General features: G+C 37.1%; 6 protein-coding genes and 2 long non-coding RNA genes across 14 annotated transcripts; 4 read left to right on the top strand and 4 right to left on the bottom strand.

The window, feature by feature from the left end:
- The first annotated feature begins 4,680 nt into the window (after positions 1-4,680).
- LOC142530890 (serine/threonine-protein kinase PBL34-like) lies at positions 4,681-8,918 on the top strand. 2 transcript variants are annotated; one of them, XM_075636793.1, is made up of 7 exons: positions 4,681-5,585; positions 6,282-6,619; positions 6,712-6,847; positions 7,521-7,657; positions 7,742-7,865; positions 8,194-8,707; positions 8,788-8,918. In XM_075636793.1, exons 1-7 carry the CDS (start codon positions 5,384-5,386, stop codon positions 8,801-8,803), a joined length of 1,467 nt encoding a protein of 488 aa, XP_075492908.1. In that variant the 5' UTR covers positions 4,681-5,383; the 3' UTR covers positions 8,804-8,918. The 2 variants fall into 2 exon arrangements, with proteins under 2 accessions (XP_075492908.1, XP_075492909.1); XM_075636794.1 differs by having other exon boundaries at positions 8,820-8,918.
- Positions 8,919-9,309: 391 nt separating this feature from the next.
- Positions 9,310-14,942, bottom strand: LOC142530889 (protein IQ-DOMAIN 29-like). Of its 5 annotated transcripts, XM_075636789.1 has the most exons (8): positions 14,657-14,939; positions 14,443-14,474; positions 13,962-14,076; positions 12,897-13,157; positions 12,573-12,776; positions 12,006-12,056; positions 9,881-10,907; positions 9,310-9,616 (listed from the first exon to the last, which is right to left on the bottom strand). In XM_075636789.1, exons 3-8 carry the CDS (start codon positions 14,034-14,036, stop codon positions 9,585-9,587), a joined length of 1,650 nt encoding a protein of 549 aa, XP_075492904.1. In that variant the 5' UTR covers positions 14,037-14,076; positions 14,443-14,474; positions 14,657-14,939; the 3' UTR covers positions 9,310-9,584. The 5 variants fall into 5 exon arrangements, with proteins under 5 accessions (XP_075492904.1, XP_075492905.1, XP_075492903.1 ...); XM_075636790.1 differs by lacking the exon at positions 14,443-14,474 and having other exon boundaries at positions 13,962-14,045; XM_075636788.1 differs by lacking the exon at positions 14,443-14,474.
- A 2,815-nt stretch (positions 14,943-17,757) lies between these two features.
- Positions 17,758-21,303, bottom strand: LOC142531076 (ubiquitin-conjugating enzyme E2 2). The gene is made up of 6 exons (XM_075637096.1): positions 21,240-21,303; positions 20,797-20,930; positions 20,678-20,703; positions 20,094-20,183; positions 18,845-18,933; positions 17,758-18,175 (listed from the first exon to the last, which is right to left on the bottom strand). The coding sequence occupies exons 2-6, from the start codon at positions 20,919-20,921 to the stop codon at positions 18,047-18,049; spliced, it is 459 nt and encodes a 152-aa protein (XP_075493211.1). The 5' UTR covers positions 20,922-20,930; positions 21,240-21,303; the 3' UTR covers positions 17,758-18,046.
- Positions 21,304-23,945: 2,642 nt separating this feature from the next.
- LOC142531314 (V-type proton ATPase subunit d2-like) lies at positions 23,946-30,303 on the bottom strand. The gene is made up of 10 exons (XM_075637411.1): positions 29,976-30,303; positions 29,496-29,616; positions 26,605-26,712; positions 26,417-26,519; positions 25,919-25,999; positions 25,749-25,834; positions 25,594-25,653; positions 25,450-25,498; positions 24,425-24,559; positions 23,946-24,286 (listed from the first exon to the last, which is right to left on the bottom strand). The coding sequence occupies exons 1-10, from the start codon at positions 30,154-30,156 to the stop codon at positions 24,155-24,157; spliced, it is 1,056 nt and encodes a 351-aa protein (XP_075493526.1). The 5' UTR covers positions 30,157-30,303; the 3' UTR covers positions 23,946-24,154.
- A 4,001-nt stretch (positions 30,304-34,304) lies between these two features.
- On the top strand, positions 34,305-40,907 carry LOC142531593 (uncharacterized). 2 transcript variants are annotated; one of them, XR_012816339.1, is made up of 3 exons: positions 34,305-34,875; positions 37,157-37,330; positions 40,330-40,907. It is a non-coding gene; the product is annotated as an uncharacterized LOC142531593 (long non-coding RNA). The 2 variants fall into 2 exon arrangements; XR_012816340.1 differs by having other exon boundaries at positions 37,157-37,286.
- LOC142531592 (uncharacterized) lies at positions 40,904-42,687 on the top strand. Its single transcript, XR_012816338.1, has 4 exons — positions 40,904-40,970; positions 41,242-41,284; positions 41,532-41,783; positions 42,041-42,687. It is a non-coding gene; the product is annotated as an uncharacterized LOC142531592 (long non-coding RNA).
- Positions 42,688-45,637: 2,950 nt separating this feature from the next.
- On the bottom strand, positions 45,638-48,259 carry LOC142530638 (AP2-like ethylene-responsive transcription factor At1g16060). Its single transcript, XM_075636462.1, has 7 exons — positions 47,956-48,259; positions 47,821-47,829; positions 47,631-47,719; positions 47,467-47,540; positions 47,333-47,383; positions 47,182-47,258; positions 45,638-47,096 (listed from the first exon to the last, which is right to left on the bottom strand). Exons 1-7 carry the CDS (start codon positions 48,257-48,259, stop codon positions 46,543-46,545), a joined length of 1,158 nt encoding a protein of 385 aa, XP_075492577.1. The 3' UTR covers positions 45,638-46,542.
- A 4,254-nt stretch (positions 48,260-52,513) lies between these two features.
- LOC142530993 (putative RNA 3'-terminal phosphate cyclase-like protein) lies at positions 52,514-56,461 on the top strand. Its single transcript, XM_075636955.1, has 6 exons — positions 52,514-52,901; positions 52,983-53,132; positions 53,907-54,088; positions 55,234-55,409; positions 55,512-55,728; positions 56,014-56,461. Exons 1-6 carry the CDS (start codon positions 52,697-52,699, stop codon positions 56,221-56,223), a joined length of 1,140 nt encoding a protein of 379 aa, XP_075493070.1. The 5' UTR covers positions 52,514-52,696; the 3' UTR covers positions 56,224-56,461.
- The last annotated feature ends 8,728 nt before the right edge of the window (positions 56,462-65,189 follow it).

The following is a 65,189-nucleotide window of genomic DNA, read 5'->3' on the forward strand; positions in this document are numbered from 1 at the left end:
TCTCACAAAATACGACCCGTGAGACCGTCTCACACAAGTTTTTGTCCTTTAAGAATTAGTATTTTTTATAATTGTAGAACCCGTAAATCAGTAGATGTATAAGCCATGCATAATTCTAGATTTTTAAATTTAATTGACTTCATTGCATGATTATTTTAAATGCATTTATTTGAAGTTAATTATTTCTTATTTCAGTTCAGTAGTTTGATTTTTAGCATTTCAGTATTTTCAGTGAGGCCGGACCGGAGTTGGAGTTTTGAGATAGAATTTAAGATTCGAGAAATATTTCCAGAAGTTAATTTAGCTAGCAACCAAGTTCATTTAAGTTAGAAAGGGAGGTTTGAGGATTTAATTTAATTATTTGAGGTGATTAAGAAATGAATTCATTTAAGTTATTAAATTAAGGGGTTAGCTCACTAAATTATTTAAAGGATTAGTAAGGCTTTCAAGGATTATTAGTTGACTAGATAATCAACATTTCCCTTTATTTTATCATGCATTTTTCGGCCACCCTTAGTGCTAGAAGATTCATTTTCCAACTCATCAACTTTGACCAATTCTTTGCATGTAATTAGTAGGATAATTCTAGGATTTTTGGGAGCACAATTTAATTAAATAAATGGACATATCCTAGTCTAGAATCAAGATAAATTTCGGCCACCACCTCCTAGAAGCATCCACCAACTCATTTGATATCAAACCATAATTCAAAATTCAAATTCAAAAGGGAGTAGACTTGGTCTTGATATGATCCTTATATCTTGCACCATCCTCCTCACCCCTCATAACCACTCCATCACACTCCCTCCCCACCGAAATCAGACCCATTTTCAGTAGAAAAAACGTGAATAACAGCTAGGGAGAAAGGGAGAAAAATCGAGAACTAGAAAGAACAAGAGAAGCGCTCCACCTCCTCCGTGCCGCGTCGTCGTCGTTTCGTTCGTTTTCTTTCGAAACGAAACCAGGCATGTCTAGATTTCTTTCAAACCTCAATCAAGTCATATTATTATTTATTTTTCAGTACATGATCATGTTTTAGCAAGCAAAAACCGAGATACATGTCAAAATATTTTGGAACACACATGCAGAATTTCGGCTCTTCATGGCAAGCTTCACGATTTCTTTTGGTTTGTGAGTTTCAGGTATTGGATCGACTCCAGGCTCTCAAGGCGGCTTGTATACATGTAGTAGGATGCATTAGGACCATGTTGGTCCATCCAAACCAGCCCCATGCTTGCTGGAAAACCGAAATGACAGCAAGTTCCCCATAGGTGCAGAAATGTGATTCGAAAATTCAGTTTGGATGTCAAGGAGGAAGGATCTGATCTTGGCTGCCCCAAGGGCCTATAGCCATGGTTGGATCACTTCCCTAGCATGTCTAAGACGTGACTAAGTTGCCCTTTTGGTGGCTTGGTCCATGGCCCCTCGGTTTTTAATCAAAACGTGAAAACAGCCCCTTTCCCCATTCGGCTTCTTCATTTGTTCAGCTTTTGATTTCGTTCTTTTGTTGCTTGGTATGGATCTTGGTTGGCCTATGGCCCTTAGCCACGGTTCATATCATGCTCCTAGATGTCTAGATCGTGCCATGGTCAATCAAATGGCCACTGGAACGACGCAAGACATCGATCATAGCATAAACACTACACACGCATGCACGTTGCTCTCGGTTGGACCCTTCGGTTAAGATTTGGTGTGATGCGGATTGTGGCTGGCCTAGGGCCCTTAGCCATGGTTCAAATTATTCCTTGGGATGTTGGTAAGAGTCCCTGGTCGGTGGTTCACGCCCCTAATGGCCGATAGTCTCGAAACCAATGCAAGTCTTGTAGTGCGCAGCTGCTGTATTTTTTGACAGCAAGTATGCTGCTGTTCAGAAGCGTCGTTTGAGTTCTTGGTTGGCTTTTAGCCCATGGCCTTGGACTGGACAGTGCCTCATTGAGTTAGGAAGGTCATGTTTTCGACCGTTCGTCATTTGGATCATTTTTGAGGTCGTACGAGAATTTACGGTGCAATGTGCCAAATTGACTCTCGAAAGAGCGTTTCGTGTTTTGGCCTCCATTTCACCTAGATTTCGACCCTATCATTTTAGGAACATTATTTTATGATTTTTCAGCGTATTTTAATCATGACTATACGTCGGTTCAGTGTCGGTTCAGGTTGGCTCGGAGTCATGATTAAATGCGAAGTCATTAGGCGTCATAGTCGCATCTTTTGAACGTAAATTGCATAGTTGGTCAAGTTTAAGCTATTGCATATTTTTCATGGCACAGTTAGGTTGCAGCGAGCCTGGGAACGATCCAATCCAATCCAGTTGGTAAAATTACAGAAATTTCATTATGCCAGTTAATTATTTTACGTGCATTAAATAGAAAATGATTATTTTTGAGATTTATGCGATATGGCTTGTGGTTCATTCACTATGTGGGAGTGTTATTTTATACGGTCGCCAGTGACCGATCAGTTCAGTATGGTACCACCCGGTCGCCAGTGACCGGCCAGCTCAGTTCAGTTTCAGCCTCCCCGGTAGCCAGTTACCGATCAGTTCAGCTTAGTGCAGTGGCCACAGGCGTAAAACATAATCCCAACAGAAAATTTTACCAGATATTTCAGTACAGGCTCCAAGGAGCAAATATTTTTACAGTGATTTCCAGTTCAATTATGCACGTATTATAATTGCTCAGTACAGATTATTTTCAGTATGCCTCAGGACAGGATATGTTAACTCATGCATATTTTAATTCAGATTTTTACTCGTTACCTGTGATACATGCATGCTGAGTCTTTAGGCTCACTAGACTTGATTGTTGTAGGTACTGATGAGGCCAGGGCCGAGGGCGGGGACCAGTGAGCCAGCTTGGGTCGGCAGTAGTGGCACCCGAGGACCTCAGTGCAGCAGTTGTTATTTTATTCCCCAAACAATTTTTATCAGTCGTTGGATAATTTTTAAATTGTTATTGTTGGCAAAACTTTATTTTCTTCCGCTGCTATTATTTTAAACATTGAACTTGATTCCCCAGTGATTTTATGAATGAGGCCATTTAAGTTCTTTTAAAAAGAAAATTTTTAATTTTCCGCAAATTTCAAGAAAGGAGTTTTAGGCCCTTCACAGTAATTATAAATAAATTTTCTAGATAAATTATTAAATATAAATATTTTAGAAAATTGTTAGAATTAAATTTATTGTGGAGATGCTAAGGAAAAACCAGTAGATGTTGGATTAGTACAAAACCAGTAGAACCAGTAGATGTTGTAAACCAGAAGTACTTGTATCGCGCTAAAACCTGCTTAAATAATTTCTTAGCTAAAACCAGAACTAGAAGGATACAAAATTCGAAATATACACTAACAGAATATTGCGTATCTCAAAGTCTCTAAATATTACCGTTGATCTATTAACGTGATACCAGCATTTATTGCTTCATTAAATGCCATTAAATGCTATACAAGAACATTTAAGACGGTATACCATTTTTTGTATGAACTGCGACTGATTACTTTTAATGTATTCTGCAGGGTCCATTTTCGGCAATAAAGCTGAACCACTAAAAAGTCAAAATAGCCGTTCAGATTTTAATGTTGGATAAAGTCTATATATATGGAGACGAAGCACTTTTCAAGAGAGTGAAGTGGAACGAATCTAAATCAAAGAATATCATTTGAGCATCGCTAGAACTTTCAGTCATCCCAAAAGCTCAACACTGAAAAAGCAGCACACGCTTCATTGCATACTCTTGATCATTGAGATCATATTGTGCTAGCTATTTTCGTTATATCTTCTCAAGCTATTCACTTCATTATTTCATTGATAGAAGAATTTGTAACTGGAAAAGAGGTCTTTTCCAGAACTTAAGATCATTCAAGAAGTTGAGTTGTAAAACTAAGAGTTTCGATAGGCGAAGGGTAAGTCCTGTTGAAGTGGGTGTGTACAATTATTGTGCTGTATTCACCAAAGTCTTTTAGTGATACCTTCTGGAAACAGAAGAAGGGGAGACGTAGAAGATTCATCTTCGAACTTCCAGAAACAAACCTTGTGCTATCTACTGCTTTTCGGCTTTATCATTTTTCACCCACTAACCAACAGATCGTTTTCCGCACATTATCTTGTGATCTGCTGGTCTTTAAACTTGAACGAGAATCTGCTAGTATCTTTATGAATTCAATCAGTTCCGGGATTGTATCAAATAATTATTTCGTGAGACAACAGTACAAGAATTTTTGTGCCAAATTAAAATAGATTCCTTGAATTTTATATAAAAAGCTTACCCTAAGTTATCGGAATGTGGGTCGGTCCACCTTATTTCGTAAAACAAAAAGTAAAAATATTCAATTATAGATAAGAACCAAAATAATAAAATTAATAATATTATAGAATATAGATATAGTTGACGGGTATATATATATATATATATATATAAATTGGCTAGGTGACGAAAAATCAAGAAAGGAAAATCCTAATCCAATAACAGTAAATCCTAGAAAAAGTACGGAGACAGTGCAATAATTATCGTCACTGTCTACGAAATTACTCAGTAGCCAATCACATACGAGAATTCGCCCACGCCGGGCCACATCAACAACCAATGATATCCTACTTTGGCGTTTATTGTGTCACAGCCTGTGACCACTTTGTCTCTGTTTTCTACTATTCATGCCAAGTGTCTCTCCTTTTCACGCAAAAACGCACGTTTCTCTCTCTCCTCGCCACCCTTCTCTCACACACATTGTACACCACGCCAACTTAACTTTGTTCTGCCTCGACAACAGCTCGTGTCCCCATTCTCTTTTTGACAAACCGGTTCTTCTTTAACGATGGGCTCACACTATACAACATACCGTTTAGTTTTTTGTGTGAGGATTTGAAATTTGGAGTGCATTGTGGGTGAGGGGGTGAGGGTGTGCGAGAGTGCGTGCAAGTTGTTGTTTCTGAATCTTGAATGTACAACAATGTCTTGATGTGGAAAATGTGGATTTAGTAGTCATGTGTTAGCGGTTTAGTGGTTGTTTGCAATGCATGCTTTTTGAGTGATCGGGAGATTGTAGTTTTGTAGTGAATTTGCCTTTGGTACTCCATTTTTGTCATCTCGGCTCCTGTCTTTTTTCTTTTCTTGGCTTGATCTTTGAAGTAAAGTCTTGGTCTTGTTCGTTGGATTAAATTTTGGTTTGCCAGTTTTCTGCGTGTTGCTTTCTTTCTTTCTTTTTTGTTTTTTTAATGGTTTGTCGTATTTGATTAGTTTGGTATCTTTGTATTGGAGGGTAACCTTACTTGCCCTTAAAAAAATGTGAAAAGTAGAATCTTTGGATAAGGGCACAGCTAAAAAGGAGGGCTTTTGAAACTGAGTGCTCGTTTCTTGATTTATGGGATTTTTGCTTTTGGGCTTGGAAGATAATGGGGTTAGGTCCTGAAACTATCAATGGGAATAGTATGAATGAGGGCATGTCTAAATCAAAGGCGAGGAAACAAATACTAAATGATGATGAAGGTGATGGTGGGGAGAGTAGATGTTGGATTAAGTTCAGATTATTTGGAAGCTGCTTGTCTACAAGGTCCAAGGTTGACAGTTCTGTTAGTGGGTCTAGCTCACAATATGGTATGGACTCGGAGTAGATTGCGTATTTCATTAGTGTTGTTTCGAGTGACTTAAATGCCGATGGTTGGTGATGACTTTCACTCTATAATTGGTGTCAATTAATATGTTGGAGACGATTAGTTACCATATTAGACCTTTGTGGTGATTTTTCATATCTTCTTGTCAACTGTGAAGATACATGTCTAGTGTTCCATGGTGTGAGTGCGTTTGAATACTACTGAGATTGTTGTTTAATCTTGTTGATCTATTTGTCTACTCTTTAACGGATGCCAGAGAGCTCTCCGTGAGTCAATAACTGATGATGCTTTCACCAAGTTCACTGTTTTCGAAATATTTGTATGCACCATCTACTTGATAGGGGTCCTACTTTAATTAATTCTCTGTTGTATATTTGTGCTTTTTTATAGTAAGCATTCATTAATTCATTTTTTATATAGTTATTGTATTCAGTGTTTTTTAATTAAGAAAAATAGACTATACATGGATGTGTTTAGGAGTTCCAGTGAGTGGCAAGATTATGCTGAAATAATGCAAAGATTAGCGTAAAAGGAGTTTTCAAATTGCATCCCTGTGGTGCACATCTACACCAGACTCCACCTTCATTTTCAGGATATATTCCTAGAACTACCATTTGTTGCTCCGTTCACAATTTGAATTTATAAGCACTTGAGCCATGATTTTTTTTTTGTGTGACAGCTGAAAGTGAATCTACTAATGATTCTAGTAGATGCCTACCAGTTGCTCGAGCTGTATCATCTTCAACAAACAGCAATATTGAAAGTATCCCATCAACACCTAAAATAGCTAAGGAGCTGAAAATAGCTTCTCAGCTTCGTAAGTTCAGTTATAGCGAATTGAAACTGGCCACAAGGAACTTTAGGCCTGATAACCTCCTTGGTGAGGGTGGCTTTGGCTGTGTTTTCAAGGGTTGGGTCAATGAAAATGGCAGCACACCAGTGAAAGCTGGCACAGGCCTTGCTGTTGCTGTGAAAACTCTCAACCACAATGGACTTCAAGGCCACAAAGAGTGGCTGGTATGAAATTACTTTTTTCTTAGCAGGCTTTATGCATTTTGCATCTGAAATTTTCCACATATTTTTAATTGTAAATCATTCTTATGTGGTAGGCTGAAGTAAATTATCTCGGAGAGCTCATCCATCCGCATTTGGTTAAATTGATAGGCTACTGCATAGAAGATAACCAAAGACTCCTGGTCTATGAATTCATGCCTCGGGGAAGCTTGGAGAATCACTTGTTCCAGAGTATGCATTTGGTTTCTTCTCCAAAGTTTGTATACGTTTACTGTTGCTGTTTTAGGAATTGGATTAATCTGGCATAGCTGTATCTTTAACATATAAAGCTTCATTGTTGATTGAATTTTTGTTTCAAGTGGCTAATACAAATAATTATTCCGGTATTGACACAATGTATAGATAATTCGTGTACATATCAAGAGAAACTATAACTGGCAATCAGTTGAAAATGTATCAACAATTTCATTTGTCTTTAACAATGTCTACTTTGTTAGAATAGACTCGTGGTATTTATGACTAATGGTCTACGACCGTGCAAGTACAGCAACGATTGAAATGGATATACATTCTTGCACTTTTAGATTGCTAGGGTGCCCGTGGAATTTCTGGTGCTACAATATTGTTTGTAAAATTCTTCAAATGCATGTAATATTTGACTGGTCACTGGAGCAAAAGTGTTTGCATGTGAGCATTTGGTGATCTCTCCCCATTTTCTAAGAATGCTAATATTGGCAAATTTATTACTTTCTGACTTTATTTCCAATGTTTCCTATATCCTCAATCTTGCAGTTCACTTTCAATCGGTATATATTCGAGAGACATTTTTATTTGATAGCTCATCTTCTGTCACCTGGCCTTTATACCTTTACTAACAGTATATGATGTGTTCCCTGTAATGCAGGGTCTCTGCCTCTTCCTTGGTCTATAAGAATGAAAGTTGCACTAAGTGCGGCGAAGGGCCTTGCCTATCTTCACGAAGAAGCTGAAAAACCAGTGATATATAGAGATTTTAAAACTTCTAATATCCTGCTAGATGCGGTTGTGGCAAGATATCCTCAGTATATTGAAGGTGTATTTCTTTTGCTTATTCTGACACCCTATCATTTATTTTTGTTAATCTAGGATTACAATGCAAAGCTTTCGGATTTTGGACTTGCAAAAGATGCTCCCGAGGGAGACAAGACACATGTATCTACTCGTGTGATGGGAACATATGGCTATGCTGCCCCTGAGTATGTGATGACCGGTGAGCATGTTACTCCTCCCTTGTGAGATCCTAATACATTTTTCTTGATCTTTTAACTAAGAATTAAGAGTCCTTTTGAACTCGGAGAAGAAAGGACTTTGAATGCCTTTCAATGTTTGAATTAAGGGGATAACAGGATGATTTGAAGATATGACTCCTTTAATTTTTTTATTTCTAGTCCAATAAGAGCATGAAAGGTGATGATTTTACAATTGGATCATGAAAAAGAACAATAAACATTGTACATCTTTATCTTTAGTAATTCTTTTGTTATTTATTATGTTTGAAAATTCATAGCTAGCTTACTCGATAATCTATGCAATTTCAGGGCATTTGACAGCAAAGAGTGACGTTTACAGTTTCGGGGTGGTTCTACTCGAATTGTTGTCTGGACGGAGATCAATGGACAAAACCAGGCCTAATGGAGAGCATAACTTGGTTGAATGGGCAAGACCATATCTAGGGGAAAGGCGAAGATTCTACAGGCTAATTGATCCACGTCTTGAAGGTCGATTCTCAATAAAAGGTTCACAGAGAACTGTGCAGTTGGCTGCTCGTTGCCTTAGCCGTGAGGCAAAACTTAGACCTCAAATGAGCGAAATTGTTGAAGCCCTTGAACCACTGCCTAATTTGAAAGACATGGCATGCTCCTCTTCTTATTTCCAGGCCATTTATGCTGCTCGGGCCGCCAACGTCAACATAAATGCAAGAAATGGAGTTAGGTTGCAACCTGGTTCGCTCAAGAATGCACAGCCAACTCGAAGCCCTTCCATGCAAAATCGCTCTCATGCCTCTCCATATAACCAGTTCCAATCTTTCCAATCACCAAATCCTAAAAAATCGTAAGATTATCCAGCCTCCCTCTGATCATTTTTTTTGTAACCGCACCTATTTTCACTCGAAGAAAATATTGTATTTGCAGAGTTGAATATTGTTAATACAATTTTGGTGCAGTCTTTGACAAACTCAGCAGATTTCGTTCAACGAAAACTACGATTCAAAGTGATAAGTTATGTTGACAGTATCCAATGGATCTCTTAAGAGTTATTTGTAGTCCATTTTGTTCTGAATTCAATATCATATTTCATCGTATTAGTTCTTTAATTTATAGATTTGGTTCACACAAAACAGAGTTGGATTATCAGAGGAACTTTGACTTGGCCTTCTAGCATTTTCAAGAAGGATCATCTCGCTAAGTCGACTCAAGAACTTCTCTTGTTTGAAACACAAATTCATCTTACTTATATTTATTAGAATTAGATGGTGTGTACTTGAGATAGACATTTTCCAGCTCATTATCAATTATTGCATTGTACATACAGATTGTCTTGTACACTTTGCAGGGGCAAAAATAAATAGACTTCGAGTTTCCAACTAATTACACAGCAGCACACGGGTTTATTCAAGCAATAGAAGTAAAAGAACATCAACTGAAACTACTAAAAAATAACACAATTGAAGAGTATAAAATTAATCAAAGAAACTATAAAGCACACAGTGAAGAGCATGGAGTTAATTAAACGAAGAGACTCTCAATCCATGACTATACATTCCCTAAAAAACCAACCAACCAACCAGAAACAAAGGTTCAAATAGTTCCTGATCATTTGTTAAACTTAACTTTCATCTTTATGGTAGAGATTTCGCATGAATCAAAGAAAATGAGCGGCAACATGGTCAGTCTCACATGAGACCTCCATGAGTATTCCAGGTTAGCTTTCATCTCCTCCACCCAGGCTGAAGCACCTTGTCTGAAAAGCGAGGCACCCAAATGAGTCATTGCACTTCAAATACATAAAACTGGAAGGAATCAAGGTCATAGTGCATATTGATGGTTTGACTATACAAAGCCAGAGAACAGTTTTTGCTAAGGACAGGGATCATCAGGTTATAAATGAGAACTTAGTATTTAATTAGTTTCTTGAGATTTAAGTGTACTGAAACTAGGTCACTAAGAAATAAGATGATTACGTCAGAAACTAGACTGCAGGAATTAACATATTTACAATCCTTACCATCTCTAGGGGTGGTCAATGATCGGTTAGTTTTGGTGCCTCCCTTGCCATTAGCTTGTGCTGGCTTTTGTATCCGAGGTGACATTGAGCTCAATTTGCCATTGGCGGAAGCCGGCAGAGAATGACGGCGAACATATCCATAATCAGCTCCATCTTCATCAAATTTAGCAGATCCTTGAGCTCTAAGCTTTGCTTTTGCCGATTCAGTGGCAGCCATATAACTTGGTAGACTTGGGGTGTTCTGCGATATGTTTTCAGGATACTCTGGCTTTACTGGAAGGGATCTCCTTTTCTTTATTTTCTGATTTGACTTGCCACTCTGTTCTTCCTTGAGGCTTGATTCCTCATTCAAATTTGAGGGACTCTCTATCTTCCCACCATTTTCTAATGAGTGAAGCTCAACCACAGGATGATCATCATGTGGCACAGCTGCTGATTCATCCATTATTATTGTCTTTGAAGGAGCTTCAACTAAAGACAGTTCATCAACCACAACATCTGGATTGGTTGGGTTTTCACAAGGTATCATGTTTTTCTGCTCAGGAACATCAGGAGTCGCAGAAGATAACAATGTTTTCATACTCTGCAGGGGCTGTGGCTTCTTGATTTCCATTTCTGATTTTTCAGATGCTGCAGCAACGGATGTAGATACCTTTCTCAAATTGAGTTTGACCCTCTCAAGTTCACTTTGGGGTTGTTCTTGCACAGGGTCTGTTTGATGACTTGTGACTTTGCTAGAGTTGCGTTTGGACTTGTCAATTTCAGTAGAAGCTAAAGCACCAGCGTCCCCATTAACTGTTGTTGAAACCTTTCTCATACTTCGTTTTGACTTTCCAGCTGTGGTTTCAACAATTTGTGAGCCTCCCTGATTTCTCAGAGGCTTAACGTTCAAAGAATTTTTCGCCAACACAGGTGGTTCCCAAAAGTGACATAATGACCAACGTTCAAGCCAGTTCCAGGCTGAATTGGGTTCAACTTGACTGTAATGCAGACTCAAAGGCATAGCAGCCGGCAACATGACAAGAAGCTAAAAGTAAAGAAAGTCCGTAAATCAGGTCCACACTTCAAGAGAGTCAATTTCCGTTGGTAAGTAAATGGCTTTATAATATTATGTCTCTCTCAACAATACAGAAAGAGCTTAAAATGTGCAATTTTCATGAAAAGTTTCAGTTTGACATGGAGCAAATAGATCATGAGAGAAATGACCTCCAAAATATTGTAGTGTGTTTCATTAAAGGCAACCCACCTGAGGGGAATGGTAGGAGGGTATCAATGTTTGACAATTCATTATGTTATGAATAAGTAAATGTAAAGCCCTTTGAAAAGAATACAGTCCAAGACCTAAATAAATTAAAGGGCCTGGAGGTAATACTTTATGTAAATGCCTAGCAAACTAAATGAGCAAATCGAATCCAACAGGGTGTTAGGAGATCTCACTGATTTAGTAGCCTTGGATTGAAGAGAAGAAAACCATGAAAAGAAAATCCGACAAAAGATTAGCCCAAACCTGCTGAATTCTTAGAAAGACAGGAAGTCCGGTTTCTTCTTCATTTTTACGAGTGAGTGATACAAAGAAGGATAACATTCATTCTCAAACTTGATCCTTATCAGTTCAGTTAACAATAGAGGCACACGCTTTATGGAAATAACGCACAATAAATAAAATATTCTAGAAAGATAGAAATAAAAGCAATTCGAAACACGAGATATCAAATATTGAAATCATCATCATTTTCATCTTCTAAATATCAAATATTAAAATGTGTGGGCAAAGGCGATGTGGGTGCAACACGATAACAGGTTTTCCTCTGCTTTATTTTTTAATAAAGAGAGAAATCACGCTTTTAATAGACGATTTCTCCTTTATCAGATTTTTTAAAACATAAAAGTTGTTTTTCTCTTAAGCACGCTCTTAATACGCAAAGCACGCAAAAGCGCGCGTTTTGGAGTGCACTGAAGTGCAACCTGCACACTTCGCTACACTTTGCGCTTGAGCGCGCGTTTTATGTGCTTTTGACAACCAAGAGAAGAATCTAAGGTAATGTTCTTTGGTTTACTCAAATAGCATCATCGAATGAACAATAGATATGTTTTAGCACCTTGAGGTGTAGAGGAAAATCAATACCTTTCGAATATATGTATTTGTTGTTTCTCCCGTGTCCACATGTTTAGAATCCTGATGAAGTACACAAGGATATATATATATATAAGGCACCAAGAACCTTGAAAAATGTGACACAAGATTACAAGTACATGTTACAAAAAGTGTCTTAACATATCATTCTACGCTGAAAAAACAAAAGAAATTTACCAGAAGAATGTTAAAATAGATTTTCTATCAAGTGTTCAATGTGCTAACTAATAACTTCAGGTGACAATCTAAAATGATCCAGCAATCTCCCCCACTAAACACTCAAAGCTTGGCGGAGAAGAGATGGAAGAAAAACCAGAGGCAAAAACTATAGTGCCGACAAAAAGAAGACATTTCCATGTTCTAAGGGCCGAAAATTAAGAAAAGGCATATTTTGCATATAGAACCTCCGGTTCCTGGAGCCGGATGAGGCCAGACTAATTTGGAGTCAAGTTGGCTCGAACCATTATTATAGGGAACTTCTCACATCTCCTATTTCTCCATTCACAAGACTTCAAAAGAAGAGACTTAAATAAATTACGTTATACAGGTCAAAGTTACCTGACACTTTGCAAAACTATACTTTTGAAAATTTTCAGGCCTGGTGTTGGAAAATCTAACTCTTTGGCCACGAGCCAGAGCCTGGATCTTAACAATTGCCCGCATGCAACGAAAAGTAGTAACTGCCTGTCTTCTGACCAAATGTCCTCTAATAAGAGCCTGCAGCCTTATGATACCCTTGAGAGCCCAAAATGCACGTCGAGCCTATGGTTGAAATACAATGGCAAGAAGCCAAGAAGTTGAGAAGAAAAGAAAGAATCATATGCATGGCTCAGGCTGGTCATCTAAGTAGCAATATCCACATGCAATTTCAGAGAACTTTACCAAGTATCCTCGAAAGGCTGCTTGTGCTATTGTGGCAGCATGTTCTTGCCTCCTCATCTCAGCATCATCAACTGGAACCAGTGAATTACTTTGTGAATCCAAACCTTGATTCCCAGAATATTGGGTGGCATCAAAATGAGCACCAGGTGTATCCTTCGCAATTTCCATATCTTCTGCATTTCCATCAGTCAACTGGGAGGGCAGATCAGCAATAGCTGCAGATTTACCAGCCTGATTTTCCACAGGGGACTTTGCAGCAGCCTTTCATGAGGAGTCACGTTGTGACACCCACAGCAATATCAATCAGCATTATGAATTTATTTACCGAACGGAACCATTATTCCAAGATATAAAATCATATCCTAAAACAAACAAAACTATTTACAGATCTAATTCCAAAATTTCATAATTTCCAAGTTCAAGAAGCATAATGAAAAATAAGAGAAGTAAAGTTAAATAATTCAGGACATTGAGTTTAAAATATAATTTTCACTGCTACGTGTCGAGCAGAACCAAACATACATTTACAGCCATAAAACTGAATTTGCAGAAGGAAATTAAGTCTACAGTCTACGGCACAGAAAAGGTAATCCTATAATGAATGGCTTCTTGATAGAGATGGCAAGTATGCAAAGGAAGCATGAAAACATAATGAAGACATAAATGACTAAGAAACATAAAAATATGTAAAAGGTGTGTAAAACATCCACATTTATTTTTATAAGTGGACTCAACATTCATACAACACTTGAGAAACTGTGGAAAATATGGAATTGAAAGTGAAATAACGATTACTTACACGAACCATAGTGACCATTCTAAATTCCAGAATAACTTTGTATGAGATAAAAAAACTGGACAAACAAACTAACATACAAAATAATTTATTAAAAACCCAATAATTATCTTGAGAAGGTATAAGCAGTAATTCTTTGACGGAACATCGAACATTGTCATTAGTAGAAAATAGAATGAAGAGCAAGCAAAAAATTCGTGAAAACACCAACGAGAAAATATCAAAACACATTAAAAATGCAATAATAGCTTAGTGAACAAGTATCTCACCTTGGATAAATTAGACTTGGAATTCTTCTTCCCGAAGAGCACAGCCTTGATCCATTTCCCAGGAGACTTGCCCATTGAAGAACACTGCTCAAAACAACAGTTGTTTAATATAATCCTGCAACATTATATTAAGTGAAAGCATCAGGAAACAATGTCGATGAAACAATTTTTTTCCTTTGAAAAAGACGAGCAATAAAATCTGGATACAAACGAATCTTTCCCACCGAACAGCGCCAGATAAAATTCCTATCTCCTATCAAAAAAGTTATGTTTTCTGATTTACAAGGTCAAAAACATTAGACCAAAGAACAAACGATTCAAGAGGAATATATGTTTTACAAACACATAGCGGAAGATTCAAATCAAACACCGACGCTCATAAGGAATCACAAACATAAAACAAGAATCAAAAAGTCCAAAAATACAGGGAAATAAAAGTGGGTTTCACTGCAATGCAGCTCAGATCTGCGATTTTGTATACCTGAAAAACCAAGGGTTTATTACATCAGAATCCTGACGAACCCAGCAAACAACAGAGAGGCATAAATGGAGGAAACCCACCACAAAAAAAAAAAAGCCAAGGAGTTAAACTTCAGGTTAAAGACTTGATTGATATTAAAGCTAACAATAAAATGAAGAAGAAAAAGTCTAAAAGTTAAAGATAAAAAAAAAAAAGCATCAAAAGCCCGTTATACCTGCAGTATTATTTCACACACTCATGGCAAGAAAATGGACCCCTCAGCACCTCATCACTCCACCAGCTTCTTCACCATTTCTGGAGCATATATTCATTCTCTCTCTGTAAATCTTGTGCCCGCTTATTCAAACAGAAGTGGAAAAGGATACATACAGTAGAACAGAATTTGTGTATGTATACATCTCCACCTTGTGTATGTATGTATATTAATGGAGGAGAGCGAGTAGGTGTAGGTATACAGTCGCTTTCATCAAAAATTGGTGAGCGGATCCGAGGCGCTGATTGGACTAGAGAGTTTGAATTTTTTTGGGGATCGTGAACGACGTCGTTTACGGATTTTGCTCCAATTTCGAAATATATATATATATATATATACACTATATTATATTGAAGCACAAGTATATTGGAAATGGATGCTTGAGCTTCAATATAATATATATAGGTGGACGAGCGGAGGTATCATTTCGCAAAAATTTATGTGAAACAATTTTACAAGTCGTATTTTGTGAGACGGGTCTCTTATTTGGGTCATTTATGAAAAAGTATTATTTTTTATGTTAAGAGTATTTTTTATTGTGAATATCGGTAGAATTGACCCATCTCACAGATAAAGATTCGTGTGACTGTCTTACAAAAAACATACTCTTACCATTTTTTTTGAAGGAACTCTTACCATTTTCTAACACATCAAAATAAGTTAAAATCTTTTAGAATATTAATTTTTCCCATTTTTTAATTCAAATTTCAGATTTAGTTTATTATCTATGTTTCTAATTTATCTTGGGTAATTATAATCATTTTTCGACATGACATTGATGTACACAATGTCATGTCAACACTCTCGCGGAAATACAACTAAAATTGTAAAAAGAAAATTGAATAATATATTATCTGATTTCTAACTATATTCATTTTGATATATTTAAATACATCATAACTATTAGTAAAATTGTTTAATTAGACGTAGAGTAAATTCAAGATTTAATTGAATTTAATACTTTTTTATCAAATCAAGTACAATTTCAAATTTAGCGATCCAAATACAAATGAATTATGGCTATCTGAATGTTCGAGCTGTTAATTCGTTTCTTGAATTTCCGATTACTATATTGAACCCGAAAGGTGCATTTTTTAGACACACCATTACTAAATAGACGCCTCTCGATTGAAAGACACGTTTTCCTTCAAATTTTGAACAATTTATTGATTTAGGGTGAGCATAAAATAAATCAAACTAAACAAAGTATTTTGATTTTTATTTTTTAATTTCGTTTTATTTTTTAAACCAAGCGAACCTAACCATACCAAAAAAATTTGATTTGATTTTTATTTTAGTAGGTCTCTTGTGAGACGGATCAACCCTACCGATGTTGACAATAAAAAATAATATTTTTTCATAGATGATCAAAATAAGATATCACCCGTGAGATCGTCTTACATAAATTTTTATCTTTTATTTTTTAATAGTTTACTTCGGTTTGCTATTTACCGATATAAAATCCATAGCCACTTTTGTTTTGTTTTGTGCTTGTTTTTTAAAAAATGTCCATAGCCACTTTTTTTTTAAAACTGTCCACTTTTATTTATACTACAAGCAAGTTTATAATTTTGATGAAGAATTGATGTGGGATACCCTATATATTCATATATGAATTATATATACCGTTATTTTTTTCAAGCAAGAATTATATATACAATTATACACACATAAAGAGTATATATAAAAACAACATGCATCATATCTAGCCCAAATATTATTATATGCTACGCTTGTAATATTTCTTTTTCTATGATATTGCTTTTGAATTATCAACATATATGTCAATTTTTATAAAAATACGAAGACTCGCGTGACGGTATTAAAATAGGAAAACACTCATCGTCTCTCACATAAGGTATATTTTAAGACAATCAAGTCCCAACGAGGGTTAGCTATCATTTCCATTTATCTGACGAGGGCCCCTCTTGATTTATTTTCCAATGCATAATGATAAAAGTTTTTTTCTCTCATTTTTATATATATAAAAAATGATTATATCGAGGCATGTTGATGTTATTTACAACTCAAGAATAATACCATCTCCTCAAATTCACAATAGAAGTGAAACATTGTAATCTTGCAGAGCACATGATTCCAACAAAACCCCATGTGACTTTTGGTGGTTTGTTGTGTGTATTCCGACAAAAGGAAAAAACTGTACTTAGATATGATAATATGTTGTTTTCTATTTTAATTTTGAGATGCATACTTCCAATCTTTGTCAATGAAATATGAGTCGGAACAACCAAAATCAAAGGTCCTTTCTGATCCAATGATTTTGAAGGGATTTGTTACGAATAAACATGCACATACATATTCGTGCTTCCAATACAAGAATTCGGCAAATCAATGTGGACATTTGAGTCGGGTAATTTGTATTCCTACCCAAACCCATTTCAAAAATTAATATATCCAAAACCTGCATTACCCAACTTGAAACATCCCATGTTTTGTTGAAAAAAGCATTAATTGTACATTGAGTGATCTACACCCAATGGAATAGAAAATCATCCAAGAATCCTATGGCCAAATTCTAGATCAAGAGAATTTTACAATGTAAGCAATTCCCAAGAGAAATATGTATATAACAAAGGATGAAACGTCAATCAAGTTAATTATGAGAATCTCTCCCACATGAAATTGACAGCCTAGCGGTAATGAGGATAATGTAGTTCAAGATATAGTTGATGATTGACAAACAAAAATTAGCTTATTATAACAAGAGGAAAGGTCCAACATGCTATTGGCAATGACCCTTCGATGATGACAGCTAAATCAACTTCTAATCGATAAAACTTTATTTTCAAACAGATTACAGTCGATTTCAAATGTATTTCGTCAACCCTTCACTAGTTTGATTGTTGGCAACTAAACAAATTTGTAATAATAAAAAAAAAGAGGTACATTTAGTCCAGCCAAACTAGTTAGGGAAAAAGGATTGTCACGAGATATAATGTCAACAATGGAATATGACGATAACATTGGAATTTCTAACTCGGGGAACCAATCAGGGACAATGGGTAATGCACAGAGTTTTATTTAGGATAAAATTAAAGGGGTAAAAAACAACAAAAGTTTGATACATTTTCATACAATCTGGTACAAGATATCAATATGTACAAATACTATGCGACGACCGAACTGCAGAAACATATATCAAGAAAAAGACTCTTCAGAGTCCCTGAAGATTAGCATGTAATAAAATAACAATGTTTTCACTTGCGTAGGAATGATAATAAAGCAAACGTTCACAGAAACAGAGATGATTCTACCAGGAGAAAGGACATTGGAATATGAAGCACCATTATCGGTAGCAATCTCCATTATGCGGACTTTAGGAGTGAACAATTAATCTGCCGTCCAGCTCTGCTCAACAATTTCCCGCACCTTCCTGTTATATTCGCGCTTGTTTTCACTGAACAACCGTGCTGCTTCAGAATTTGCAGGTGAGTTTGGATTTGGATCGCACAACAGCGACTGTAAATGAGAATAAAATAAGTAAATGATGACTGACTTGTCATGGCAGCTATCAGAAGGAAACATGATCCCAACATACTATGTTACAACCAGAAACAGAAAATATCAATCAAACAATAATCCTGATAATCATACGAAAATTTATTGGTCTTTGTGCAACAAAGACGACTTCTGAAGAGACTGGCATACTTCAAGTTTAGCATTTTTGGCAGCCTATAAACATTGTTAAATTTGAGAGGGCGGTGAAGGGCAAATAATATTTTTTGTTCAATTTGAAGTGGAAAATGAACAAACTATCCAGCAGTTTCTAACAATTCTCAACCATGCATTTGGATTCGATATTAAAAAAATTCAAATCACAAGCGAGAGATTTTTGGTCTCTAAAATCAGTATTTACAAGATTTCATTGCACAAAGTAAACAAACATTATACCTTCAGGTAGACGTGTTACATGCATCTGTAACACACACAAAATTTCATATAATTACTACTTAATTTTTCAGTGCCACATGCCGTACCTTAACTCCTGCTTGTACTCATCTCTAGCTGTTTTAGTTAAATCATATTAGTTTTATTCTTCTCTGTGAAGTGAGAACTTAAATTATCATAATTGATGTTCCATACTAGCAGAGAAAAGACCTGGTTCAACATTTCATAGCCATACTCTACCTGGATAGATGTAAGAATAGCAGCTACATCATATATCGGACTCCACTGATTTTGCAAGATATCCAGGCATATACTTCCATCAGCATAAACTGAACAACAACAGAAAGATAATAAGAACTGGATGATTGTATCGAAATGTTTTTCCATTCAGTTGGAATATCTTGTCAATTAATGTCATTCAGTAATTGCCACCTGGAGATACATCTAAAACACATCATGTCCAATGGTTTCTTTAGAAAAAAATGTAAAAAAGGTGGTCAAATCATTATAATAGCTAATGAGAAACAAAAATGTACTTCAAAAATTATGCACGTGCACATATCTTAATGAGATATGCATGATTCACTGTATTTATTTGTGATATTTATAGAATTACAGCCACAAAATACAGAATGGATAAAACTATGTGGGCCCCATCATATTGCATGGAACTCACACACAAATTTGAACTCAAATTTGAATATTGAACAACTTAAGATGAAAATGGTTGAGGTGCCTCTTAAAAAAATCTATACTTCCTAAATCCGGCTAGGCATAAAAGTTTCACGCTTGCTGGGACAAAGTTGATGGAAGCAGGACAATTTTTAGTACAACACTGATGGGGTAAAACAGCTATAAAATCCCTCCTCACAATTAATCAGACATCTTTATAGGAATGAAAACTTAGAATGCAATGAATACTTTGCTACCAAGATATGTGGTACTCCGCACAAAACATAACAGAACCATGTCACAAGTCATGTTTAGCACAGTAAAATATATTATTTATTCAATATAAGTAGAAAATAAAATAATTAAATAACTGCTGATAGATTCTTGAGATGCATGATTGGACTGTACATAAAAGAAATGACATCATAGTATATAAATGTCACTTTAATACAACCTAAGAATAAGTGCATACTGACCAATATGCTAACATAAAAGCATCAAGAACAACCATTTAATACACTGTACACATGCAGACTGCAGCAGTAACTTTTTGCAGTGTTTATAAAGAGCAGGTGATATTTCATCTTGTGCTATAACTGTTATTCATAAAGGTGAGATTCTTTCATAATCTTACATGTCTTAGTCCCAATCCAGTTGAGATCAGCTAAATGGTATGATTTTATATATATATGTTTTATTTTACTGCACTGCTTCCGTAGTTGGTGTTGGCTTTGTGAAACTTTTAAAAGAAAGTAGTCAAGCAAAGAGCATAATGCCAAGATTATGAAATCAATAAATTGACCATCAAGTAACTTACTGTTTGGATGGAACATCCTAGATACAAATCGCACTGTTGGGGGCTTATTTGGGTAGTCCTCTGTAAATTGAAGCGTCAGCTTAAACGTGCCTAGCAGCAAACAAAATATAATATTAGAAAGAACGAATGATCGAGAGAACCATATTCAATGTCAATAGGTTCATACATCAAGTATTTGTATTTTATATTTCTCATGCAATAACACATTTGATATGAATAACTTGTGAAAAAAATAAATTATGATACAACAATTATTTAGAGTAAACATAAATTCATAAATTTAGTACATCAGTAACACGTAATTTCAAATTTAGGGTGATGTAAAACCATTTGGAAAGAGCATAGCAATCCATGAAACTAGGTAGTTTTGGTAAAGCGAAGATAACATCGATTCAAAGCCCAAAACCAAAAGCTATATGACCAGAAACCTAGACCTATTTCCCATTCAGCTCATTCAGCAATAAATAAGAAATTTTACCACATCTAAGTTGTAACTATAAACTGCTACAAGAAACGTTCATAATAGTTCATCTATCATTAGCCAAACCAAACAGAAACTTGATTCTGAGGAAGAACATTCTCACCTCCATCCCAAGGAGTGTCATCAGGCCTGTGATCCCAAATAGACAACTCAAATTACTTAGCAAATCTCTAAATAAATAACCAGCAAACAGGAACAGACAGTCCAATAAAAAAAAAATACCCGAATATAACAGCATTCCAGAGCATAATATTGTTATCATAAGGCGCGCCACTGATGCCAGCAGGAGGGTCCTGCTGGAGTCGCTTGAAATCCCTCATCAGACGCTTCCTTGCTGGCGTCGACATCCTCACCGCCTACAATCACCACCACGTAAATCCAATACACCTAAATTACACTAATAACGAGCTCCAATCAACAAAATCGAGCACAAGATAACATATTAGGTCTAAATCATTAAAATTGAATCGTAAATCTTCAGTTTCCCAGCACCAAAGTTACATCACCTAATCACAAAATCAATCATCGACACAGCCAAAACCCTAGATCCGCATCCATAATCATAATAAATCACGCCACATACAAACAAGTCGAAATCAACAAACTAGAGTTGGTGAAAACGCACAGTATAGCTTCAAATTTAGATCCGAAAGAGAAAGTAATACCTGAAAATGAGGGCGGCTAGAGATTTTTCCAGCGTATTCCTCTTTCTATTATTAATTACTGAACACACACACACACACACACACACACACACACACACACATATATATATATTATAATATAATTGCAACTTACGGACGCGCTGGTGGGAGGCCGACACCAAAAAATAGACGTATATAGAAAAATGTAGCATTATGGTGAAATTTACGCCTATGACTTCGCGTTAGATTATTATTTTTATGTTAACAAAGAACACGAACTCTCCAATATTTTCCGGAGTGAAATCGATTGAATATAAATGGCTGAGAATTCATATTGAAATTAAGATTTTTTGGGGGTTATTTATAAAATTATTTATAATTAGTTAACATAATTCATTTGAGCAGGGCTATTTTTGCTTGTACTCTTTGTCCTTCTTCTCTAACAAATATGAAATGTTTTGCTTCCATGTATGTTATATACATTGGCGGTTTTGTAAATGTAATATATATATATAAAATTGGTTTTCATGGATAATAATTTTTAAGATTGTACTAGTTTTTCAAGGAGTAAGTTTCTTTTACAACAGTCTCACATATTTATATCCAATGAGTTTACTATGTACATAAATGAAAAATAATATTTTTGACATAAAAAATAATATTCTTGCTCCAATTAAAACAATATATTTTTTTTACATAAAATTAAATTTGATAAAAAAAATCATTTTTGTTTTATGATTTGTGATTACGTTTGAAATTTGGGTTAGTAATAATCATTTGATGGCTATATCGAAAGACCAAAAATCTCCAGCATCCCTTCACTATGTTTTTTTTACCCCAGAGCTTATAAATGTGACATATGCGTTATGTGTATATAATATAATATATAAATATTATTTATTGCTTATCTATACTATATTTTGATTTTTCAAATATTTGTTTTAAATATAATTCTCTATATTAAAATTGATTTACCAATTATGTAGGAATTGGTTGAAAAAATGTGGAGTATTTAGGAACTGGTTTAGAGAGATGTTCAAGTTGATGTAATATATAAATGTTTAATCAACAATCAAAAGTTTGATTCTCCATATCAATATCTTTTCGGACGAGTTTATCATACAAGGTTTTTCCAGTATGATTACCTGACTAACATGATTTGTAAATTATTACCGAAGGATAGCAGTTACGTGTTGTCATGTCATCTAATGACCTCAAGCTTTATAATATAATAATAATAATAATATAGAAATAGAGATAACATATATGAAACATAGATTAATATAATTTTCGAATAAGATTTGTACCATTTCTAGAAAGACATAGAATATATATAAACATTACTATTTAATCATGCAAAAACCTTTTAAAAAAATTTTCTTTTTATTTTTATTTATAGACAAAATCTAGAGAAATGCATCAATTTAATATTATCAACTCCTTTTAAATTTAACTTATCTTACAATACTCATTTCCTATTGCTCATTATCTCATGTCTTTCCTCCTCCAACTATCTCCATATATTTATGTAATTTTCAATAAAAGTTGAATTTGAATATTAATTTTTTCACATGAATATTTTGTAGGTATTGCTATTACATTTATATATTATGTTATATAAATGCAGCAGAGGTGCATGACGATTAGTCTATACTAGTGTACCGACGCACACGTTGCGTGTTTGTATAATATTTTTTATAATTCATTTGATTTATATTTAAATGATGATCAAAATATAATTATAAATTTTAACATTTTATTAGTATATATAATTATTAGAACAGATCATGACATCAAAGTTAATTATTTAAGTGTCTCAAACTTAATAAAATAGTATAGATTATACATGTACGTATTGTGTGTTCATAACATATCTTTTTTATAGATAATATTTTTGAAGTTAAATGGGATAATTTGTATTGTCTAAAGATTTTATCTTGGCTTGTTGCTATGTAATGGATATAATACCGGGAATTGGGATGTTGGGCGACTTGATGATTATGTCAGGACACCAGTTGTCTCTATCACCCATCATATTTTATAATTGTATTAAGAATTCTAATCATATTTCTCTCCACACATTTTACCCAATATTTTTCAAATATATGGAACGAGGTTTGAGTGGTATTCACAAAACATAATTAGACATATAATCTATTCTTTCGCTTTTTATAACTATTAAAAACACGATTTAAAGATGTCATTCTTTCTTTCTTTCTTTCTTTCCTTTCTTCCTTTCTTATCTCACAATATGCGAAACTTTGGAGTGCATACAAACACGGGCAGCCCTTGCTCAGGGCAGCAGGGCTCCACTTTGAGTAAGGCCTCGATTTTTTTTCAAAACAAATTTATTATTTATTATGAAGGAAAAAAAAATGCACACACCAAACACAATTCAGAACTCACGCTAAATTCCGTCGTCCAAATCCATCACCCGATCTCCACTCATCACCTCGTTTTAACACCATTCGACATCGACCATCACTCTTCATCGTCCCTCTGTGATGTTGACGTTCTTTGGGTGAACTAAAATTTGACTCATAAGTTTTTTCAAGAAATCCAGATGTTTTGCTTCTCCCACGACCAAATTTTTCTCAAGTCCTCCCTACTAGTATAATTTCTCATCTTCCATGTTACGTTGCATTTATTTTTTGTAAAAATTTTACATAAACCATGTCCATGCTCGATATATCAATCTATAACTGCAGAAATATTTGATGCACAAAATTATTAGCAATCCATAATCAATAGCAATAGAACATTATTTCCTCCTACCCCGCATATTTGATCAATTATACAGACTTATTAATGAAGTCGAACAATAGAACAGATCGCAACTCTGGTCACATAACAAGCGCACACAAAAACAAAAAAGAAAATGTACACAGAGAAAACAAAGGCAGCACAAGTTTGATAAACTGGTGATCGAGACATTACTAAAATATAAACACGACGCTGTCGTGCACTCTGGACTTCTGGTTTTGTGCAACACATTCAGATATCCACATCAAGTTCCTGATCTCTTGCTCTTTCAGTCTCACGTATGCGAAAAATACACCATAATGGAACTGCAACATTACATATGTAGTCAAATTTTGGATCAAGATGTGGAGAAAAATGCAGTAAATGCCACTATCATTACGTTCAAAGGCAGAGACCAATAAATGGAAATCACAACTCAGGTAACCAGATTGTTAGAAACAAACCTGCTGCTCGAATGATAAGCAGAGTCGTTTTACTTCCTCTTCGTAAAAGGCCTTGTCAAGCATCTGGCTCTCTCCATAGGATAACTTTGCGAATATGGATTGATAAGGATGATACTTTTCCATGGCGGAGCGAACCTAGAAAGTTGAACAAAATAACCCTTAGCTACATAAAAGGATTGTTGTGATATCATGTCATAGAAAAAGTAAAGGAGGAACCAAAGTCTGAATACACAGATTGCACTCAGAACAGCAGAAACTAAATCCACATCAACTGAAACAATCGCGTGTCCCAGTAAAAGTGTAGTTTCCAATCATCTCCCTATTCACTTGATTATAATTATGTCAATAAACCAGATTACTAGAAAAAGATAACTATGCAAAAGCCTTCCATAAGAATATTAGTGGGTCACCAACTAATGACAAAAGAAGCAACCTTTAGTTACCCCTAAATCCCCATTCCCAGCCGAGGAAAGAAAATATAATTAGTAAAATAACTACCAGTGCTATGGTCCCAAGTTATGGGTCTCGAAATGGGGGGATTTATGGACTTATCATTGAGATTTATGATGTTTTAAAATTGAGACTCTGATAGACAACCTCTCGATCTCTTGGTACTGAGGCTGGGAGAGAACCTCGGATCTCTAAATAATTATTTTTTTAGGAAACTTTCGGCTTATTATTATTATTATTCCATACACTTTAATATATATATATATACACAAGAGATTAGACTTGAATTTCCCTTGTCTAATCTTGATTTTGGATTACTAGTGGGTGGATCTTTGATAGATCACACACCCGGATGCGACAACCACTCCTTAAAAAGGAAAAGGAAAAAAAATTTATAGCAACTCCTCATTTGTGCCTACTTGCACATTCAACTGTTGATTTGCATATGTCAGAATATATCACCTCCGAGACCATGCAAGTGGATTTGTCTTGCATGATAATCGACAAGAGCAACAAAATTTAGGGAAACTATACTTGTGAACTATAAGAAAATATACGCTGAAACTGTTAACCACCTGATCAATGTCTTCACATACAGCAAGTTCCTCATGACCATAAGGGTATCTATCCAACAACGATGTAATTATCAGTGGCAGGAAAATGAGCTCAAATAAAACATTTCCAATATGAGATGTAGTAAGAAAAGTGAAAGCCCATACAGCAAGCCAAAATTAGAATACAACTTCCTACGATCATCTCGGGTAAGCTCAGTGCCAATGCTGAAAATGGAAAAAGTAAGACGGGTATCGTAAGGAACCGGTCCTATCAAACATTGTATACCAGAGAATTTCAAAATAACAGACTGCATGAGCACCTGTTTATTGTGATATTGACTGCTCTTCTATCAGCCTCAAATGCCAGGAGGTCAGACATAATTTCTGAAGTGGCACCGCCAAGTTTCTATTTGCAGTTTCTTAAATCAGGATAGAACACTAAGAATAATTCAATTTATAGAAGTAAAAGGAAATGAAACTCACACATTACCTGACAAAATCTGTTGAAATCCTCAAGGTATGCCTTGTAAAGTGTATTCCTCATAATTTCAATATTCATGTCATCCAAATCCTGTAAGATTATCAAAAATTCAAAATAAGGGAAAACATACACAAATATTGAAATCTACCATATTATAGCACCGATTTTCACTTGGTGTATACAATAAACAAACAATTGGACAAATACTTAGACAAAGGTAATCCTACCTACTCAGAGTACACTTTTAAACTCCTATTTCCTGTAATAACAATTCTTGGAAACTTTAGTCTAACATGCTCAAACTATAGGGTTATCGAGGCATTTAGCTAATTAGCTAGCATATCTTCAAGTTGATAGCACGAGGAAAGTATAGGTACGCGAAAAGAAATTGAGTAGCATAACTTAGATGATTCTAATGCCAATGGATAAGGGAAAATAAATAGCTAAACAGACAGGACAATCCTCAAACATATTAAATCAACAGAGAGAACGATACAAAATCAGTACCTCTGAAGTGATGCATTCGGAGAAGTAAGGTGCCAGGGGAGTGTCAACGAGCACCAATCTGTAAAGCTCCCTCATATTCTGAGCAACCGCCAGGGTAGCGATGCTGAGGAAATTGAATGGAAAATTCTTAACGAGACATCAGTTTATTGCTTTATTTACAATCTCAAGTGTCCAAATAAAATACTTACCTGTCAAACATTCCCAAAGGATGGCATTTCTCCAACAATTCATGAACATCCCTCTCGTGCAAAGTTCCAGTGACAATTAGGACAACATTGTCAATCATGTGACCGTATCTATAGTATAAACAAGGTCCCAGGTCAATAATCAGAATTAAATGAGAATAAGAAAAAGTAACTAGTTTCAAAGTTCTCTACAAGAAATGCAAACATGAACTCCATCAGTAAAAAAGGAAAAAAGATATCGAGATTAACAAGCAGACTATCTCCTGTGCGCAGCCCAAGCTACAGAGTAGTAAGGACAATACTGCTGCAAAATTTTTAGTTTAAAGATTCAAAAGGACCATAACTATAAGAACAGAAAGAGACACATGTCACATTAAAAAATGCCCATATATGTAGAAAGTGGTTAGGATTTTATTTTTTTGAAGAATAATTGGGAATTTGTATTTAGTTGTTACCTGTTTTGCATGGTAGATAGTCTCATAATTAGCTGAATTGATTACAAAAACTGTAATTCTTTTTTATTTCTCTATAATTGTTGTACTCCCACCAAAAAAAACAATGCAGAACGTTTATTTTTCTTCTTAAAATTTACAAGGTACTAGAGCCTCATGCTCTTAAGCCTTTTTTCATGACAATAACAGCGATGACTGGTTCCACATGAAATTAGGACTTGATGGAATAGAAAAACTAGGGTATCTCACTGGCAAATTGACCAAACCTGCAATCAACTGAACCACAATCAACTGAACCATCACTAAGAAAATGACGATCTGAAAATTCCATAATCACCGGGAGGCTCATCAATTCTTTCGATGCCACCTCATCTCTTTTTATCCACAGTCAAGGATGTTAGGAGGCAGTTCAAGAGTGCTATTCTAATTTGGAGAATTCATCCCAAATCCTTCAAATGAAGATTACTACATTGTAGAACAAGATGGTGACTCTGACTCTACTGTAGGAACTGGATCGATTTGATGATGATGTCTGCGAAAAATCCAATTATTGTGCCCTCCATAAGGGGGAAGAAAATGATCGGGTTCAGAAGCTTCGTGAAGAATTCAAATGTGATCTTGATGATGTTAGGGGATATAATTTGGGCCAAAAACCAATGCCATCCATAAGTTCTGTTTTCTCTTAAATGTAACGTGAGGAGCCTCGGTCAAATTATGCTGCATACCCACAAAGGAATACAACTCAAACACCGAATTCTTGCATTGCCTTAAATCCATGTATCCACCGGAAAACACTCTTCTTCAGCCTACACAATCAGTAGGCTCTACTTCATTTCAGATTCTTGATTTCACACATCTAAGATCCGATTCTAATAAGTCTATCGATTCAACCCTAATATTCCTATTGGAGTCCAAAACGATGTTCAATCATGTATCAACCACCTGTTGCAACTATATGTCATATAAAAACCTCTAACCCAACTTTAGTGTTTTTACCTCGAAACTAGATCACCGCTCCTGAGAAAAGAAAACATGAGAGGCGGTGGATATGCCTAGTGGTACGAACAATGTCATTTTAAAATATCTGTTTAAGACTAAATACAAGTCAGATGGATCCCTACAAAAATATAGAGCTAAGTTGGTGACATTGGTCACCAAAGAATGCACTCAAACCTATGGCATTGACTGCCTAGAGACATTTGCGTTTGTACCAAAATTAATGATTGTAAGAGTTATTTTTTCACTTGCAGCAAAGTTTGAAGGGCCTACACAACAAAAAGAGATTTTGAGGAAAAAGTTTACGTAGATGATATGATTCCACAGCGAACATACCTGAAATTTACTGATTAAAATGGTATCTCTCAACAGAATTTGATATCAAGAAGTAGTGTTGAAGGCTTGAAGCTGAATATTGATCAATGACTCATAGAATATGTGAAATGTTGTGGTTAAAAAGGCTATTGGAGGAGCTGAGGATAACAAGTCACATGCGAGTGAATATGTTTTACAACAACAAGGTTGCCATTAGCATTGTTCAAAGCCCAATACAACATGATCATACAAAATATGTTGGGATTGATAGACATTTCATAAAAGAAATTACTGATGGATTTATTTGTATACCACTTATCCAACCACAAAACTGCTGACATCCTCACCACAAGATTATATAGGCAAACTTTGTGCACCTCGTCAACAAGTTGGGCATGAATGATATCTATGCAACAACTTGAACTGGGTCATCAGATACATAGAAGATAGTTGGGATCTTATTTTATTTTTTGAAGATTAGTGTTTGAGATTTTGTATTCAGGCGATAACATTTTTGTGCAGTAGATAATTTCATAGTTAGTTAAATATGTAATTGTTTATCCTCTAATATTATTGTACTCACACCTAAGAAAATAATATAGAACAATTGTATTTTCTTCTCAAAACATAATCAAGAACTTCAACCAAGAACTCGGAACCAATATTTCACACTTGTCATAAGTATTAATTGTAGTCAGCACAACATGAAGATAACATGCTCACCAATGGTAAACATGGGTATTTAAATTTAGTTTGGGAAATTATAATTGTTTCTAACAGGATAATATGGTAGCAATCTCAATTATTTTATACCATTCAAATTTAAGTAACTCTTTGTCTAAGTGGGCCTATAAATAATGCTAGTATGCTACTTGCAACATAAAAATAGATGCTCTCCCCAAGCATACTAGAGAGTTTCCTTCTAACAAGTATGAAAAGAATCTATGAGTATCAAGAAAAACTAGATTGACTTATATTTCAACCATAACAATATTTGTTTTGCAATAAATAATATGACCTTGTTCTCTATTAAATACATATGGAAAATATATGCATTATGGACATGCACAAGTTCTATAGATAATTGAATGTAAAAAACCAATGGACAGTGCATGATTCAAATCTACATACGTGATGTATTCCAAGAAAGTTGACAGAGGCTCTGTGGCTTGGCACATCATGTGCTTATACTCATCAACCAGTTTCAGAGTGCATTTTTCCACGATTGTTGTCGTATGTAGCGGAGAGGGCTCTGCAATTCAATAATAAACAGCAAAATTTACCATGCCTGCAACTAAAAGAACCATTGAATGATGACCCTAGTATTACTTCATCGAGAAACCAACACATATCCACTTCGAAAAGCATCTAATTATAGTCAGAATTTGACCCAAAAAAGTCAGAATTAGACTTGCCTAGCATTTGAAATTCAGTATTTCGGTCTAATTTCCCGAAAATTTTAAAATGAAGATGATCAACGAGATTATCCCTAATACGAACGCATACATCGTTGATCCATTGACAGCACACAAATTTCCAACAGCTCAGAAGAACAAATGTAATCCTCAAGTTCCAAACCAGTAATTGATATGCTTAGCTACACAAACTGACCGTTTTGGAGGTAGGGTCCGTACTCTGTGGCCGAGAGGTGCATCTTAATGTCGTCCAGAGTTTCGCACTGGCACAAATTGTTGTAATCTGCCGCCGTGAGCAGCCCTGCGCGGTAGCCTCGCACGATCGCTTCCAGGTAACCGCCATGGATGTTGAAGGTCAGCGCTTCGAATCCGTACATTTTGCCACAGATCTGAAGCGAGTTGCAGGATCGGAGAGGTTGAGTTGTATGGTGTGGACACTGCGAATCGGAAGAGTGAAGAGAACCAGAATTTGATAATATCAGTAATCTGATTCCGGTCCGATTATTCGAATATCTCGAACCGAAACCAAATGGAAATACTCAACTGAATATTTTTCTTTAAAAACAACTAAAGCAAATATGATGGTTCGGATCGAATTTTCTGTGAGACGACCTCACGAGTTATTTTTATGAGACGGTTATTCTATTTGAATCACTCATAAAAAAATACTGTTTTTATGTCAAAAATATTACTTTTTATACTGAAAATATTAACTTTTATTGTATATATAAACATAATTGATCTTGTCTCACAAATAAAAATACATGAATCCGTCTTAATTGATACATACTCTTTATAATTGAGACCTACTCTTATAGTTTGGATTTATTGCATCGGAACGACAATGACATAAATATATATAGTTTAGTATATAAGGTTTCTTCTATATTATTTAACAAATTTTACATACTTTTTTTTAAAAAAAATGTAGATAATTTAGGAATTTTATCAACTTTTCCTGGTATGATTCATGAGAAATAAGAATTATATGAATAATCTTCTAACAAGATTGTTAATTAATTAGTTTTGATGATAACAAATAATAATTCATTGTATTAGCACAAGCTACCATTATTCGTGTATTCAAGTACTTGATCGTTCAGAGTAACACACTACTGATATTCAAAAGATGGATAAACGGTCGCAAGTTATTTAGTTTCTCTACCAGTAAAGCTACTCAATCAGTTACACTAGACTAAGTTGTCACTCGATTGGATCGCTCAAAGATATACTAAAGTAATACTCGACCGGACAGAATCAATGATATTTATATGTCAATAAATCAATCGATGGCTCATAATTGAAATATTGCACATATCTTACCAATTATCATATGACATAAGGTATTTCATCAGTCCGTCGTCTAACAGCTTTTGTACGAATAAAGAGCATTTAAGTCTGCACATAAGGCTCGAAGAGGACTTCTAAAAGTACAAAATCAGGAAAGACAATAAAGAAAATTTAACGAAAACTGGAGCACGTAAAAGTGACATGTCCATATTGTTGAATTACAACGGAAAGAGTCGTTGAATGAAAACTAAAAGAACTCAAGTACTATAAATAGAGAATTCCAAATAACAACTCTATAATAGGAATATATTCAAAGCCACAAATTCAAAAAAAGAAGGCTTACATATTTAAAAATTTATAAGAACAATTTCTCATCGCTTCAATACAATTCCAAATTTGATGCATAGTCAATGATGTCACGTAATTTATGCTTATAATCTAGGAACTGTTAAACAATTCAAAGAAGAGAAGCCATAAAACAAAATGACAAAATTTGATTAGCACAAAAATTTGTGTGAGACGGTCTCACGGGTCGTATTTTGTGAGACAGGTCTCTTATTTGGATCATCCATAAAAATATTATTTTTTATACTAATATTATTATTTTTTATTGTGAATATCGGTAGGGTTGACATGTCTCACAGATAAAGATTCGTGAGATCATCTCACAACACACTTACTATTTGGTCAGAAAGATGCACATTGCACAAAGTCAAATCTGCATATTCCATATTGACTCCCTCGTGCCAGGAAAAAAAGTATCAACAACTCAGTTTTATTAAATGAATAACACAAGAATTTGGGTAAATCAGTATTCCTCATTTATATGCAATTTCCTAATCAAACAAAACGAAAGAAGAAAACACAAATCAAATCATCTTGTTACATCGGAATAAATTAGCAATCTTTACCAATTAATTATTAATTATTTTGACGAAACTTTAAAGAAATTTACGATTTTATCGTAATTTAATTTTAATCACAACCAGACAAATTGATAATTTCAAAAACTCATCCATTTTGTTCGGTTTTTTATGACTTTAATTACAGAAATGTCAAAACTATCTTTTTTGATTACTAGTATTTAACCCGTGCGATGCACGGGATGATATTATTAAAAATCAGTGAAAAATTAATAGATATTTAAACTGAAAAATAATATAATTATAAAAAATAAAAATAAAACTATTTTTTCGCTAATTTTAAAAAATTTTCTTAAATACAACGCATATCGATTAATTTTTTTGGCTAATAATCACTATCATATATCAAAATTTTAGATTATATTAGCCTAATGCAATGACATGATGTTTATCGTGTTTAGTGTATTGATGTCAGCCACCAACCTTTGTAACGCCCCAGATTCGACGACTGTCATCACTGTATCAAGACGAGTCATTCCAGCGTGCTTATGTCCTCACTCACACGCATCCTAGGAAACTTCGCGGGAGGTCACTCATCCCAAAATTGCCCCAAGTCAAGCACGCTTAACTTTGGAGTTCTTATGTGATGAGCTACTGAAAAGAAGATGCACCTTCGTGATATGACTAGTACATATCAAATCTTTTAAGCCTTCTTCAACTGTACAGTCCATTACATTGAACAGTCTCGGAATCCTTCTCCTTCCGGTGTAGAACGAACAGCCTCACTGTATCAAGACGAGTCTTTCCTGCGTGCTTATGTCCTCACTCACACGCACCCTAGGAAACTTCCCATGAGGTCACCCATCCCAAAATTGCCCCAAGTCAAGCACGCTTAACTTTGGAGTTCTTATGTGATGAGCTACTGAAAAGAAGATGCACCTTCGTGATATGACTAGTACATATCAAATCTTTTAAGCCTTCTTCAACTGTACAGTCCATTACATTGAACAGTCTCGGAATCCTTCTCCTTCCGGTGTAAGAACGGTTCATCCATGTTCCCTCCACCTAGAAGCCTGCCAGGAGCCGCTCATTGTCCGTGCCACCTCATGGCACCGGTGATCACCCCCCGCCCTCTTCAGCCCCGGGCCTCACAACCTTAGTACTTATTCAACCCATATATGGTGCTGAAAAGAAGAGTCATTTCAGAATTCAATCTTAAAATAATAAATTTAGTAAGATAAATAGAATAAAATTAGTTTATAATATAATATGCAATATTGCAAAACATCCAAAGAGACAAAAATTATACATTGGATGCTTTTGACAGAATTATATCATACATTAACTATTTCAAATTATGAAAATCTCGAATTGCATGCATTTGGTGTCAAATATTTTTTATTATTGATGATAATATACATGTTTATTGAAAGTAATTTAATGTCTATTTGAAACTCTTTTAAATATATTTCTTTTAATTTTCTTCTGCTTCCTTATTTGAATTTTTAAGAAGACTATTCAAGATATACAATATACATATGGTTTTGGAAGAAAACTACAATACATTAATTCTTTCAAATTAAGGTAATTTCGAAATAATATGTATTTGAGATAAAAAAATTTATGATTATTAAATGGTAAATTAATGTTCATTGGAAACCCTGTTGTATTGATAACTTTTAACACTCAACTAATTTTATTTTTAAAAAATTTAAATAAAATAATTTAATATTGTATTTCATTTTTATTAATTAATTTGGGCAGTAAATTACTTAAAATAACAAAATTTACTTTTGAATGATTTACCTCATGAGTGATAATGTACATTGCAATAATTTGTGTTTTAAATTTATTTATACAATTTTTAATTAAACTGATTGATATAATCAATGCAAAAATTTTAATATAGTTTACGTTTTCAATAGATTTTAATTTTAATTTGAGTAAAAAAAACATATAAAACATAAATTACATTTGAATTAATATAAAAATTAATAAAATTAAAATGTAATTAAATGAATTGATATAATCAATGCAAACAATAATTGAAATGATCATTTATTGCAGTACACATATGTCAATATTATAATAAATATTTCCTTTTTTAGAAATGACATTTTGGCAGTAAATTACTATTTTTGGCAAAAACTCTGCTTATTTATAGATTTTGTGGATATTTATTTTAAAAAACGCCACTTTTGTAATTTTTTTTAAAAAAAATTTACTGTTTTTTTTTATTTGTTTGTTTTTCGTTAAAAAAACGATTCTGTAAGCTTTCAAAGGTCATACCATGAATTGCATTTTCACATATCAATAATCAATATTCGACTATTAAATACTGAAATGTTTAATAATTATAAAAATCATTTCGCTAAATCTTATAAATTAGTTATAAATTAGTCGTCGGAGTTGTAATTCGTGTGCGCATTTTGCAGAAACAATCCCCCTTTTCAAGGATCTCTTGCTTGGTGTCCATCCATCAGCTAGATGGCGGGCCCTTCTTCTTCGTGTCGGAATGGCACGACCATCACGGACCTTGGCCTGGACACTCTAGCGCACTGCGCGAGTTTTATGGGGCTTCGAGATGTCTCCAACATGGCCATGTCCTGTAGATACCTTAATACAGCCGCATACTCCGATTTCGTCTGGCGATCCCTTTTCAGGTCGTTGTTTTTTGCTTTTGAACTTTTGGACTTTTGTCGTTTGTTTCCTGAACTTATGGGTTTATCTTAGTTTCACAATTAGCTTTCGTGGGTATCGGTTCTTTGGATTGCTATAAATTGTGGACTGATATGTGTTAGTTTCCTGTTCATTATTATTATTTGTGATTGATATAGATGTTAGTGAAGAATAAGCACTAAAATCCAAGTGCATTGGTCGCACAAAGCTCGAGCACGGGCACCCTCTGACCTCTCTAAGCTGAACTGAGGATAATTGTCTAGGGTGGCGTCAGGGGCAGAGCCAGGATTTGAATTCTACCCGGGCTAAATTTTTTTAACAAAAAACAAAATACTCTATAACAATTAAAATTATAACTATGATACCTGTTCATCGTAGTCTCAAAAAGTTTCTCATTAACAAGATTTTCAAAATTTTGGCTATTGAACTCGTAAGATTCAGAAACCGACAAAACATTGATAATATAATATTATATCTCCATCATCCTGCAAGAAAATTTGATAAAGATCAAATAAAACGAATATCTCTAAAACCATTCATTTAATAATTTTTAAACTAAAATACACAAAGATAATCTGTATAGACATAATCTTACTATTGAAGGTGTGATCTACGATCCTTCGAAGTATAATATTCATCAATTATAGAATCTGAGTCTATATTTGAAGAAAAATCTCTCTCAATGTAGATAATCATAGAATCTGTCAGAAAACAATCTCTCATTTTACCACGAAGAACTGTTTTAACATGCTTCATAGCCGAAAATGCACGCTCCGTAGTTGCCGTGGAAACAGGCAAAGTTAAAACTAGACGGATCAACTTGTCAATCAAATTATAATGTTGCAACTTTTTTGTTTCAAATAACCCTCGGCACAATTCTGAGATAGTGGACATTTTCTGAAAATCTTCATGACAAACTACATCGAGCTCAAAATGTTGTAGCTGACACCTCAAATGATGCATTTCTTGTTCAGTGAAGTCCTCGGGATAATACTTCTCAGCGAGAATACAAATCTTGTCAATGTTGAACCATTTAAAATTATCTTTTGGATCCAAAGCAGAGCTGAGAATTAGACGTTCAACTGTCTCATCAATGAATCTAGAGTTTAACTCTTCCAACTGAAAATCTATTGCAACATTAAATATATCATAATGAAAGTGATGTTCAACTGTGATGTAATCCTTTTTCTGGCATGAACGACTAGAATGCTTATAATGAGTACTCATCTCCGGTATGTCGACATCCAATCTTGTGCAAAATGATTTTACACACGAAAGAAAAATATCAAAACCATCATTTCTCAATCTCATGAAAAGTTCTTTAGTCGTAGAGACCAAATCCATTGCACTTATGATATCGAGAGATTTTTGTTGCAAGGCGCGGCAAAGCAAATTTGTGATTCCCATAATTTTATGCATCAAATGCAAAATAAAAATGAAATCAAAAGACTTCATCACTATTAATGAACCACCAGCTTCCCCGCGCATTGAAGTAGAGGTGACATCAATGATAATGTTTTCGAGCACATTAATAGTTGCATCATACATATCTATCAAGCTGCAAATAGAATCAAAATGGGAGCTCCAACGAGTAGTACCTGCTCGCTGCAAAGTACCAATCTGATTAGCTCATCGCCCAGTCTCGTGTTCACCGACAACAATAGAACGTGCAATTTCATTAACTTGATAAGATTGTAACTCGGCATTGCGCTTGGAAGAAGAAGTAACAAGATTGACAATAGTCGTCAGATTTGAAAAGAAAAGCCATATAGAGTCTAGAGATATCTTTTTCAGCTGCTGCAACTAATGCTAGTTGGAGTCGATGGGCAAAACAATGTACATAATATGCATAGGGGCAATCTTTAAGAAATAAAGCTTGCAATTCATTAAAAGCACCACTCATGTTGCTAGCATCATCATACCCTTGACCTCGCATATTATGAATTTCTAGATTATATCTAGTGAGGACATCACATATTTCTTTCTTGAGTGTTGCAGCTGTGGTGTCATGAACATGCACAATTTGAAAAAAAGGCTCCCGCAAAAAACCATGAGCATCAACAAATCTCAAAATTATAGCCATCTATTCTTTGTTAGATGCATCTTTTGTTTCATCCACCTAAATACAAAACTTAGAATCTCCAATTTCATTACGAATTTTTTTTTCTGACTATATTACCAATAATATGCAAGATTTCTTTTTGAACTTCTGGTGAGGTATATCTTGCATTTCCCGGAGTCTTGTCTAAGATAATATCACCAATACTAGCATTCTATTTCCCCAATAGTTTTAACATCTCAAAGAAATTACCACGATTTTGGGAATATGAAGATTCATCATGACCTCTCAATCCACATGCTTGCAAACTAAGCCAATGGACGCACTCAATTGTTGCTGCAAGCCTTTATCGATTTTTTTGAATCTGTTCAGAAGATTCTCGATTCATAACTTTATCTATATGCCTAGTTAACCATGGAAACTTTTTAAACCATGTATATTCAACCATGGAAACTTTTTAAACCATGGAAATTTTCATAAATACAGTGTCGAGCTCGAGCTTAGCACTCTCCACTCAATTGAGCTTCAGCTCGAATACCAAAATCAGGTGCATGAGTGCAGGAAAAATATCGAAAAAGCTAATGAAAGTAATGGCTGTTGGGACAAAGTTTAGTTTGTGCGTTCTTGAACACACAGTGTTTGTTTTGGAAATTATGAAAGGTCTTTTCCAGTTTCAATATTAACATTTCTGATTGACTAGGTGCAGGGGCAGAGGGAGACTTGTGGCCACCTGGGCTGTAGCCCGGGTACAGCCCGGGTGCCCAATTTTTTTTTATTAGTATGCATAATTGGTCAAGCCCAGTTAGTATGTATTAATTTTTGGTCAGCCCAATGATCCAAATTACAACTAATAAATGTTTCTCAAAATGGGCTTAAAAAATTTGGCCCAGCCCAATGAAAGACACGCAGACTTACTCACTTACAGAAGTTTTTCAGAAAAATTTGTCAAACCCTTCTCCCAAGTGTCGCTCGTCTCCTCTCCCAGCATCAGCTGTGAGCAGTATTTTGTTTTCCGTGCTATCTTTTTGAATTAAGTGAAGCACAACAATCTACATTTACAATTGAAGGGTTTAGAAGTTGGAAACGCATTAATGATGGAGCAAAGTGTGCTTTTTTGGCTCACATCGGAAGTTCTAACTCGACACACAATAAATCTTCAAAATCTGTTGTCGATTTGATGAATGTCACTAGGTTATGAATCGAGAATCTTCTAAACAGATTCAAAAAAATCGGTTAAGGCTTGCAGCAACAATTGAGTGCGTCCATTGGCTTAGTTTGCAAGCATGTGGATTGAGAAGTCATGACTGAATCTTCATATTCTCAAAATCGTGGTAATTTCATTGAGATGTTAAAAATATTGGGGAAATGGAATGCTAGTATTGGTGATGTTATCTTAGACAAGACTCCGGGAAATGCAAGATATACCTCACCAGAAGTTCAAAAAGAAATCTTGCATATTATTGGTAATATAGTCAGAAAAAAATTCGTAATGAAATTGGAGATTCTAAGTTTTGTATTTTGGTGGATGAAACAAAAGATGTATCTAACAAAGAACAGATGGCTATAATTTTGAGATTTGTTGATGCTCATGGTTTTTTGCGGGAGCGTTTTTTTCAAATTGTGCATGCTCATGACACCACAGCTGCAACACTCAAGAAAGAAATATGTGATGTCCTCACTAGATAAAATCTAGAAATTCATAATATGCGAGGTCAAGGGTATGATGGTGCTAGTAACATGAGTGGTGCTTTTAATGGATTGCAAGCTTTATTTCTTAAAGATTGCCTATATGCATATTATGTACATTGTTTTGCCCATCGACTCCAACTAGCATTAGTTGCAGCAGCTGAAAAAGAGATCTCTAGACTCTATATGGCTTTTCTTTTCAAATCTGACGACTATTGTCAATCTTGTTACATCTTCTTCCAAACGCAATGCCGAGTTACAATCTTATCAAGTTAATGAAATTGCACGTTCTATTGTTGTCGGTGAACACGAGACTGGGCGATGAGCTAATCAGATTGGTACTTTGCAGCGAGCAGGTACTACTCGTTGGAGCTCCCATTTTGATTCTATTTGCAGCTTGATAGATATGTATGATGCAGCTATTAATGTGCTCGAAAACATTATCATTGATGTCACCTCTACTTCAATGCGCGGGGAAGCTGGTGGTTCATTAATAGTGATGAAGTCTTTTGATTTCATTTTTATTTTGCATTTGATGCATAAAATAATGGGGATCACAAATTTGCTTCGCCGCGCCTTGCAACAAAAATCTCTCAATATCATAAGTGCAATGGATTTGGTCTCTACGACTAAAGAACTTTTCCTGAGATTGAGAAATGATGGTTTTGATATTTTTCTTTCGTGTGTAAAATCATTTTGCACAAGATTGGATGTCGACATACCGGAGATGAGTACTCATTATAAGCATTCTAGTCGTTCATGTCAGAAAAAGGATACCATCACAGTTGAACATCACTTTCATTATGATATATTTAATGTTGCAATAGATTTTCAGTTGGAAGAGTTAAACTCTAGATTAATTGATGAGACAGTTGAACGTCTAATTCTCAGCTCTGCTTTGGATCCAAAAGATAATTTTAAATGGTTCAACATTGACAAGATTTGTATTCTCGCTGAGAAGTATTATCCCGAGGACTTCACTGAACAAGAAATGCATCATTTGAGGTGTCAGCTACAACATTTTGAGCTCGATGTAGTTTGTCATGAAGATTTTCAGAAAATGTCCACTATCTCAGAATTGTGCCGAGGGTTATTTGAAACAAAAAAGTTGCAACATTATAATTTGATTGACAAGTTGATCCGTCTAGTTTTAACTTTGCCTGTTTCCACGGCAACTACGGAGCGTGCATTTTCGGCTATGAAGCATGTTAAAACAGTTCTTCGTGGTAAAATGGGAGATTGTTTTCTGACAGATTCTATGATTATCTACATTGAGAGAGAGTTTTCTTCAAATATAGACTCAGATTCTATAATTGATGAATATTATACTTCGAAGAATCGTAGATCGCAGCTTCAATAGTAAGATTATGTCTATACAGATTATCTTTGTATATTTTAGTTTAAAAATATTTAATTTAATCATCTAACATATTAAATGAATGGTTTTAGAGATATTCATTTTATTTGATCTTCATTAAATTTTTTGCAGGATGATGGAGATATAATATTACATTGTCAATGTTTTGTCGGTTTCTGAATCTTACGAGTTCAATAACCAAAATATTGAAGATCTTGTTAATGAGAAACTTTTTGATACTACGATGAGCAGGTATCATAGTTATGATTTTAATTGTTATGGATTATTTTGTTTTTTGTTAAAAAAATTTAGTCCGGGTAGAATTCAAATCCTGGCTCCGCCCCTGACTAGGTGAGTTTTACTATTAATATGAATGGATAATAAGTGACAAATTAGTTAGCATTATCCAAGAAAGCCCATTTCGCTTGTCTACTTGTATCAGTATGTGAATTAGTTTGACTTGAAGCAATATTGATCACTTTGTATGTCCTGTTCTCAGTCGATTTTAGGGTTTGGAAATTTTGTTTTATGTTTTTAGCTGGTCATATTTTACTTGGAGTGTGTTGTTTCTTCCACTATTCTCATTCTATAAGGCTGCTCATACTGGTATTAGCAGAAAGGAGTGGCCATATATCATTTCCCCGCACACTCTTCTGTTATCAAGTGTCAGAGAAGCATACATTTCCAGGCATAATTCGCTGCGGCAGTTAAAATTTCATGATCCATTAGCTACTGATGTCCCTGTGAATGGAAAGCGTCCTCAATACATATTGTTCGACAAAGATGACATTATCTTTTCACAGGTACTGCTTACATAATGTTTTCAACCTTTATTTCTTCAATGATAGTAAATAGTGAATAGTAAAGAGCCCGTGAAGTGATGTTGTGTGCCTAAGAGAAACTTTGAAAAGATATCCCATCTCCGATTTAAGTGAAGTTAATGTGTCCTGGTTTGTCTTAACATGCAACAATAGAACATAAGAACATGAACTGGAGGATGTAAATCTCCTTGTAGAGGTCTTAGGATAGTTATGGGAAGGAAATCTCGGAGGTGGATCAACTACGCTAGAAGATAACAGAGAAAATGAAATGAAAATGTTATACTTTAATTCTGGATCCTTTTATTTGTCCACCAAAATGTGACCGGAACTACTCTTTACCTCAGTATTTCTCATTCCTCTTCTTTTTGCGCAAGCATACATTGATGGCTACTCTATATGGACATGAGAAGGACGTGTCACTGATGTCAGTTGCTGGGTATGATTACTATCGATTTGTGAATGTATGAATTAAACATTGATTTAAGTTTTCCAAATAGCGTTTGAAAAAATTAGCAAGTTTACTTTATGTTGCAAGTTGGCATTCAAATTGGGGTAAATAGACTAACTTTGATTGTTCTAAGACCTAGTCTCCAGGTAGTTTTTTTTCAGTTGTGTTGGAGAACACTGTTTCCCACATGCATTACCTCTTCATGTTTATTGTCAACCAATCCCTGGTATTTGACTGTGATTGCATTGTCTTCTTCCAGGTACAAAACATCTCTGCTTGTCAGCTTGTCAAAGAATGGCAAGGTGAAAATTTTGGTTCTTTTTGTGTGGGAATCATGTACTTAAAATATGGTTGGAGTATATGTTTGGTTAAATATCATTTTAGTGCTTTATTTCCTTCATTTGTGCTTATTTTGCTTTTCTTTAATTCTTTCTTTATTATTATATTTAATCTCTATTGAATTTGGGTGTGATGATAGTAATAATCAATGTCATTTCCCTTTCACGATAGAATGCATTTTTGTGGCCTGATTGTATCGGTTTTTGATAGGTTAGAGTTTGGGACACTACGACAGCATCATCTTCTCGTGCTACGTGTTGTGTGGGGATGACTTCAGTGCCTGATGCACCCGGTGGGCTTGAAATGCCATGAGTCATTACTCTACATCGCCTCTAGTTCATCTGTCATTGCAATTGATTTAAGAACAATGCGTAGAGTTTTAACAATAGTCCAGCAAGCAGATATACATTCATTCGAAGCCATACCCTCAAAGTCCATACTTTGCACTGGTGGAACTGGAAGGTACCGAGTCTTCATTGTGAAAAATCTTGTTTGGTCTTTAAATTCAAGCTTGTCTTGTTTCACATCTACGGATTCTAGTTTCTTTTGTGCTTAACTGGAAGGGAATATATTGTATCTTCTTTTGTCTTTATGTGGTACGTGTGCATTGATTTCGTCTTTTAATTTTCGGTAGCTTCAGGTTCAGTAGCTATGATTTCCAGTTCTGTTGACTAATATTAGACATGTGTAACTATGAATTATGTACAAATTTTTGACAGAGGAATTCTTTGGGATACGAGGCGAATTTCTGATGCACCTAAATTTGAACCAGTTGTTGAATTGGACGGGCATGTTGGCCCTGTGAAACACTTACACATGGATGCGTATAAAGTGGTAACAGGTGGACCTGATGATCCTAATGTAAATATTTGGGACATCGGTATAGGCACACAGACAAATTCCCTCAGTTGTTCATTGTTGGACGACCTATCACGGAGCTTTGGATGTTTGGCCATGGCTGTTGATGGTTGTCGAATTGTTACCGCTAGCGGTAATGATGAACTGAGCATTTTACGGTACTGGGACTTCAGTTCTGCGACTCGTCGTGTCTCGTCAAATCTATGGGAAGAAAGTTCAGTGGGTTCGAAATTCTGGAATCCTCGGTCTTTCAGTGATTCAGAAGATTTAGATCGGTGATGTTGGCATTACTTCTATTTGAGTAAAGGGACAAGATACTCTCCCCTTTGAGTGAGAGGCATGAGTTTGTTCAAACTCGTGTAAAAGCAAAATATCCCCCACCCCAATGTTGTAATGAAAAAAATGGTGATGGTTGGCTCCACGGATTTGTGCGTTTTATAAGTCGGATTGCTTCTCTTTGTACGTATATATTTCGTGACAAATTTGATTGGCTAGTCTGTAATTTATTTTTTTTTCCTGCAGTTTTTTAGGGAAAAAAACTGCACGTGGTTAGGCTGTCTTACTGAAAAAATATCATTTTGAATACTTTGGATGTATAAATCGCTAGACAGATGGAAGTTGTAATGATTTAACTCAATGACAAGACAGAAAATTTGTCATTTCTTTAAAAATTCAAGTAAAAGTCAAAATATCATAATTTATGATTTCTGTCAATATTAAACTAGATTCAGGAGAATTTTTTCATTGTTTATACCAAACGATGTTAAATTCACTTATCTAATTGTTTTAGCATGTACCGAATAAAAATTCATTTGGTTACAAGGATTAAACTAAATTCAGAATTCAACCGCGGAGTTAGAATTATTAATCTATTCGAGCTAAGATTTAAAACTCCGAGTTTTTAATTTTTTAAATTGAGCCACTATTTTCTTACAAAAAAATTGGGACACCCATACTAAAGCTCGGGTGGCCATGTCTGATTTTTTTTTATCCTCTAGAAAATTCTGGCTTTAAAAATTTATTTCGATCAGATCGAAATACAGCGGAAGCGATTACATACTTTTATAAATTATAATTGAACATATGAATATAAATTAATGATTAATTTTGTCAGGACCAATGGAATCCGGATATCTCCATATTGGTATGATATTATCCACTTTTGGTTTTAACCCTCATGATTTTGCTTTTAGAACCACCCAAAAGGCCTCATACCAATGGAGATATCATTCCATCTTTATTAACCCATGATCTTTCTCTAAATCTTCCAATGTGGGACTTTGGTTGCATCCCAACAATCCTCTCCCTCAAACGAAGTTCCACTATTATTCTCATGGTCCGAGCCTCCCCTCAAGCCTTATTCGTCCTCCAATCGAGGTTACTCCATTTCACTGCGTTGGAGCACACGCCTTACATGAATACTGGGAGCATATCCCACCTCGAGAGTTTAATCAAGGATTTTTACCAGGAGCCATCACCTCCTTCGTTTATGTATCGAGGATTCTACCCACACGGCTCGATCTAGACCATGGCTCTGATATCACTTGTTAGGACCAATGGAATCCGGATATCTCCATATTGGTATGATATTGTCCACTTTGGGTTTTAACCCTCATGGTTTTGCTTTTGGAACCACCCAAAAGACCTCATACCAATGGAGATATCATTCCATCTTTATTAACCCATGATCTTTCTCTAGATCTTCCAATGTGGGACTTTGGTTGCATCCCAACAAATTTAAACAAGGTTATTTATTGGAAAACTAACATCTTGTAGTTTTCCTCCTTTTTTGTGTAAATCTGAGATGCGTAGAAACCACATCTATCAAATATGATTCTTCCTATCGACGGCAGTGTAATTCGTTCAGTTATCTCCTTGCAGTGCTCCGGTGCTCCTCTATTATGTGAATTATCTATCCAGTACATATATTTAATTGGAAATACTATTGATTCACCTATATAAAGCTAATTTGCTGCAAGTGATATTTAGATTTATGATTTAATTGAATTTTTGTCGATGCCTTTAGATTATATGATAACGAATATATGACTGATTTCTACTGAGAATTTTGCATATTTTCATGTTAATTGACGAGGAACTGTGTTAGTCCGTTTTACTTTTCCTTGTGGGATTTTGAGGTCTGAGAAGGCACAAAGTGAACATTTGTTGTCCCAAGTTAGCAGATAGCCAAATTTGGGAAATATTGTAATGGTTTTTCGTCAAAGATAGAAACAACGATGATCATTATGATCTAAGGTAAGCTTAAGATTTAAGAAGATTGTCCTTGTACTTTCCAACATAAGAATCAAAACTAGGACCTGTTAATTTTTCAGAGTCTCCACCAGTATAGGTTTTTGGGACCTTTTTTATTTTTATTTTTATTTTTCCCTTTCCTTTTCTTGTTTCGTAAAGGCTGAAAGTGAAAGTTATGGAGGAGGCAGTAGAGATAATGTGGTTCCCGAGTCCTGTAGCTATTTTGGGGGGCTGGGTGGGTGTTTACAGGAGGTTTTGTGGCCAATAATATGTTGCAGTTTTATACATATTTTTTTATTGCTTTGGGTATGTGATATGAATCTAGCCGAGCATGGCGTGCAAATGATGGGAAGGAGATTTAGGGAGCTTTAATGTCTCGGACTTTCAATGATGCGCGAAAAAGATTCGACGACAAATCCTTTTCTCGAAGGGTTCGTTATGCATGGATGTGAGTTGAGAACCATATGATCATTGTTCAAGTGTCAAATGATGGGGAGAACAGCACGCGAGACCAGAATCATCCGCGCTAGGGCGGTAGAGTATTACCGCCCGGGTGCGCCCAACCGCGGAACAGATTTCCATAACCCTCCGTGCCCGAACCGTCAAATCCTACCGTCCGAGCACCACACTTACTGTCCAAGGTGATGATTTCCAGAACACTCAGCGATCGAGCGGTCACATCCTACCACCTGAGCGCGAAGACCTACGGAAAATATTTTAGCTTCCTAGTTTAGAGTCCAATTATTTTGGGAACAAGATTTGATATTTTTTTGAGTATGTAAACATATTCTGCATGAATTTTGGAGGACAATTAACAATTATCTTTTGAGTTTATACAAAAGTTTAGAGTTTTTCTATCAAACATTCAAAGCTTTGCTTTGTTCTTCAAAAATCAAACTTATTAGAGTTTTATTTTGTGGCGTTTGTCGATTGATCTCATACGGATTATCAAGGAAAATTTCTGTGAAGGTTCGTCTGATTCTCAGTTGTTTCAGTCGTGAATATTTGTTGCTAAGCTCCATATTTAGAGGTGAAAATATCGCAAAATCGTTACTTGTTCAAAAGATTGGGACAACACAACGTTCTTCGTTTCATCGAATTGAGGGCGTGACTCTGTTTCTGAGCGCATTTGTTTTTTCGTGTTAGAAGGATCGTATCAGTATGTTCAATCTATTTTGCAGTGGCTACTTTTTGTAAAATATCTTGAATCTATTTTGCAATGGCTACTTTTTGTAAAATTTCTTGAAAGGGTTAAACCTTTCAATGGTACATAATTTATTTGTTCAGGGCTTTCATACTCATTTGTGTTTGATAGGTTTACAGCAGTTCATGTTACAATGTCCTTATGGTAATCTATGCCCGTCTGAATTTAGATAGCTCCTATTGGAATTTTTCCACGTGGTCAATGCATTAATACGTGAGGTGTAATCATTGTATACAAATTAGCATGATCTGATGCAATAATTGTCCAGACTAGGAGAGCGATCGACACACAACACTTAGGTTGCTATATGGTTAAAAAATGATTGAGTTGCACTGTTATCATCAACTATAATTTTTGAGGAAACGACATAGGTTCAATCTTATAATTGGTATCATAGATAAAGTCCCGTGTTCAGTTCTTATGTATTACAAGTATTGCAATTATTGGGAGGGGATGTTGGGGTGAATTAATTGTCCGTCCTAGGAAAGTGGCCAATATATGGCGCTTGAACTTCTGCATGATTTTAAAAAATTTGAGTTGTACAGTTACCACCGACTATTATATTTGGTAAAACGACATACGTTCGATCCAAGACGCTGCTTGTATGAGGTATTATTATTTTCCATTGAGTTTCATCGTTTCCAGATTAACAATGGGAATAGCTAATCACTCAATTATTTTTGTGGAAATAATTTGTTTTATTCTACAACAAGAGGAAAACTCATTTACAAAGATTTCTAAATTAAATGAGTAAATGACCTGTATCTACTCCACTGATTTCTGTCCTTTAGATGAGAAGGAAAGAATCAATCAGCATCTCGAGTCTAGAAACTAGAAATATATTTCTCTGTCTTGCAAGGAAATTACAATTGATGGTATCTGCTATTTAGCAGATAGAGGTCATGCCTATTGTGTTGCTCCCAACCATTCGTAGTTGAAGTGGAGTGGCCCTTGCAACTCAAAGTTGTTTGCATTTGAAGAAAATAAAAATGCTCTATCTTCAATTCCATCATATAAGATCTCACCAAGTTCGGGGTGTATATCCTTACTTTCATGGTTTCTTATGTTCTCACCTTCAATTTCTTCCTCAACATTTGAGTTCTTCTCAACCAGTTCCTTGAAAACGGAAGACCTGAGGAGTAGACCGAGGGCTGTTGGAGAAGATTTGGTGCATGGACTAACTGGGAATTTGTTTGCAAACCTTTCTTGCTTGATGAGGTCATCTGCTCTAAAAGCTCTTCTTTTCAAGAAGGGAGACAGTGATTCCTCTCCTGTTTGGAAATTGGAAAATATTGCCGGTGAATCTTGGTATGGTGTTGTTTTCTTGTCTGGAGCTGAAGTGCTTGCTTCTGGCTTTAACCATCTGATATACGTGCTCAAGTCGAAGTTTGTGACAGCATTTATCCCTCTGTATTCTATTGCTGCAATGTCATAAGCATGTGCTGCCTCTTCTTGAGTACCTATAAACAGATGCACCTTACATATTGAAGAAAACATACCAGTTTACACTATTTACGGACGCCAATTTTGTTGCAGACTACTCACTGTAAGTTCCAAGATACAGGTACTTATTTCCAAAAACTCTTCCTATCCTTGCTTCCCACCTTCCATTATGATGGTGTCTGTTATTTTCAAATGCTAGTTTAAAATCTTCAATAAAGGATTTAACTTTAAAATAATATGGGATAACATATACCTGGCAACTCCTCTGTACTTTGATACCCCTCTTGAGAAACCACTGCTTTTTCTGTGGTAAAGAAATTTGGGTTAATTCTTACTTCCATCGGAAACTTAAAAATTTTGATGCCATGAAAAGATAAAAAATTGTACCTTCTCAGCGAGGCAAGATACTCTTCCTTTGTTAGAGTTTGCATGATTTCAATTTCCTTCTCATAATCAGAGATCTGCAGGAATTATATTTGGATTTGATAAGAATCTGCGGCAATGTGTCGACATGACATCTTATAGGGGTATAAAACTGTTGATAATCATACAGGAAAATTGGTTAGAGTTGATGTCCCCCAATATTTTAGTGCTGCTAAATCGTATGCCCGTGCTGCAGCTTCCTCATCGTCATATGCACCTAAGCAATATTTGAGAAAATAAAATCTCAGCCTCTGCGTTAAATCAAAAAGATAGGTCCAAATTGCAATGAGTGGCCGTATACAGTAAAATTTTGCTCACCAAGATACACTGCCCATTGTCAAATTCCAGTTCGAAGCACAGACCATGAAAGAGACGCAAGAAATTAATATCAGACACTAATACTCATTTCAAGAAAAGTAACTACAGAAATTTCATAAACTAATTGCTAGATACCTTGTTTCCCCTTTTTCTTCTGAGTTACATTCCATGTAAGTTTGTCCCACAGGTGTGCTTCGTATCGACCTGTCCATTTATGCCTACTAACTCCACGAAACCTTGAACTTCTTTTCACAGTTGTTGCTGCAGAGGTTTGATCAACTTGTTGATTTGGTGTCTGCTGGTTATCACAGCTAAGTGCTAGAGCAACTGCATCTCTTTTTCTACGTTTTACAGGCATAACCTCAGGAGCTTCACCATCCATCATGCTCACAATATCCCTTCCAAGGTATGGATCACTCTTTATCATTTTCATCACCATTTTTAATCTTCCTTCTCAGTTGCTTCCTCTGTTCTTTTCTGTGTTTTCCTTGTTTTGGCTCTCTAGTTGTATCTTAATTCGTGGGTACTTATATATAAGATTCATGTTTTTTTTGGGCTTATTTTGTTTTGGCTGTAATTGTCTCAACTAACGTCCCTTTGAATAACGACGGGAAGGGCGATAGAAACAATGATTTTGTGGGTTGGGACAAATATATTTATTCTTGTACTACCTTCCAGCCATTGGAACCAAGTTACTACCAAATATTATTTATCCTTGAACCATGTCCCAGCCGAAGAGACGGTGATTGTGACCTCAGAATGTGGAATATCCTACCCATGGGTCCGACTTGTTGAGCATCTATCCTCTCCAAGAAAAAGATTTCAAATTCCCCGTGCATAATAACAAACACTTGTTTGAGATATAAAACTATAATTAATCAGACAGAAACGAGTGTTTGTTTGAAAGAACGACTCGAAAATCGTTTTTGGGTTAACTTATATCGATCCTACGCTACGTTCGTGTGTTCTATTACTTAGGTTGACGATCAATTTGATTACGAATATCATATTTTTTACATTGATTGTAATATTCTTGTCCAACATTGGATCGAATCGGTTTCGATCCGAGCTCGTTTAAACTAAATATTTGAAATAAGAGATTGTTGTTTTGAAACGACTCATAAAAGAGATTGCGGTGGACATTATTATAATCTGGATTCATAGAGTTATAACATATATGGAAATATGAATTAATTGTAGGATCATGTTTGTGCGAGCTGGATTCAACCATTTCGTAGAGCGGTGACATATATGTAATAGTTATATGGATTACTTGTACAATCATGCTTGTGCGGGCTTGAGCTTGTGACATTATATATGTATGCATACAGTTTGATATGCTGCACATGTATCTGAGCACTGATGAAGTGACACTCACATATTGAATGTGATGAAACATAGAAAAATTGCACATCTAATAGGTGAATGTCATCTCATCGATGCTCAGATATGTGTGCACGGTGGGTGTGCAGAATATCAAAACTATACATGCATATATATTATAAATCACAGAGATTGATAAATTTATTAGAAAAAAGAAAGAGTCATGACAAGAGCATCAGATAATGCCATAGTTGGGCATTTTCTTGGAGTCATCATCATCCATACTTGTTACAAATTTGTCCCTTGTTGTTTTAGTGAAGTTGCTGAGGTTTGATTTGGTCTTATTATTGGCAACTGGATTATTGACGATGTTATCTATGAAATCGACTCCTCTAGTATAACTTTCTTGTAGCTATCATCTTCAATTTTTGTGGTTAAAGGATCAAATTAGGAAATGAATGGCTTAAATAACAGGACAAATATATATAGCAAGTTTTTTTGTTCCTTTAGAGAATATACTTTTTTTTTAAAAAAAATCAAATCTACAAATTCTTTTAATATAAATTCTCCATCATTTATATATTAATAATTTTTCTAAAAATCAAATCTACAAATTCTTTTAATATAAATTCTCCATCATTTATATATTAATAATTTTTCTAAAAAATCAAATCTACAAATTCTTTAATATAAATTCTCAATCATTTATATATTAATAATTAATAATTGATTTATCTCCAAAAATTATTGTGAAATACTGATTGTATAAATAAGCAATGGATGCATACTATGATGACTGGTATGCACTATTTATTACTACCTATAAAGAATTTTTATAATAGAGACAGAAAAATGGTCTCATTGTCTGGTTTTATGTTTTTTTCCTTTTTTATTTTATTATTTCAAATTACAGTTTATTTTAATGATTTTTTTTTATTTTTTATTTAATTATCTTAAATTATAATTTATTCTATATTAATCTATTAAATATAATCATTTCAAATTACAGAACAACCGTTCATTATTTTTATCATTATAATATTATTCTTTTATTCTTGTTTGAATATAAATCAAATTAATTATAAAAAGAAATATATAATCACGATACGCATGCCTGATGCACTGGTGTGGATTAGGATTTAGGAGATAACTCACTGCCTGCTTGCTGCCTAGCGAGGGACGAACTGCTGAATTTCCCACCCAAAAAAATGTAAAAATTAGTGGTTTTGTAATTATCGACGGCCCCAGATTCAAACAGTTAAAATTTATTAATAGAAGAGGTTGAAGAAAGGTATGCCTCGACTGTTATGGAAAATATTTCAAGAAAGCAATTCCCCATGCATGACACATTCTCCCAGCTTGGGCCATTTCTAGCAAAAATTCTTTCTTTGTTGTTTTGTTTACTCAAAATCTATCACAGTTCCTTATTCCTCGATTACTCCTCTTAAAAAATGTGTCTATCACGAGGAATAATCCGTGTCAAATCATCAGATTTGTCCACAACTTTAGTTTAAGACAATGTCTGGCAATATATCGAAAGATTATATATCTCATCTAAAAATTTCAACTGATACATATTTGTACTCTGAACATGTCCGTGCACGCGCACACAATATTTACTTTTTAAGATCTATTATAGACGAAACTCTCGTTCATAACTAGGTGGTGTAGACTTGATTGCGAGACTCGCCTCGTGCATGACTCTAATTAATACTACATGTGAGTGGCAAGTAACTAGTTAAGCATGTGAGACATGCTATACTTACATTCTATAAACATGTATTTTTGGGGAACTGATAATGATCAAGGATGTGAAATAAGTGAGTAAAACATCACGGGAAAGAAGCAGTCCAGCCCTTTTCGATTTTCTTTTAGTACTGAACACTCAACCAGGATTGCAGCTTACGTATCTCTGAAGTGGTGGAAACTTTTCACACCTGATCAATGCTTGGGGATCAACAAGTTTGTAGCAAATTTCTCAATCCCTCTCCTATTCCTACAAAATGAACTTTAAACTCGTATGCCCGACTTTTTTCAGAAGGCACTAGCTTTCATCATTCTTTCAGTGTTTGCAAGAATAAAATCGGGAGGAAATCTAAAATGGATCATTATCGGTGTTTCTTTATCAACAGTACCGAACACATTGGTTTTAGGAATCCCATTATTGACGGCGATGTATGGAATGGAGCTGTGGTTTTCTTGGCTCTGTTTATCGTGTTACAAAGCTTTGTTTGGCATAACCTTTTGTTCGATTCTTTTTTAGCTCAATGCCACGAATGAATCGCCAAGGACGGCATCTCCTGCAATAGAAACAGGTATGCACATAGATTTGAGGTAGAGCATATTTGTTGTTCTATTGAATTAGTTTCCGTCGAATTTTTGTTTTTTTTCATGCGTTCTGATTTAACAACTTTCTGAAGGAGAAGTATAAGACCCACCAAAAGACGAAGGTGAAGTAGATGAAAGAATCCGGAATCCGAAGGAAAGAAATATAAAGATGATTTTTTTAACAGTGGGGAAAAAGCTCATCAGAAATCCCATACCCATGCATCCCCTTGGCAGGTCTTACATGGGCAAGCATCCATTTCAGGTACTCTACAGTAGTTAATAAAACACGTGACGGAAACACAGCGAAAACGACTTGAAATGGCATAGTAATGTAAATAGAAGATTGCAGTATATGCTTTTACAGGTTGGGAGTAAAGCTGCCAAATGCGATTGAAAAATCTTTGCCGATATTGTCGGATGGAGGACTTGGAATGGCTATGTTTAGCTTATGTTTGGCTAAATTTGTGGCCATACTTCTTCTGATCATCCAGTATAAAATTAGTGTGAAACAACTTTCTTCACTTTCTTACATTTTATTACCTTACAGGACTCCCGGTGGCATCACAGAAATCAGTGATAGACTGCGGGACTCGGAAAGCAACATTAACCATGGCCATGAAATTTGTAGCAGGACCATTACTCATGGCTGCACCCTCAATTGCACTCGGGATGAGAGGACCATTGCCTAAAGTGTTGAATCAAATACGTTCACGTTGTATAAAACTATGTAGATACACATGAAATTGCGTGTAAGATGGCATATTCATGTCGATAATTTGCAGCGAACTTATTTGATATTAAGATATCAAATTTAAAACATGGTCTTGGATTCAATATGTAATTATAATAATCTTCTAACCTAACTTAAAAAAAAGATAGAATTTCAGTTAGGTAAGATTGTTCTTAGAATTGTAGGAGATTTAAGTTACGTAAAATTGTTCTTAGAATTATTGTTTAATAAAGAAGACTCTTTTTTAAAATATAATAAAATTTCCAATTGAAAAGTTAGAGCCGGTTATGTACTTAAAGGCCCAATAACGGCCCAAATTAAAACCCGCCGATAATTGATGCATTCGTCTTCGAATTTCTCAGTTTTCGCCGCCGCTAATCTCTACGTTCTTACTCTGCATCGAAGAGCCTTGAAGAACTGCTGAGTTCTATTCTACTCTTTTTTTTTTTTTTTTTTTTCACTTTTGCGATTTCAGAATCCAGCTTGTTTTGACAGATGGTGAAGATTTCGTATACGAAGCTAAAAGGAAGCCAGAACTTGAGGCTGCGGCTCATTCTATCCACGCTATCGTCTACACCTATCCTTATCGAGGACATTCGAGCCAACGCCACTTGGCCTGGGCTTCGGCCCCATGAGGTTTCCTTTCTCCGACTCCTCGAGAAAATCTCCGATGATTGTGTTGTGGAAATCAACGAAACTGGTGCGTTTTAATTTTTCGTGCTGCGACAGAAGAAACTTTGATGTTTAATATTTTGTTTATTTTATCTAATTTGCGGGGCAGGCACGAAGTTGAAGTACAAGCCGGGGATAGTGATGGGTGGGAGGCATTTGGTTCACGATTGCGGTCTGAGTCGAGCCATGGGCTACTTTTTGGAGCCTCTGATCGTGTTGGCTTTGTTTGGAAAGAAGCCTCTCAGTATTAAACTCCATGGTATACTTTCGTTTTTCATCTGTTTGTTCCTATAAAAATTAGCAGTTATCAGTCGATTGTTCTTTCGAAATATAACTGAGATAATGGAGAGCAGACGGCCAGAGCACCAATCAAATGATTATCGCATCCGGAGACTAGTGTTGATCAACATAAAAGTAGGCTAGACTTAATTTAGCAATATGTACTCTAAGCCCTAAGGATCAGGTCACTGTCGGTATATATGTGTAGAAAATAGCTCTTTCTTTATTCAAAGATGCTGATTCTCTTTTGTGGCACCTTAATATGGTTCAAGAAAGATTATGATGATTCTCTAGACTACGTGAAAATTCTACCTTTCATATACTCAAAATTAGCTGCAATTAGGATAAGAACTGGTGCAGATTTAAAAATATATGTGCGTACAATATTATTAAGTTGCACCGATCAAGTTCCTTAGCACGAGTATATTTGTCAGAATGATCGGACGGATGTTTTAGGTCTCTCAAATCCCGTGTTTATGGCGGTGGCAGCCATAACTTACATGATTAAGTTATGAAACTCTTACATTTGTGGAGTCATTGGTCTGGCAAAGTTAGGTGTCATTTTACTAAAAGCTTCAGTAGAAACCAATATTTTACAAAACTATGCCGAATGAGCACTTGAGCTAACTGATTCACCACAATTTAGTCTAATTATAAGTTCTGCTGTGCTTCATTATTTTCTAATAGTTGGTTGTAAGTCCAATGGATTTTTGCAACCTGAGAAAGCTTTCAACTGAATTCCTGACCCTTTCAGGTGTTACCAATGATTCCAAGGACCCATCTGTTGATACCTTTCGATCTACTACATTACACATTTTGAAGCAGTTTGGAGTATCTTCTGAGGGACTGGACCTGAAAATTTTGAACCGGGGTGTTCTTCCTCATGGTGGTGGAGAAATTATTCTTTCAGTACCTGTTGTCCAAGACAGTTTAAAAGTAAGTGTATTTTTACTTTGCCTATTCTACCCGTCTATCTCGCTTATCTCTTTCATTTTTCTTGCTGTTTATATATGTAGGGGTGAGAATGATGTATATATGTAGGGGTGAGCATTCGGTTAAAACCGAACCGCCCGAACCGAATTACTCAAAACCGAATTTTTTTCGACCAAACCGAACTGAACAAGTTTTTCATAAAAAACCGAACCAACTGAACTGAATTAAAATCGGTCATATCGGTCACGACCGAATGAACCGAGATTTCTGGAAAAAAATGCAAAAATTGGACATAAACACTTAAGCAAAGACCAAACTGTATTTTATAATTTGACGAATTTTGGATAATTTATGCCAAGGCAAAAAAACATATATAGTACGCATAAAAGAACGAGAAACACATTATATTGGTTTGATTTATAACTTCGTAAAGCTATTCACCTGTTGGAAATACTTACTCAAAGTCTCAAACACCCACATCCTCATTTTCAAAAGAAATGATGATAATAATAATAATAATAATAACAATAATAATAATAAAAGCAAACTATGAAATGAATTAAGCTTAAGGGTGCTGGGCACAATTGGTTTGGCAGCGACGCGCCCCCAATTGTGCTGCCAACAACCTTGAATCTGGACATTGTCGGCCGCGTCGGACTCTCCCTCGGGTGGGGGCTTCTGGGTTTGAAGAATAGAACCTTATATTTGTATAGAGAAGTAGGAAAGATTAAACACAGCTGAAAAAGGATGTGGGAATGTGAAAAACATGGCCGACCATAGAGGAACAGAGAAGGGGAAAGGGAAGTGGAAAATAAAATGGAAATTGGGGGCAGAGCGTAAAACGGGAAAAAAAGGTTGTACATTGGGCCAACAATAAAGCTCTATAATATGCAAATATAATGGCTCAATTTAAAAGTTAAATCCTAATTTAGTTCGGTTAGCCCGAATTTCTATCCAAAAAACCGAAACCAAAATCGAAACCGAACTGACTAGAATGAAATAACCAATTTTTTTTAAAATAAAAACTAAACTTCTGAATTAATTTGGTTCGGTCGGTTAATTCTGTTTAATCAAAATTTTACCCTCCGCTATGTGCATGAGGGAGAGAGCGAATTGTCACATTACCTTTTTCCCCTTTTATTTCATAGGCCATCACCTGGATTGACGAAGGCATGGTGAAGAGGATTAGAGGCATCACTTTCTCAACTAGAGTGTCTGCCCAGTTCGAGAATACTACGTTACATGCAGCTCGTGGAATTTTCAATCGTTTGCTACCAGATGTTCACATATTTACCGATCATAAAACTGGTCCACAAGCTGGAAAGTATGTGTTTTATGGCATATCATTGTGATTATTGTAGTTACACAGACACCGTGGAACTGCATGTCGTAGTGTGTTCAATATTTGGATCACTCCTCATCGCAGGTCACCAGGTTACGGAATGTCACTTGTTGCAGAAACCACATCAGGTTGCTTCATCTCAGCTGATAATGCTGTTTCCCATGCACAAGAAGAGGAGGAGGGTGAACTTGAGGATGAGGGTAAGAAGTGGTTGATCCCTCCAGAGGATTTGGGTGAACAAATTGCATCTGCTCTATTGGGGGAGATTGAACAAGGGGGAGTGGTGGATTCAACTCACCAGGTTTGTGTCATAGTGTTCTTTGTTTAATAATACTATTAAGGTGATTGATCTAATGCCTAATAGATTATTGGCTTTATTATTTTTCACTTTTAATTTCAACCACTGTCACGGTTTTTACCGCATCCAAGTGAATTAGAATTTTGAGGTTCTTGATGGACATTATTATTTGCTACATCATCGTAATACAACAAGATTTCTCTAGTCCAGTATCACTCTGTGTTTCGGAATGCATGTTTTTGTTATTCTGGCTTTTGAGCCACAGTTAAGATTTTTCTTGTTTCACAGGGTTTACTGTTTCTTCTCTGCGCATTGTGTCCACAAGATGTCTCAAAGGTCCGTGTTGGGAAGCTGTCGCCTTATGGAATACAAGTGCTCAGACACATCAGAGATTTCCTCAGTGTCCAGTTCGTCATTAAGCCAGATCCATCAACAGGAACCGTCATTCTTAAATGTGTTGGATGTGGATTGAGGAATCTCTCAAGAAAGGTATCATGAGACACAATACTCATACATTGGTGATACAGCACCCCCATGCCGAGGTTCGAACCCTTGCCAATGGCGCTGTCATTCTCGGATTTTCACGCTGTCAGCCTCTGATAATGAATCCTCGAGCTGTCATATGTATCACGGGGTTTCAAAATTTACCTTTTCCATGCTATTGCAACTGTATACAACATATTTAACTCCAATCTTATAATTTCACACTCAAAGTAGTCGAGTGTTTGTTTGGTTCTTGGCTCGTATCGTGACGTATACTGAAAAACTTGCCTCTTTAGAAAGTATTATCTGTCCACTGCATCTTTTCTTTAAAAAAAATTGGGATGTTTCCATGCAACTTGCATGCTCTTTCGGTCAGGCTTTAATTCACTTACACGAGCTTCCCCACTGACTTTTCACACTATATTTATATATCCCCAACCTTCTTACATATTACAACAAGAAACAGTAAACCTCACTGATATCCCATAGATGGGTCTAGCCCAGATGGAAGACTTGGATGGGCCCACTACTCTTGACTCATCCCTAGCCCAAGTGGAAAACAAGCCCACCAAGGGCTCAGGTATTCTCCTATAAATACCAGGTTTGATTGTTCAGTTAAGCTATTCATTCATATTGTTTTCAGCAGCGCCCTTAGCTGCTCCCCCCATATATCCTCAGTCTCTGACTTGAGCGTCGGAGGGGCTACGTCAGGATACTCTCCTGGTCCCCCTCCTAACGGTCTTATTTGTGATTTCAGGCCCAGGGTAATTTTGAAGCCCGTGTCTGGATTAGTGACGTTTGCGTGGATCGGACCCTAAATTTCCCGTGAGTATCACTTGGCGCCGTCTGTGGGAATATCTGAGTTGAGACGTAGAGATGGTAGGGAGGCGAGGGAGTGGAAGAGCCACCTCAGCATCATCGCGTCCTCGGAGGGGACCCGAACCATCTCGCGTTGAGGTGGAACAGGAACAACCGCATCTTGAGACGAGACATGAACAACCTCGTCAAGAGGCCAGAACTGAGCAGCCCATCCACGAGACGAGGGTCGAGCAAACCCGTCCCAATGAGAATGTGGGAAACTTGACCCTGGAACAGCTGGGCCAATTTATCACCCGAACAGTGGATGAGGCCATGAAGAGGAATCAAGAGTCTATGTTTGTAGAGGAACAGGCCGCCCATCAGGAGCGGGAGGAAAATATTGAGGTCCATCATAGCAGGGTTGACGAGACACATCCCCTCCAGAGTCGGGAGATTAGTGAGATGGGAGAGATGTGGAAAGAGATAAGGAGGTTGAGGGAGCAGGTAGGAAGCAGGGCGCCGGTACCTAAGAGAGGAAGCCCTTTTTCACTAGCCATCTTGGAGGAAGGGCTTCCTCCGAATTTCCGACAATCAAACGTTGGAGAGTATGACGGACATACAGACCCTGAGGAACACTTGGGGAGATTTGAGAATGCGGCTCTGTTACACCAATATTCGGACGGAGTCAGGTGCAGGGTGTTTCTGGGCACGTTGGTGAGGTCAGCCCAGCAATGGTTTAATACCCTGCAGCCCAACTCCATACAATCGTTCGAGGATTTCTCTGCAGCCTTCTTGCACCGATTTGCCAGCAGCAAGAGGCATCAAAAGAACTATTTGAGTCTGTTTGTGATGAAACAGCAAGAGGCTGAAACGTTGCGGGAGTTTGTCCAGCGCTTCAACACTGCAGCGCTAGAAATACCAGCGGCTACCCCTGACATCATGGTAAGTGCCTTTACACAAGGACTAAGGGGAGGAGAGTTTTTTAAGTCGTTGGTCAAGAAGCCTCCGTCGAGCTATGATGATTTGTTGGCTCGAGCTGAGAAATATGTAAACTTGGAGGATGCTTAACGATACAGGAGGATGGAAAACCGGCCCGGAGGAAGTAGGGTGGAGGGAGCCGAGAGAGGTGGAAAGAAGAGGGGTGCAGGGGAAAGAGATGAGGACAGAACCAAAGGTAGAAGACAATTCTCATCACATGTTCCTCTGAATAGGAGTCGGGATAAGGTGATGGAGGTGAGGGAGTCGGGGGAGAGGGGGGAGAAGTCGCAGAGGGTTGAGAGCAGTGCTCGACCTCCGCCACGGGGTAGACAAGAAGGGTCCTCGTCCGGGAGTGAGCTGAGATCTCGCCCGTCTTCTAGGCGGGGTCGAGGCCCTCCATGGATACATCCGAGGATCGAAGAGCCGAGGAGAGAGGGTCGAGGTCAGGATGTCCCTCGGGAGCCCGCTGAACCGAGGAGGAGAACGAATGAGGATAATCACCCGACGAGAGGAATGATTCATATGATCTCGGGGGGTGCTACTGATGGAGATTCCGGGCGAGCGCGGAAGGCGCATGGGAGGAGGTTGGAGAATTTTGAAATATCGAGGAGTGCGAACTTACCCCATGATCCTGTCATCAGTTTTGGGCCAGAGGATCTCCGAGGCATTGTGGCTCCTCATAACGATGCCTTGGTGGTGACGACCACCGTTGCCAATTACGATGTGGCACGAATCTTTATTGATAATGGAAGCTCTATTAATATCCTGTTCAAGAGTACTCTGGATCAGATGAAGGTGGAAGGATTTGAGTTTGAGCCAATCTCCACTCCTCTATATGGGTTCGCAGGACATGCCATCCCGCCGCTGGGTCAAATTGTCCTTCCTTTATCTTTGGGGCATGAGCCTCGGCGGGTGACCAAGATGACGACATTTACTGTGGTGGACACCCCATCCGCTTACAATGGAATTCTGGGGCGACCAGCCCTAAAGGATTTCAGAGCTGTAGCGTCCACGTATCATCAGAAGTTGAAGTTTCCTGTGGGGAGGGAGGTTGGAGTCTTATGTGGGGACCAGAAAGTCGCTCGTCGGTGTTATGAGGGGATAGTGAAAGAAGAGGGGAAGAGGGCACGTGTGGAGGTCAATATGATTAGAAGGGGGCGAAGCGGGTTGCCCGTGGTAAGGAGAGAGGTTCATGAGGTGATGGATGAGAAGCCGGAGATCGTGACATTGGGGCCTGACAAGAAAACTCTAAGAATAGCCCCTGACCTTGACCCAGAGGTAAGGGAAAAACTTATTACTTGTTCACAAGCTAATCTCAACAGGTTCGCTTGGTCAGCCCAAGAGCTCACGGGGACGAGTCCAGATGTAGCAGAACATCGGTTAAACATCTTGCCGAATTCTCGTCCCGTGAAGCAGAAGAAAAGACACTTCGGGCCCGAGAAAGATATAGTTATAAAAAAGGAGGTGAGAGAGTTGCTCAGTGCTGGGCACATTCGAGAGGTACAATTTCCTACTTGGCTCTCGAATGTCGTTCTTGTTCCGAAAAGTTCGGGAAAATGGAGGATGTGTGTGGACTTCAGAGATCTCAACAAGGCATGTCCTAAAGATTGTTATCCCTTGCCGCGGATAGATCAGTTGGTGGACTCCACAGCCGGACACCAGTATTTGTGCATGCTGGACGCTTATCAGGGGTACCATCAAATCCCCTCGGAGCCACGTATCAGCGGTTGATGGATAAAGTCTTTTCTAAGCAGGTGGGGAGGAATGTGGAAGTGTATGTGGATGACATCATGGTAAAGTCTAAGGATTCAGCCCTACTCATACCTGACTTAGTGGAGACCTTTTCCACCCTCAGGTCTTATGGGCTGAAGTTGAACCCTCAGAAGTGTATATTTGGGGTGAAGAGTGGGAAGTTTCTGGGTTATATGGTGACGGAGAGGGGAATTGAGGCTAACCCTGAGAAAGTTCAAGCTATCCAAAATATGGTCTCTCCTCAGGGGCCCAAAGATGTTCAGCAGTTGGCAGGGAGGATTGCTGCGCTGGCACGTTTTATCTCGAGATCCGCCCATAGAAGTTTACCTTTTTTCCGGACCCTGCGAAAGGCGAAAAAATTTGAGTGGGGGCCGGATTGCGAGAAGGCTTTCACAGAACTGAAGGAGTACCTTGCCGAGCTTCCTGTTCTAGCCAAACCGACAGCGGGGGAGCCTTTGTGGGTATATTTATCTGCCACTGAAGGGGCCGTGAGTTCGGTCCTTATCAAGCTTGATGGATCAGTTCAGCAGCCGGTGTACTATGTTTCGCATGCACTCAAGGGGGCAGAGATCCGATACTCGGGGTTGGAAAAGTTGGCTTTGGCGTTGGTAATGACAGCCAGACGCTTGAGGCCTTACTTCTTATCTCATCCGATTGTGGTGCTCACTAACAGTCCATTAGGCAGAATTCTCACTCATTCTGATATGTCCGGCCGCCTGGTTAAGTGGACTACGGAGTTGGGAGAATATGACATCCAGTATGAGCCGAGAACAGCTATTAAAGCACAAGCGTTAGCCGATTTTCTGGCTGAGACTGTACATCAGGAGAATGAGGACCCTTGGAAGGTGTATGTGGATGGTTCCTCGTCGAAGGACGGAAGTGGGGTGGGAGTAGTACTGATTTCACCAGCTGGGGAAGAAGTGAAGTTGGCTGTAAGGTTGGACTTTCGAGCATCCAATAATGAGGCAGAGTATGAGGCTGTGTTGGCAGGACTTCGAGCAGCCATAAATGTGGGAGCTACCCGGGTACTTATTTTTTCTGACTCACAGTTGGTAGCGCAACAGATGAAGGGGATGTATGATGTGAAAGATGAGAAGCTTATTGAGTATGCTCGAGAAGTGAACAGAATCAGAGAGAAATTCACAGAGATTACATTTGAACAGATTCCCAGGAAAGAAAATGAAAAGGCAGACACTCTAGCCAAAATGGCTGGAGCGATGGGAAGTTGGAAGAATAGAGATGTGGTATTTCAAATCGAACTCACACCTCACACGAGTTCACCTGCAGTTGAGCAAGAAGAAGAGGATTGGAGGACTGACATAATTGATTACCTGAAAGAGGGAAAGCTTCCTGATAACCCTCGCGAAGCTCGTAAGTTGAAGATAAAATGTTCACGCTATGTAATGGTTGGGGACGTGTTGTTTAGAACGTCTTTTGCAGGGCCACTTCTTCGGTGCTTAAGTTACAAAGAGGCTGATTATGTGCTCCGAGAAGTTCACGAGGGGTGTTGTGGAAATCATTTAGGGGCTTATGCATTAGCAAGAAAAGTACTGCTCGCCGGTTATTCTTGGCCCTCAGTGCTGCATGATGCTCAAGAGTTGGTAATGTCTTGTGATAGTTGTCAACGTCATGCGCGGTTGAATCACCGGCCGGCCGCGATGATGAAGGCTGTCACGGCCGCCTGTCCCTTTGACCAGTGGGGAATGGATATCGTGGGACCTTTTCCTATAGCTCTTGCTCAGAAAAAATTCCTACTGGTAGCAGTTGATTATTTTTCAAAGTGGGTGGAAGCAGAGCCTTTGGCCAGAATCACTGAGAACGACGTCCTGAAATTCTTGTGGAAGAGTATAGTATGCAGGTACGGGGTACCTAGGAGGCTGATATCCGATAATGGGAGACAGTTCCAAGGGGCCAAAATCGAAGCTTGGTGTAAAGAGATGAAGATCCAACAAGTCTTTACCTTTGTAGCTTACCCGCAGAGTAATGGCCAGGTGGAGGTGACTAATCGGACGCTGGTACAGGGTTTGAAAGTTCGACTGGGCAAGGCCAAAGGCAATTGGGTGGATGAGCTACCAAGTGTCTTATGGGCATACCGAACCACTCCGAGAGAGGGAACCAAAGAAACTCCTTTCAGTTTGGTCTACGGTAATGAAGCAGTGCTCCCGGCTGAGATCGGGTTGGAATCGGCAAGGGTGATGTTTTATGACGAGGACAATGGGGCGAGACGCGCTACTGACCTTGATCTTTTGGAAGGAAAGAGGGAGGCTGCCAGCATTCAATTGGAAGCTTATAAGAACCGCATTGCACAGTCTTATAATCGGAGAGTCGTGCAAAAAAACTTTCAGGTGGGTGATTTGGTCCTGAGGAAGGTGCCAGAAGAGCAGAGGGGAAAATTGGACCCAAAGTGGGAGGGTCCCTTCAAGGTGGTCGAGAGGTTGAGCTCTGGAGCCTATTACTTACAGAATGTGCAAGGCAAAGCTTTGAAGAGCCCTTGGAATGCTTATCACCTTAGGAAGTATTATTCTTGATTCTGTCATTGATGTATTTTATTTCCTGAATTTTCTTGTGTAATCCATCGGAATTCAATAAAATCAAGTTCTTCCTGTTATTTCATGAATGCTGTGTTATCGTGAGAGTGATAACATGATTTTATTTTCCTACTAAGGTATCGCCTAGTAGAGGAGCAGCGTGAAAAATTTTATTTTCCTACTAAGGCATCACTTAGTAGAGGAGCAACGTGAAAAATTTTATTTTCCTACTAAGGCATCGCCTAGTAGAGGAGCAGAGTGAGGAAGAAAAAATTTCTATTTTCCTACTAAGGCATCGCCTAGTAGAGGAGCAGAGGGTGGAGGTGGTACATTTCTGTTTTCCTGCTAAGGTGTCACCTAGCAGAGGAGTTAGAGGGTGATGGTGTTGATTTTTATTTTCCTGCTAAGGTATGACCTAGCAGAGGAGTTAGAGGGTGATGGTGTTGATTTCTATTTTCCTGCTAAGGTGTCACCTAGCAGAGGAGTTAGAGGGGGGAGGTGGTTGATTTTTATTTTCCTGCTAAGGTGTCATCTAGCAGAGGAGTTAGAGGGTGATGGTGTTGATTTCTATTTTCCTGCTAAGGCATCGCCTAGTAGAGGAGTTAGAGGGTGATGGTGTTGATTTCTATTTTCCTGCTAAGGCATCGCCTGGTAGAGGAGTAGAGGGTGATGGTGTTCATTTCTATTTTCCTGCTAAGGCATCCCCTAGTAGAGGAGTATAGGGTGATGGTGTTGATTTTTATTTTCCTGCTAAGGTTGCTAAGGTATGACCTAGGAGAGGAGTTAGAGGGTGATGGTGTTGATTTCTATTTTCCTGCTAAGGTATCGCCTAGTAGAGGAGTAGAGGGTGATGATGTTGATTTTTATTTTCCTGCTAAGGTATGACCTAGCAGAGGAGTTAGAGGGTGATGGTGTTGATTTTTATTTTCATGCTAAGGTGTCACCTGGCAGAGGAGTTAGAGGGTGATGGTGTTGATTTCTACTTTCCTGCTAAGGTGTCACCTAGCAGAGGAGTTAGAGGGTGGAGATGGTGAACTTCTATTTTCCTGCTAAGGTGTCACCTAGCAGAGGAGTTAGAGGGGGGAGGTGGTTGATTTTTATTTTCCTACTAATGTATGACCTAGCAGAGGAATTAGAGGGTGATGGTGTTGATTTCTATTTTCCTGCTAAGGTTTCACCTAGTAGAGGAGTTAGAGGGTGATGGTGTTGATTTCTATTTTCCTGCTAAGGCATCGCCTAGCAGAGGAGTTAGAGGGTGGAGATGGTGAATTTCTATTTTCCTGTCACCGAGCAGAGGAGTTAGCAGGGGAAGATGACTGATTTTTATTTTCCTGCTAATGTATGATCTAGCAGAGGAGTTAGAGGGTGATGATTTTATTTGCCCTAACAGGTTAATAGTATCAGAGACAAACTCGTGAGAAGCAGTAAATTCAAATGCAAAATACTCAAGGTTGCATAAATAAAATGAGTTCGTACATGTCAAAAGTGCGCAAAAGGAAATAACCAAATGTAAACGTCCCAAAAGTCGCATAATCCTATGGAAAATAAAACAATGCAGAAAATAACATAAATAAAGGGGCTCAATCAAGGAATCGGGGGGGGAGACTCGATATGAAGCCCTCGAAGTCGATAAAGTCAGTAGGGGCGCCTGGCGGAGGATAGCCCTGAGCATGGAAAAGGTCGACTGCACCCTCGAAACCCACCCCCAGGTAGTGAAAAGCTTTCGGGCCACATATCTCGACAAATTCTTCGGATTTGAGAAATTCCTCTTTGAAGGAGGAGGCTTCTGCAACATGTCGTGCCTTGGCGTCTTTAAGCTCAGTCTGTGAGTTCTTTAATTCTTTCTTCAGCTTCTTGATCTCTTTAGCTTGATCCTCTATCAGCCGCTGAGACTCCTGCTTCTGTTTTGAGAGCTCGCCGCACTGGATCTGGGACTCCGAAAATTGAGCTTGGGACTCCGACAATTGAGCTTGGGACTCCGAAAGCTCCTCGGCATGCGACACTTTCATCTCATCAATAGTAGCTTGGAGCTGTTCGCGGAGAGCCTGAACCTCGCGTAATTCTTGACAAGAGTCAGATCGAGCGGCGTGAGCGCGCTCAGCCAACTCCCCAACGTACATCATGCCCTGCATAAGTAGACAAGGGTGAAAAGACGATAAGAATATCAAAGTATATTAAACATCAATCTAAAGGTTATAAGGAGAAGTATACCTCGATGACACTGCTGCATGTCCGGCGGAGGAGGTCTGACCACCCCAGTGAACCCATGAACGCTGCATCGGCGTCGGAAGGAAGCTGATACATTATCTACTGAGCCAGAGGAGTAGGACCCCGCCCCACGATGGCCGAATCCGAAGTGTATAGAGGATGCACCGCCGATGCGAGGGGAGGCCCATCATCGGGCTCGGACCCCTCTGGAGAAGAGACCGATGCGACAGAAATCTCAGAAATCTTGCGCTTGCCATACTGAGGGGCTGACGGGCTAAGATCAGTGAATGCATTTTGCTTACCAGACGGAGGAGGGGACTTGGCGCGAGGAAGTGGCGAGGAGGCTCGCTCTGAGGCGGAGGAGGAGGAGCCTGCTTTCTTCTTCTTCGCAGCAGTAGGGGAGCTAGGGGAGCTAGCAGGCTTCTTCGCGGTAGTAGAACATGAACCTGTTTTCTTTTTCTCAGCAGCAGAACAATCTCCCTTTGGGCCCATCGTGATTGCCGGGGTAATGGATTTCTGGGAAGCTGATGAAGAACCCCCGGCCTTTGTCTTGGAAAGTTCACGGAGAAATAGGGCGTTCATGACTCTAGTACCTGTAAGCAGAGGCAATGAACCAAATGAGAATGTTATCAAGTAACATAATAAATAAAAGAAAAACAAGAAGTATGGACAGATGAGAATATCTACCAGCATTCTCCTTCAGCTTAATTTTAGCGG

This window comes from Primulina tabacum, chromosome 17 (genome assembly GCF_025594145.1).
Source record: "Primulina tabacum isolate GXHZ01 chromosome 17, ASM2559414v2, whole genome shotgun sequence".
NCBI lineage: Eukaryota > Viridiplantae > Streptophyta > Magnoliopsida > Lamiales > Gesneriaceae > Primulina > Primulina tabacum.

Coding starts and splice junctions, on each gene's coding strand:
- LOC142530890 (XM_075636793.1), top strand. CDS start 5,384: ATGGGGTTAGGTCCTGAAACTATCAATGGGAATAGTATGAATGAGGGC. Junction 5,586..6,281: donor TGGGTCTAGCTCACAATATG/GTATGGACTCGG, acceptor TTTGTGTGACAG/CTGAAAGTGAATCTACTAAT. Junction 6,848..7,520: donor GGAGAATCACTTGTTCCAGA/GTATGCATTTGG, acceptor CCTGTAATGCAG/GGTCTCTGCCTCTTCCTTGG.
- LOC142530889 (XM_075636790.1), bottom strand. CDS start 14,036: ATGGGCAAGTCTCCTGGGAAATGGATCAAGGCTGTGCTCTTCGGGAAG. Junction 12,057..12,572: donor ATAGTTTTGCAAAGTGTCAG/GTAACTTTGACC, acceptor GTACTTCATCAG/GATTCTAAACATGTGGACAC. Junction 10,908..12,005: donor CAAATACATATATTCGAAAG/GTATTGATTTTC, acceptor CTTTACTTTTAG/CTTCTTGTCATGTTGCCGGC.
- LOC142531076 (XM_075637096.1), bottom strand. CDS start 20,921: ATGTCGACGCCAGCAAGGAAGCGTCTGATGAGGGATTTCAAGCGACTC. Junction 20,704..20,796: donor TGGAATGCTGTTATATTCGG/GTATTTTTTTTT, acceptor TTGGGATCACAG/GCCTGATGACACTCCTTGGG. Junction 20,184..20,677: donor TGACACTCCTTGGGATGGAG/GTGAGAATGTTC, acceptor GTTTGCTGCTAG/GCACGTTTAAGCTGACGCTT.
- LOC142531314 (XM_075637411.1), bottom strand. CDS start 30,156: ATGTACGGATTCGAAGCGCTGACCTTCAACATCCATGGCGGTTACCTG. Junction 29,617..29,975: donor CGGACCCTACCTCCAAAACG/GTCAGTTTGTGT, acceptor ATTGAATTGCAG/AGCCCTCTCCGCTACATACG. Junction 24,560..25,449: donor TATGTGAAGACATTGATCAG/GTGGTTAACAGT, acceptor TCAACTTTCTAG/GTTCGCTCCGCCATGGAAAA.
- LOC142530638 (XM_075636462.1), bottom strand. CDS start 48,259: ATGGTGATGAAAATGATAAAGAGTGATCCATACCTTGGAAGGGATATT. Junction 47,541..47,630: donor CAACTCTAACCAATTTTCCT/GTATGATTATCA, acceptor TAATTCCTGCAG/ATCTCTGATTATGAGAAGGA. Junction 47,259..47,332: donor AAGTACAGAGGAGTTGCCAG/GTATATGTTATC, acceptor TGAAAATAACAG/ACACCATCATAATGGAAGGT.
- LOC142530993 (XM_075636955.1), top strand. CDS start 52,697: ATGGTGAAGATTTCGTATACGAAGCTAAAAGGAAGCCAGAACTTGAGG. Junction 52,902..52,982: donor TGTGGAAATCAACGAAACTG/GTGCGTTTTAAT, acceptor TTTGCGGGGCAG/GCACGAAGTTGAAGTACAAG. Junction 55,729..56,013: donor TGGTGGATTCAACTCACCAG/GTTTGTGTCATA, acceptor CTTGTTTCACAG/GGTTTACTGTTTCTTCTCTG.